Source organism: Oncorhynchus mykiss, chromosome 25, assembly GCF_013265735.2.
Source record: "Oncorhynchus mykiss isolate Arlee chromosome 25, USDA_OmykA_1.1, whole genome shotgun sequence".
NCBI classification, from domain to species: domain Eukaryota; kingdom Metazoa; phylum Chordata; class Actinopteri; order Salmoniformes; family Salmonidae; genus Oncorhynchus; species Oncorhynchus mykiss.
Window position 1 is genome coordinate 8,752,459 of NC_048589.1, and position 72,089 is coordinate 8,824,547.

At 41.9% G+C, this 72,089-nt stretch overlaps 1 protein-coding gene across 1 annotated transcript; it reads left to right on the forward strand.

The window, feature by feature from the left end:
* The first annotated feature begins 11,483 nt into the window (after positions 1-11,483).
* LOC118944359 lies at positions 11,484-16,783 on the forward strand. The gene is made up of 6 exons (XM_036963007.1): positions 11,484-11,615; positions 12,420-12,531; positions 12,752-12,975; positions 13,128-13,299; positions 13,388-13,521; positions 13,689-16,783. The coding sequence occupies exons 3-6, from the start codon at positions 12,835-12,837 to the stop codon at positions 13,893-13,895; spliced, it is 654 nt and encodes a 217-aa protein (XP_036818902.1). The 5' UTR covers positions 11,484-11,615; positions 12,420-12,531; positions 12,752-12,834; the 3' UTR covers positions 13,896-16,783.
* Positions 16,784-72,089: the final 55,306 nt, after the last annotated feature.

A 72,089-nucleotide genomic window follows, 5' to 3' on the forward strand; every position in this document is an offset into this window, starting at 1 on the left:
CTATTTGTTATGCACTTTTCTCTCATTATTCCCTCGGCTGTCTAAATTGCTTCTCCACGATAACTGAATTTAATTGAGAAAAATGCAGGGTGACAAAGAGTATTTTGCTGTGTTACATGGGGCGGTGTCAAAAGTCCTCGCTCTTTTAATGGCCCAGCTCTTTAAACCATCTAGGTAAAAGCGAGATAAAGATTAGAGCATTTGTTCATACTCAGTTTACTGCAGATTGCTTGTGTACTGTTTCGAGGCAAGGTTTAATTCTGTTTTTAACTATCCTGCGCAACAATATCCACAATATCTTCTTTCCATTAGGATTTACAATGATACACAGGGCCACCAGACCAGACCAAAGGAAACGGGCATGAACGCATGATATATTTCTGCCAAAATAAACATCCGACGGTTGTCCCCCAGATGATTGTCCAATGCCAGGAAGTCATTCAGGCTTCAGTGGACAGACGCACATGTTGTGACGGTGCATGCAGAAATAGAATGATGCGCCACAGCTAGAAGTCCTGCGAAATGAAAACAAACTCAGGGCATTAGCATGTCTCAACTGTGCCTCGGTCAAGGTTTTCTGTGGTTCTCTTTGCCTTTTCATGTCTCAGTGGCACTGGAGATAGACACTGCATGAAGCCATAGCCATGTCTTCACAGATGGATACGGTGGACAACTCTCCTCCCGCTCAACCTGTCCTCCTGTCCCAGAGCTTCATTAATAGTTTAGCTTGTTCATGCTGGGATAATAGAGATAAAATAATAAAATCACCGTCATTGATATGAAGATGTGTATCCCTGATCTGGCCTGGATCCAAGGTTGGCGGATTAGTTTGGTGCGGAATATTTTGGACTCCCATTGCATTGTTTCAATTTTAGACATGAACTGTTAAAATGGTTTGCGGTATAAAAAGCAGAACGAGTCAATATCATTGGTGAGGTTAAGCACATAACATGGGTCAGACAGCTCCTGGCCACAGCTCACAAATAGGTTGAATTGAATTCTTTTAGAGAGAGGAAGGGGGAAAAAATCCCAGATGATAGTTACATAAAAGATTTGGCATGGAATAGCTTTCTTTTGACACAGTATAGCCGTCGCTTGTGAGTCAGTTGGCATTCTCATACAATGAAAATACGTCTCAGTGTACCATATCAAGGAACAAATGTGGCAAGTTATTCAAGCAATATCAACAATATCAGAGCTGTCTGCCACAGTGGTGATGGAGGCAGGAGCCTAAAATGCATTACATTTTCATTATGACCAAAGCAATGTGGTTCATAGCAAAGGTGCACTTTCTGTGCACCCCATTTATTCGGAATGAAGAGGTGGCGGCTGCAGTTCAATGACCTCTTATCTGACGGTATGCCTGTCATTGAAGCCATCAGAGTGAAAGGATTAAGCCCTGGCTCATATCGATATAAGTCCTGAATGGACACACACACACACACACACACACACACACACACACGCACACACACACACGCACACACGCACGTCATGCTTTCATATATGCTCTCTCTCTGATGTTCTTTCCCTCTTTCACTCTTTCCCTCTCTATCTCTCTCGCTCTCATACTGTACATATTCTGCATGCATGTGAACACAATGCTCTGCTGCTCCTCATACTTGTTTGAGCTGATGCAGACTGTTTCGTCAGTATGCATGCCACCAAATTTGGATTCTATTGGCTTTCTGTTACAATACTTGACCCGTGTGCCCCCCTTTTTGCTTTATCTTCAGTAAATTAGGAAATATGCTGACTTCAAGCGTGCCAATTTTCATTATTTCTTCCTTACTTGTTCTCATCTGGGGATTTAATGTGGGAATCAAGCACCGGCCAAGTTGACAATTAGATATGATTACTTTCAGATTGCATGCAACTGTGGGTTAATGCCATCATTTGAAATCATATCAACATAAATTTAAATAAATATATATACATTGATCAACTAGAAATCTAGATAATTTCCTGATCACTCCAGTATACCTCATTTGTTAGGATTTATAAGCTATTCACAATGCCAGTATGGGAAATGTTAAGCCCAATGTTGATGTATCAGTCTCAACATACGTGATTAGAGTTGCTTGAGGCCCTGCTCTTGAACCCACCTGTTTGCTCAGAATTTCATCAGATAGCAGGAAATGACTTCTTCGACATGCATAATGTATTGTTATGTCTTTACCCATCTGACTCAAGATCAGGAAAATGTACTTATGTAAAAGAAAACGGGTCAGCCAATTCTCTGTCTCTGCTGAGTGTCTCTCGCCCTCTCATCCTGAAATGATTTCACCTCACTGGGGGTAATATGAGGCTCCCGAGTGGTGCAGTAGTCTAAGGCACTGCATCTCAGTACTAGGGGCATCACTACAGACAACCTGGTTTGAATCCAGGCTGTATCTCATCCGGCTATGACTGGGAGTCCCATAGCGCGGGGCACAATTGGCCTGGGTTTGGCCTGTGTAGGCCTTTCACTGTATATAAGAATTTGTTCTTAACTGACTTGCCTGGTTAAATTTAGTGCCATTTTTGGAATGAAAGAGGAGCTTCCCTCGAATTGAGGAACTCAGAGAATAGTGAGTTTTAGTGACTAAAAGCCTAGTTTGCCACCTCATGGCGCTTCTAGGCAGCTCTGTAGGAGGTTAGATCATGGGTCCCCTATTCCAGCAGAGGGAGTGATTGGGTACTGGCCTCTTGACTGAAAAGGGGGACATTTTTTATATGGACTTTTTAGATGTGCGTACAGGCCATCCATACTACCAGAGAGGTTATCAACTTATTCAGTACATTTGACACTTTTTCAGTCATTTAGCAGACACTCCTATCCAGAGTGACTTACAGGAGCAATTAGGGGTAAGTTTACATCGATTTTTCACCTAGTTAGCTCTGGGATTCAAACCAACAACCTTTTGGTTACTGGCCAAATACTCTTAACCACTAGGCTACCTGCCGACCTACATGTGGCTTCACATATGTATTTTATTTATTACGGGGCCGGCAGGGTATCCTAGTGGTTAGAGTGTTGGACTAGCAACTGAAAGGTTGCAAGTTCAAATCCTGAACTTGAGTTGACAAGGTACAAATCTGTCGTTCTGCCCCCCAACAGGCAGCTAACCCTCTGTCCCTTCGCTGTCATTGAAAATAAGAATTTGTTCTTAACTGACTTGCCTAGTTAAATAAAGGTAAAATAAATAAATATGATGCTCTGTGCGGTCCAGTGGTCATACATGATAATAAGTAAATATTCTACAGTGTTTTGCCTTGGATGTTAGATAAAATGTTCTATGGTGGACTCTGAATTGACTATTGTGTTATGTTTCTCAAAGCAATTATTAGTGGTCCAGACAGCATTTTGTTTTAATTCACATGATTTCCCTCACAAATTCTAATCAAAGTCTATTGGTCACGTACACAGATTTTCAGATCTTATCATAGGTGCAGTGAAATGCTGGTGTTTCTAGCTCCTAATAATACCTAGCAATACAAAACAATATGCACCTAATTCCAAAATTCGAAGGTGTTGCATCTGAAGTGCAGTTTTTCCACATATCCTATTGCATCAAGGTAAATATAGGTTTTAGGCCTGGTTAACCTGGTCTGAAGTGATCACTGATTTCTCCCTCTTACCCGTTTCTGAGCAAGACAGATTGACTTAGACAGACCTCAATGATGTCATAACTAATAACTGATTTAATGATAATAGTTAAAATAATGATTTATCATTCATAATTCACTTCAGCAAATCTTGGAATGTATTGGAATATTTAAGAAAACAGGTATTTGCATGTGGCATTTAAATAAGTGATAACATGTCCAAAGAGTATTCACTGTCACGGATCCCTCTGGAACGTTCATAGTGCACACCTGACCCCTATTCCCACTGATTGTATTTGTGTGTATGTGTCCATTAGGTTCACCATGGTGCTGTTGATTATTGTTACAATGTCCGTTGGTGCGTGTGAGTACCTGTGCTTTGTGTTTTGGGCTTTCGTGCCCTTGCGGATTCCTCAGATGATTACGGGTCTCGTCCCGTGTGTTATTTATTCAAGGTACTCCTCTCTCTTTTGTTTGGGTTTCAACCCTGTGTTTTTGTTACGTGTTTGTTTGGTCTTCATCCCCGTGCCCTTACATGGCACGCCGTAATTTGGGTGAATTAAAAACCCATATTACGCATTCCTATGCCTGTCTCCCGATCATTCATGCCAATGTGAGATTCTCTTCTGAAAAGTTTGATGTACCACATACCAGTCGGTGTTTTATTTTTCATGATATTAATAGCATTAACTATGTTTTTCAAAGAACTTGACATACTCAAAAGGTACAGTTGTTCAAATTGTTCAAGATTGGATAGATTTTTTTCCCTCCAATTCTGGAGACGCAACTTTGATGTGTCAACTTCCACAAAGGGCCTTGAATGTGGTTTAGACAGCAGATTGTTGATTTCTTTCATGTGGCTAACTGGTGTGAGAATGACAAAAAATCTAATCAAATGTTATTTGTCACATGCACCAAATACAACGGGTGTAGACCTTACCGTGAAATGCTTGCTTACGAGCCCTTCCCAATAATGCATGTGACATACGAATGAAGCTATATACCAGTACTAGATCAATGTGCAGGGGAGCAAGGTATTTGAGGTAGATGTATATGTACAAAAAGGCAGGGTAATGTGACTAGGCATCAGGATAGATAAAAAAAAAGTAAAATAAAGAACAGAGTGGCAGCAATATATGATGAGTGTGTGTATGCGTGTGTGCTGTGTCGTTGGGTGTGTATGTGAACAGTGCATGTGAATGTGTGTGGGTTTTGTGTGAGAGTGTCAGCATAGTGACTGAATTAGTGTATACAGCATAGTGTATATACACTGAGTGTACAAAACATTTGTAATAATATTATATTGTTTGCCCTTAGAACACCCTTAATTCGTTGGGGCATGGGCTACAAAGTGTGGAAAGCGTTCCACAGGGATGCTGGCCCATGTTGACTCCAATGCTTCCCACAGTTGTGTCAAGTTGGCTGGATGTCCTTTGGGTGGTGAACCATTGTTGATACAAACTGTCACGACACAAGGGGAGACCCAGATGCAGACACAGGAGGCAGATGGTTTGAGCTCTGGTATTTATTACAATCCAAGGGATAGACACAAGGCAGATCGCATAGCTACACCCACCTGTAGCAGGTATATAGCAACACCCACTCGCTCCAGCAGGTATATTTCACAGGTCATCCCCCAAAGCCAAGCCGCATTTCCTTCCAGTTCTCTGCTGCCAATGACTGGAACGATTTGCAAAAATCACTGAAGTTGGCGACTTAAATCTCCCTCTCTAACTTTAAGCGTCAGCTGTCACAGCAGCTTACCGATCACTGCAGCTGTACGCAGCCCATCTGTAAATAGCCCATCCAACAAACTCCCTACCTCATCCCCATATTTGTTTTTGTTTTTCTGCTCTTTTGCACACCAGTATCTCTACACATCCTCATCTGCACATATCACTCCAGTGTAAATTGCTAAATTGTCATTACTTCGCCACTATGGCCTATTTATTGCCTTAACTCCAAACTTCATTGTGTTATTGACTGTACGTTTGTTCATCCCATGTGTAACTGTGTTTTTGTTGCACTGATTTGCTTTATCTTGGCCAGGTCGCAGTTGTAAAGGAGATCTTATTCTCAACTGGCCTACCTGGTTAAAATAAAGGTGAAACAAATATATACACTGTATATTCTATAGTGTTGCGCCTCGGATGTTAGATACAATCTTCTATGGTGGACTCTGAATTGACTATTGTGTTATGTTTCTCAAAGCATACTTCCCTTAGTTGTAACATTGGCTGGATGTCCTTTGAGTAGTGAACCATTCTTGATACACACAGGAAACTGTTGAGTGAAAAACCCTGCAGCGTTGCAGTTCTTGACACACTCAAACCGGTGTGCCTGGCACCTACTACCATACCCCGTTCAAAGGCACTTAAATCTTTTGTCTTGCCCATTCATCCTCTGAATGGCACACAAACACAATCCATGTCTCAATTGTCTCAAGGCTTAGAAATAATTATTGAACCTGTCTCCTCCCCCTTCATCTACACTGAAACAGATTTAACAGGTGACATCAATAAGGGATTATAGCTTTCACCTGGATTAACCTGGTCAGTCTATGTCATGGAAAAAGCAGGTGTTCCTAATGTTTTGTATGCTCTGTGTATAGTCTTGATGTGCAGTCAGTGCAAGATAGGGTCAATGCAGATATTTCCATAGGGATTTCATAATTGTAGGTTAAAAAGATTGCCAATACTGTAACTTAGAGATGCCATGTTGAGTATATCCTCAGGGAAAATAATTTTACAAGATTTAATCAGATTTAAGAGGACAAAGTTCATATCAACACAGACTATGCACAGGAAAGCATAGCAGTACTGCAGTATACACTACAATATGATTCTTTCACTGGGCTTTGTGGCAAGGATTTCAAGCTTTAAGTCACTCGCTCAAACCCCATGAGCTACCCAGTGAGCAGCACTCATGTCCCTGGGTTTTCAAATGCTAATGACGAGTGGCACTGAAAGCCTCAAATTGGGACATGCAATTCATCCTGTGGTGTTTGGTGAGGCCTAGTTCATGTTGGAAAGGCTGGGGTCCTTCCCCTTCCCCCTCTAGTCTTTTGTGTGCTGCCGAAATAGGCACAGATGTTCGTCTCGCCTCACACAGGGCCACTCTCCCCCTAATCGCCATCCTGTATGTGTACGGCTTGCACCTGCCCAACAGCTCTCTCTCTTTCTCTCTTTCTCTCTCTCTCTCCACTGAATTAAGGTCTTGCCTGATGTCTCCCAATATCGGCTATTTCTTAAGCGCCTGATTCTTAAAACATTGAACTGAGGATTGGGGGATGAAGGGAGGAGAGGGGTGGGTGGAAGAGGAGGTGGGGGTACTCTTTTGTTAATGTGGGGAGAGGCAAAAGAGACAGAGGGGTTAGCCTTCCCCACTCCATCTGGAGACAATTTGGAACATAACACCCATGTATCAGCTCAGCCAAACTTCAATGCTGATGGTGCATTTGGGCTGCCCCCCTTTTTAGGGTTGGTAGATGGATGTGAGAGCAGGAGAGCCCTTAGAAATGGGACCAAAGTGCAGTTTGCTACGCATCTCCCGTAGTGTGGTGTGATTTGTTCATCTCGAAATGGTGCTTTCAAACTGTGTCTGGATATTTGTCCTTGCAAAGTCCAACATTTTGTCACCATGGGTTTCTTGGAAACAATTTGTATGCTTTTAACTTGATTTTGTTTGGGAGAAATAATTTGAGAAGCATAATTACCTTGAAATGAAATCACCCCAGGTGCAAGCAGAGCTCAATGTTAGCTTGAACTAATGAAAGGGAAGGGGAACTCAAATGAATCTATTCTAACACCATACAATGAGGGCAATACACACTCAATGCTAACTTGCCAATGCATTGATTTGGACTATTCTATAAAGCACTGCTTCAGTTAGAATAATTTATTATAGCGTGCAAAGATTTTCTCTATGTTCATTTATTATAGCGTGCAAAGATTTTCTCAAATGTTCCACCCACGTACTTTCTAATTATCAAATTGGACTCTTACTTTCTGTTTTACATTTACATTTGCCTCTGTTGGTGAGCACTCTCCTTGTGCAGTGAGGCTATGCATACAAAGGTGCTGAGACCTATTTGGGTTGCTTCCATTTGCAAAGAGGAAGACTTCCCAACCCAGTCTCATGAGCTGTATGCTCCTGATTTCCACAGTACCATTTAGAAGCACACTCCATATGTTTTTACCCCCAGTTTGGCAGATATTGGCAACATTTGGGACCAAGTAAAGCCTGACTGACCAGCTGAGGATAAAACCAATCCTTTCCTTTACCCCACTGAGTCTCTACTTAGTCCTCAGCTAGAGGAAAGGAGTTCTAGGAATTCTCTCAACTCAGATCCATTTAATGCAATATTCAGCCTGTGTCAAGTTGAGGAAGTGATGATCGCTCTCTGAGGTCTCTGGTTCTCTGCTCTTTATTTTAGCAACGTTCTCGAAGTGTAGGCAGCTTGAGTCGACTGACACTCCTGTGATGTGTTGTGACAGTTTTATGGTTCTCTGGAGGACCCCTCTTCATTGCACGTCTTCGCTGAGTGCGGTGTACTGTGATCATCACAACTTAACCACAACCTTGGCCCTAACTAGGGTACTGACGCTGGGATGCAACACTGTGGTGGTGGGCGAAGGAGGTCACATATTTGGTTTTCAAGCAGATGCCTCTTTGCACTTAGGCTACCTCATCCATAACCCACACTTCCACAAAATAACTTTAGTGATCCTTACTTTCTTGATTTAATTGGGCATCGGAGTGGAGGTTTGTCACGAAATGAACTGCTGCAGGAAAAGCGTATTACCCCATAAACTCAAGTTGATAACTGCCTCAAAACTTCAAAACCTCAAATCCCTCAACATTTAACTTTCACAAGAAACAGTCAAATCAATAATGACTTGGATCGTTGAAAGAAACACTAGTGCAAGTGCCAGCACATTCGACCACAGGCTTTAGTAGAATTTTCTAGTCAGTTCTGTTTGATAATGTGGGCACAGAGCCATTAAAACTAGGTCAATGACCTCACGATCAGATTTATCGCGCTAATGGTGTTTTCTAAAGCAAGAAATAGACCTCTGAACTTTTCACCTATTACTACCTGTCAGGGAAATGAGATTGAGGCTGTAATCTCATATAAATATCTTGGAATTTTAATTGATGACTGTCTCTTTTAAATTGCATTTTCAACAGTTTACAAACAAATTGAAGTTGGGATTTTATTTTAGAAATAAGGCCTGTTTTTCTTTTGAAGCCAGAAGGAGGCTAGTATCAGCTACATTTATGTTTGAGAACAATTGACACCCTTTACCATGGAGCATTGATATTTATTTTAAACTGCAAAACCCTTACGCACCACAGCACTTTATATACCAGGGTTGTCTGGCCTTCTCTAGTCATTCGTCGGCTCAGTCACTGGTATACCTTTATTTACAACGCCATTTTGGGTTTACTACTATTTTATTTGGGCATTTTTATTCTTCAGAAATGTGGTGGCTACTCTCTTCGTTCGCAGAACTTTATCCTGCTAACTGCTCCAGTTGTCCGAACTAAATTTGGTAAAAGGGCTTTTATGTACTTTGTTCCATCAGCTTGGAACACCTTACAAAATAGTTATAATCTGGAAGATCTTGTCCCGATTGGTGTATTTTAATCATTGATAAAGGATTTTGAGTCTGATTCCTTGACCTGTCAATGTTTTTAATTTGCTGTTTTATGATTTCATTATACTCCTGTGATTTCTATGGTTTTTACTAGATTACTTGTACACAGTAAAAACTGGAGAGTGTTTTTTTTTTGGTTAAAATTATTTTCCTCTCAAGTAGTGAAATGAAATAGAGTGTAATTATTACTAGTGGCTGCTAGAGTGGGAGCAAAAATACAGATGAAATTCAATTGGAGTAAAACAGCATGAAGTTGGTTAAATTAGGATTTTCCGCCGTTGTCCATTTGCAAGTGTCTCGTGAATGGAAAGAGTGGACAGATCCGAGACAGATCAGAGAGCGTGGATCCGTCGAACATCAGAAGTCACTCACAGAATTTCTTAATTTCTAAACTGATTTAGAATTCCAGGTAAGTTCACTGTTATTTGTTAACTTTGTGTGTAAATTAAAACTGTTGAGCAACATTACAGCTAGCATTGTAGTGTAGGCTTACTGGTACTGCACGATTTCCATAGTCAGATGCCAATGTGAGCATCTAGCTAGAGCTAATTAGCTAGCTAGCTACTGTAACATTAAGTTATACCACTTTCAGTGGTTTATGGACAGTATGCATCACCTGTTTTACATTTTCAACAGAGTGGTATTAGCTATTATCAGTAGCTGGTGGACTTTACTGACTACTGCCAGCAGGTTAGTCAGTGCAACATGTGTTTTACTCTGAAAAGCAAGCTGTTAGCAGACAGTTAGCGGTAGTTGGTCTGTGCTACATGTGTTTCACTCAAGTTTAGAGCTATTAGCTACAGTTTGGTCAGTGTAAACAGGTGCATTTTACTCCGAACAGCGCTGATGGACAGTTTTAGCTCAGTTTGGTCAGTGCAACACGCGCATTTTACTCTGAACTTTAGAGCAGTTACCGGTTGATGGTTTTTAGCTGCAGTTTGGTCGGTGCAGACAGGTGCATTTTACTCTGAACAGCGCTGATGGACAGTTTTTAGCTGCTGTCTGGTCGGTAGGACACGTGCGTTTTACTCTGGAAAGAGAGCTGTTAGGAGACAGTTTTTAGCGGCAGGCAGGTCAATGCAACACGTGTTTCAACGGAGCACTGCTCTCTTGTAATTTGTGCATATTTGTGTTAATGCGATTTAAATGAACTTTTTCTTGTCATCAAGGATTGTCAGAAGTACATTTGTTACGAGGGGCAACTGACCTTCAAATCCTTTTTGGATTGTGGTGAGTGAAACGTTTCAAATTTGACAATATCCCATGGAACAACATACTTATACAGACACACTTTAAATGTACTTACTTTATATTTACTGTCATACTGATTGCCGATTTCCTCGCTGATAATGAATACAATGCAAACTTACTCCTCCCTAAATCACAGATCAGTCAAAGATTGGTTTATTTTTATGGGAGTTGTCTAATTATGCTCATCTGTAGCTGTGCTCATTGTCTTTGCAGGTCAATGGTTTTAAAGAATAAGTGATACGAACACTTGTTTGCCGCTACAATCTCAGTGTTGATAGCTATCTGTGGTGTATTGCTATAATACTCAGACTGCTGTTATAATAATTCAGTACGTGGCAGTAGTAGACAGGCTGTAGACTGCATATAACCGGAATTGATTTGGAAAGGAGCACTAAGTCTGTTTTGGGGTTACAATGTTCACGTAAAGATGACCTCTTGATTTCTGTCTTCTGTTCTGGTTTCTCTCTAAAAAATACATAACATATTTAATCAATAAGGTTGTGCAATCTTATTTTGTCTTCACAGTTGCCAATAAATTTGACATTCCAACCTTGGACTTAAAAGTCTATGATGACTCGAAGACTGAAGTTGATGAGGAGGTGTTTGAGTGTCTTCTAAAGAAACAAGACCTTGGTGTGCTGGAGATTTGTTTACCCCAAGACCCAGATCCTGATGTTGAATTGCTTATGAGCTTAGAGCTTAACATTCATCCATACAGTCCTGGCTAGCCTAACACATGTTCTGAATATGTGAGACAAGCAGATATATCTGCTGATTTCATTTCTCATTTTGATATTTTAAAATCTTTTTTTGTGCCCACCTCTCACCCCCCTTTTAGAACAGTAGTGGGCCTAATCAATTCAAAATGTTACATTTTTTGCACTCCGCTTGTTGTTAACAAAAGTCCTCCAATCATAATAATGGATGTTTCCACCTAAATTGTGTGATAATTAGTGTTAATCACACCAGTTAACATGATTGCTAGATTTGTTGAGCTCCTCTGCAAGCAGCTCCTTATCAAAATACAGTGGAGACAATGAGGGGGACTCGGATGACACCATTATATTGCAGCAGAGTGCTACAAGAGAGACAGCTGAGGATAATCATCTATCTCATGTAAGTACTGCACATTTCCAGTTTAAACAAATGCCAAACTTGACGATTGAGTGATAAATTACATCAGTGAAAGTTGTGAAAGGGTGATCGTGGTGTTTTAAATTACTCCAACTTAGATGATTGAAGACATTCTGAAGAACAAACCTGGAAGGATAGAGGATCATGAATGAGTATGCTCGGACAAAAAAGCTTAACAGATAGCAGAAGACGCGATATGGTCAAGATATTGGTTGCACAAATGACAAGTGAACATGGGTATCTGTAATATACTTATTACATACCTTACCACCTAACATTTTTTTTTTTAGCAGAAGTTGTGATTTACACATCAATACTTTGGTTTGGATCTCAAACAGTGAAGTGTGTGTGTCTAGGACAAGTCCTTCAAGGCGTGTTAAAGAGGATTACGCAAAGGGCATCAATGCCTTGCTCCCGTACCTGGCCGATCCTAGGAGCAAGTTCGGTTATTTAAGTACATTAAAAACTAAGTTGAACCTTTTTAACTCTCTGGGACTCTTACACCTTACAATTTGTCCAGAATGTCAATATTTAATTGTTTTACTGTTGGGTGCTGTTTTTATTTAAACTATAGATCTGTTAACATGTTTGTATGCCCACCATCTCTGCCCTCTCTCCTAAGCCCAACTCTGGTGGCATAAAAGCCGTTGACAAGTTCTGCACTGCGAGGGTCAGACCTGTTGAATGAGCAAATCTTCATCCATGGTCGCATCTGTAGTTTTAAGGATAAAAATGACTGAAGATATTTCAACCTGCTCACTCAAACTGAATTATACTTTGCTTTAGGAGCATTGTTACAATGCAGAAGATGGGAGTGGATGTCTAGCATGGAGACTGAAATGTGTTCAAAGGGAAGCATCAGAGGGACGACAGAAGACCGTGCGTCAGTCACTGACGCGTAAGTGATTTTGATTGTAGTTAGTCTCATTCATGACACATGACCAGAGAATAATTGTATGTGAACATCTGTATAAGCAATTGTTTCTCAGTCTCTGACTCTTTTAGTATTTCTTAGTATTTCTTAGTTCTTTGTTTTATGTATCTTATAACACAATATTGTATATACTTGTATAGGGCAGACAAACCCAGTATTCTGTAAAGGTTTCACCGTGTTACAGGTGGTCCAAAAGCTGATAGAGACCCCTTCAGAGAGGAAAAGTGTCCAACAACAGAACGCCTGTGTTGTGAGGCCATTGCACTGATGAAGGATACGGCTGAGGAAGCAATTGTAAAGGAGAAGATGAAGCAGACGTTCGCCTATCGCCAAAAGATGGTTCATGACCCAGTGAAGTTCTCTGAAATATTCACAGCTTTTCCAAGATTCCAAGACATAGCAGGAATGGTATGTGGATCTTCGACTGTATTGCCTTGAAACTGTCGGGACAATTGTTTTTTTGTTTTACAACAGTCTGATTAGGACTGTGATATATTACGTGATAGTGCCACACCATAATGTTTACTGTTCTGTCTTGACTTATTCCATCTTGTCTGCAGATTGAGCAAGATTTTACACTGATGTTTGGTGATGCAACCTCTGCAAAGTTCCTGGAGAAGTGGCCTACTCTCCACAAGCAGAAAGTCATTGACCAAAGCCGTGGCCTCACACAGACAGGCAAACTGCAATACCTGGTTCAAAATGCTGAATCCACAAGAGAAGTGAAAAATGGTATGCGGGAATAAAATGATTATACTAATGGAAGGGAGCGTTGTTTTTGAAAGCAAAATGGAATATAACTTTCAGTGAAAATTTGTAGTTTCAGGATGGGACAGTGACATGTCCTCCATATTGGTCCTTGTCCACCTTCTTCCACCGTCACCTCTTGGCCGCAAGAGACCAGGAAAAATCTCAGCCATACACGCCAGTGACCACATTGTGAAGTTTATCAAGGTGAGGTTACAGTTCACTGTTCTGTCCCCATTCTTAATCCTATAAACTACTTTTAAGAATATGGACAAATCATGGTAAGATCATGTGTACCTGTAATTTACATTTTCACAAACTGTTTGTGAACTGTGATTCATTTTAATAGCACACTAATGAAGTTATTGTGTCAGACTGGGACCAGCATCCAGGGGCATCTGGAGAGCATCATGGAAAGCTTTCAACCCTATCCGCTTGCTGTGGGGACCCAGAGGAGGGCGATTCACAAGTACTTAATTGTAATTGACAAACATGCAATACCTTGTAAGTCACCAGACTCTCTTGCCTGTTTTGATGAGCTTTTCAAAGCTCATTTTGTCTTTGGTACCTCGTACAACTAGGATCTGGTAAATGTGTACAACTTCTTGCAAACCACAATTTCTGAAATTGATGTTGATGCCAGGTAAGGTTAATCCTAGGGTCGCAGAGTTGCGGGCTCGGATGCTACATTGAGTTACTAAAAGTGTTAAAGTTGCAAAGGGTTAAAACACCTTTTTCATTTCACACAACTTTTTCATATCATCTAAAATGTTGTTTTGCTTGCAAAAGCCCCCAGGCAAATGCTAATTCCTTGACACAACACTTGAAGTTGGTCCACGGACTTCGTCCAGGAAAGACACTTCATCTTAAATGCGGACAGGCTGGTTCACAAGTTTATGGTACTTTTTCTGGGTTCAGAAAGCATCTTTATGAAGCACATGAACTGTGTTCTGATCACGGTGAAGGCCCCTCTACAGCTAAATATGTAGCAGGAAGTCATTTTGATGACTTGCCATTAACAAGTTCCCCTTCTGACTCAGTCCTTGCCAATAACAGTCTTGTAGACAGCTGCGCTGCAACCATAGCTGACCTTAAAGTGGAAGGTGTAGGTGAAACAACCATTAACTCTTTGGTCATTTCCATGGAAGAGATAGTTGATGATATTCATATTCAAGCTAAAGAATCTGTGAAGTGTCTATACAGGAGCCTATTAAAAGTGACATTGGGTGTAAAATTCATCAGTGTTTTGATTTTTTTAATCCTTTTGTTGTATTAAATTCTGAAAGTAAGAGAAGGCAGTATTTTACAGGAAAGTGGGGAAGGGTAGACCCAGTTGAATACGTTCTTGGTACAAGATTTGATACACAACGCAATCGGACTACTGGAGGCTATGATCAAATTGTTACTGATAAATTTGTTTACATCTCAATTTTGAAAACATGTGTTTATTTACAAACACCCTAATATAAAGGAGATGATGCAGACTGATTGTAGTTCAAGAATAGTTTATGACTGACGTGATGGAGATCTGTTCAAGAGCCATGCTCTATTTTCAAAACAGAAGCATGCAATTCAGATACAGCTTTTCTATGATTTTGAAACTGCAAATCCTCTTGGATCAAAAACGGAGAATACATAAATTAGGAGCAATGTATTTCACCTTACGGAATTTTTCTCAAGTTCAACTCATTTCTGCCTAATATTAATTTGGTTGCTTTATTTCATGTCCAAGACATTAAAACATATGGCTTTTCTAAAATACTTGATCCAATTGTGCAGGATATTAAAGTACTTGAGAGGGATGGAAATATTGTCACCTTGTATGATCAACCAGTGTATAGAACTATTGTCCAAGTTACAGGTGACAACCTTGGCCTTCACTGTTTTATTTGGTTCTGTTGAGTCATGCCAGATATTGTTACCGCTCTTGTCTTGCTGAGAAAGAGGACTTTCAGACTGAATTTGATGAAGATTCACCCAAGATAGTTATGCGAACTCGAGCACTACACGCAGGATACTGCCAAAAAAAAGGAGGCAAATCCCAGTCTTCCCTGTGTGATGGGTGTTAAACTTTCTTGCATTCGAAACTCCTTGCAGTACTTCAATACATCTGAAAACTTCTCTGTCGATATTATGCATGATATCTTGGAGGGAGTGGCACAATGTGAAATGAAACTGCTAATACTGCGCTTGATAGACAAGTGCACAACGCCACACGAAGTAGACGGGAGAATAAAGAGCTGTAACTATGGTTACATGGCGCAAAACAACAAACCTCCTGCAGTGAAGTTGGGAGAGGACTCTAATGACTTGGGGTTAAATGCTATCCAGTCCTAGTGTTTACTTCGCAATCTACCACTTATCTTTGGAGACTTAGTTTGTCCAAATGATCTACACTGGTATTTACTGTTGCTGTTTGCTTCAGATAGTAAACATTGTATTTTCTCCAATGATTTCAAAGGGTATTACACATTTTGTTTGAAACACTTAATCGCAGAACACCACAGGTTATTCAAGCAATTGTTTCCAAAAAAGAGGCTGCTACCAAAGCATCATTTTATGGTGCGTTACCCCACATGTATGCTTAAAATTGGACCAGTTTTGCATAGCTGTTGCATGCGCTACGAAGCAAAGCATCATTTCTTTAAACAATTAAAAAGCTTAAATGTAACTAAAACATTGGCAAAAAAACACAAGTCAAATAGCATACAGTTGGCCGACATTTGACACCAACCCTCATGATCGGTCCTTGTAAAATGTTATCTTTAAATGTGGTGGACTGGGGCTGTAAGATGGCTGAGACTCTTCAGGTACCAATTGACACCACGGTGTTAAATGCGCCAAACACCATGGACATATGTATCGTTTAGTTGTCTGTCTTAAAGTCCATTGTGAGATGCCAGTTTTCAGAAAATCCACCATGTTAAAGACGAGAGGTTACTGTCGGTTACTTTTGCCCTACAAACAATACGTCTTGAGCATTTTAATGCCTATAGAGTTGGGTGTGCAATAGAGGGACCTCCGTATCTAGTTGATGTTAAAGAGCTTTTCTGTGACAAGTTGTGGTGATTCAAGTTTGTTTATTGTTCCATACTGTTTCCTGTGACTCAACTGCACAGTAAGCTCTTTAAAACCAAGATGTATCGTATTGCAATATTGGCTTTTTTATTTACTTTTAATAAAGGGGGGGACAGATGCCAAAATGTCATTTTACAGAGGCCAGTTTTATTTTATCATCGGTGTTTTTGATATGTGAGATGCCAGTTTCACAAAATCATCCATGTCATTGTTAGATGTATTGAATTGCAATATTGAGCTTTTTTTTATGTACATGTATTAAAGTGAACAGAGGCCAACATTTAATTTCGGCCCACAATTTTATTATAAGTATTTTGACGTATGCATTTCAAATGTCTTACATTTAAGAATTAAGTGCTTTTGAACTCTGCAACAAGTAATTTTTACTCTATTTAGACTGGGCTGAAATGTTATCTTTTGTAGAGTATAATTATATTGACTGAGTGAATTTTGTGAAATCGACCCCCCCCCCCCCCCCCCCCCCCCTCCCCCCCATCACTACTGCAATTGCATGCTACCGGGTTTTTGATTATACTTTGAGCCCCGAGGTATTGGGACAGTGACACATTTTTTGTTTTGTCTCTGTACTCCAGCAAATCAAATGATTTTAAAGTGTTAAATGTTAAAGTGCAGACTCTGCTTCATTTGAAGGTATGTTCATCCATGTCGGGTGAGCAGTTTAGAAATTGCAGCACTTTTTGTACATGTGCCTCCATTTTAGGGGACCAAAAGTATTGGGACAAATTCACTTATCGGTGTATTAAAGTAGTCAAAAGTTCAGTATTTGGTCCCATATTTCTCACGCAATGATTACATCACACTTGTGACTCTACAAACTTGTTGAATACATTGCAGCTACGAAATAATACATATGGAATCATGTAGTAACCAAAAAAGAGATTCTTCAAATAGCCACCCTTTGTCCTGATGACAGATTTGCACACTTTTGGCATATGTGTTATTTCATAGTTTTGATGTCATCGTTAATATTCTACAATGTTGAAAATAGTAAAAAAATAAAGAAAAACCCTTGATGAGTTGCTGTTCTAAAACTAGTGTATCTGTTGTAGTTGTTAAATTGTTGGTGTTTCAGAAAAGTCTCTCATACTAAAACATATTAAAAACTCTTCATTTTTGTATGTCCAGATTCACCAATGCCCAATAAAAAAATAGGAATGTAGTCTTGTAGGAGGAGGACATTGCTACACAGACCGGCGACCGCTGATTTGATGGCATATTTCTAGACCTTCCTGTGTCGAACAACGCATTTGCAAAGTCATTGTGACTCTTAATGAATATTGACTGTTCTATCTCTTTTGCCTTCCAATTAATGAATAGATGTTGGTAATTATTTGACCGATGCCTCTCTCCCTGGTATGTCCCATATCCATCACTTAGTTAAAATGAAATCCAAATCAATACACTGGCAGAGTCATGGGACAGTGTCATTGCGTTCAGTGGTGGGAGCCGGAGCCTGAATAACAACTATTGATCTCCTTGAGGAATATTCTCTTTTATCACCACCTCCACCACCAACCACCACACAAGATAAGTGTTCTTTCCCCTCCCATGGAAATCCTGCCAGCCAGTGACAAACAATGTTATGTTTGTTCAACCCACCCCGGGATAATGAATGCAAAATTTGAGCCCGATCGAAAGAGGAAATCAAAAGTTGGTGCTGGGATCCCGATAACACCTTAGTAAAGTTGTGATTTATATTTAAAACGGCTTCTCCTCTGCTTCCTCCGCTGTGTGGTAGGTGGTCATTGTGTAAACAGTCTTCTTGAGAAACAAATGGCCACCTAAATCATTGGACAGCGGTAGGCCAGGGCAGAGAGGGGATGGGGGATAGCACGTGTCAGCAAACACTGACTGGGCCTTATCAAAATGAGTTGCAGTGTTGGAGGAGCTAACAGGCAGCGTGGCTAATCGCCCTCGGCAGTGAATGCGCATTCCTGCAGGTCAGGGCTCAAGGTTGTGTGTGTTTATTTTTTATTTTATTTTTTATTTCACCTTTATTTAACCAGGTAGGCTAGTTGAGAACAAGTTCTCATTTACAACTGCGACCTGGCCAAGATAAAGCAAAGCAGTGCGTCACAAACAACAACACAGAGTTACACATAGAATAAGTTGAAGAGTTGGCAAGAGTTGTCCAGGCTAAGGTTAGCTGATGACCGCTAGCAGTGGCTAGCTGACTACTAGCTAGTAGCTAGTTAGCTGTCTAGCTTCTGTTGGGGGTTCCGGTTCTAAACTAAGGAAAATAGCAGATATATACCACATTGGGTGAGGCGGATTGCAGGAGAGTATGTTGAAGTTGAGGTTAAGAAAAATATGAAAATATATATATAAAATATAAATACACGGGACACGGCAAGAAGAAGACAAAGACGTCTGACTTCTACACCATCTTGGAGCTAAAATGGGTGAAGAAGGAAAGAGTGTGTGTTTGTGTTTGTGTACAGGGTGTTTGTGTATGTGTTTTCTGGATGGGGTGAGTCATCCTGTGTGTGTGTGTGTGTGTGTGTGTGTGTGTGTGTGTGTGTGTGTGTGTGTGTGTGTGCGTGTGTGTGCATGTGTGTGCATGTGTGTGCGTGCGGGTGCCTGGGTGCACATGTGCTTGTTAGGTGGGAGGAAGGAGAGCTTGGCATGTTTATGTGCAGCCAGTGCTGGCCTAGCATGGTAAGAGGAAAAACGTAAAGTTTGTCTACACTCCCCCCTCTCCCCCACCTTCTCCTGTTCTGTACCCATGGCTGACTTTGCATTTTGTGACCTGGTGCAGATAAGCCTGGTGGAAAAACAGTGTTTGCAGTGATAACTGTGACAACAATTTGTTTACCCTTTTCTAAGCCCGGTGATAAATCACAGGAGAAATGTAACATCTGTTGGATAGGAGTCACAGAGGAGCATTGCTTTTAACTGAGGGTCACTCACTGTTGGGAGGGAAGGGTGAGAGGAGAGCTTTACTGTTCAAGGACAGACATGCATGGCATTTTTACGTTTCACAGTAGCAGAAAGGGCTTTTCCAACTAACAAATTACATCTAAGGCACTGGTACTAAAAGCATTCTGGATACTTGGAGTGTTTTCTTCTGAGCTCATGACCAGTTTTCCACAGAATGAAATGGAACATATTAGCAAAACGATTACTAGATAAATCCTGATTTAACCAAGTTTAAGAGTTATGGTGCAACCTTCCCAATTATTGGGTGGGTTGCACCGACCTCGAAATGGGATAGGTTGCACCAACATAGAGAACCTCTTAAACTTGATTAAATCAAGGTTGATCTATTAATCGTGTTGCACCAAAATGTAAACCTAGTTTTAAATTAATCCTATTTAAATGTAATCCTTCTTCTAAACTAAGTTTAATTTTGACAATATCAAATGTAATGTTGTTGCTCCATTGATTTAAAATAACATTTAAACTTAGTTTAGCAAAATGTAGACTGCCACTAGAGGAGGCTTAAGTTCAATCTCAGTGTGTGCTTTAATTTTGGTGTGATTCACAATTTTAGCTCCTATGGCTTATCATGTTTGCAAAACTCAACTTGTCAGCTAACTCCTTCGACAATTAAATTCACCAGTGACTCGAAGTGAAAACTTACATTGCTAGCTAGCTAGCAAGCTAGCGATGACCAGAGCTGGTTGTTTCAATATAAATATAATTCAAATATATTGCTACGGTGAATCCATTATCACTCGACACTAATCATAGTATAATGATTTATCTTCTGTGGGATTGGTGTCCCGGTGTCCCGGTGTGCTTACGTAAGCTAATGTGATTAGCATGAGGTTGTAAGTAACAAGAACATTCCCAGGACATAGACATATCTGATATTGGCAGAAAGCTTAAATTCTTGTTAATCTAACTGCACTGTCAAATTTAGAGTAGCTATTACTATGAAAGAATACCATGCTATTGTTTGAGGAGAGTGCACAATTTAGAACATAAAAAGTTATTAACAAACAAATTAGGCATATTTGGGCAGTCTTGACACAACATTTAGTACAGAAATGCAATGGTTCATTGGATCAGTCTACAACTTTGCGCATACGCTGCTGCCACCTAGTGGCCAAAATGTATATTGTACCTGGACTGGAATAATACACTATGCATTTCAAAGATGATGGTACAAAAAAATGACAAAAGAATGGTTGTTTTTTTCTCTGTATTATCTTTTACCAGATATATTGTGTGTTATTCTCCTACATTCCTTTCACATTTCCACAAACTTCAAAGTGTTTCCTTTCAAATGGTACCAAGAATATGCATATCCTTGCTTCAGGGCCTGAGCTACAGGCAGTTAGATTTGGGTATTTCACTTCAGGCGAAATTGAAAAAAAGGGGCAGATCCAATTGGTGTTGCTGTTACAGGTTGCACGTGACATAATTTCAAGCAACTTTGCTGTTACATGACGCAACTCAAACACAATTAAAATTGCATGCAACAGCCAATCAAATTGAAGCTGCTTCTATCAAATTGTTTGAGAATTCTATACTCACCCCATGTCATCTGCTGTATGACACTGTGATTTCACAACCATTTTGTTATTGTATAAGAATTGATTTAGATAAAATGCTGGATGATTTAGACAAAATGCTAGCTAGACACAATTAAATTGCCTCCACTGTTTGATTAAGATTAATTATAAAACCTCGATTTACCAAATCTAGATGAGGTCTAACCTAGATTAATATAAACCATGTTGGTGCAACCCACCCATTATGTTGTACCTCTATGGAGTTTCCTCCCTTGTCTTCTGCTTGCGTGGTTAGGACCCCATCATGTCCTTTCTCATACCTCAGTGTACTGTAGTCCTCTTTGGTTGTCTTCTTTGCCCAGGCTTAATGTACAGTAATATAGCTGTAATTACAATGGCTAGCCAACAGATGTCAGCCTTCCAGATGATATCATTACTCTGTAGATTGGAGTAGCTATTGCAATCATCTTAATTAACACAGTCCTATCAACATACTCATAAACTGAATAGAAGTCTGATGAGTGCAAATATTCAAGGCAAATACACTGCTGACTACTGGGCTTCCTCCACCTCAGAATTTCCATTCAGATTGTTCAGATTGTTGGTATCCACAGACTCATGTCTAAAATCAAAACTGAAATGTTGCTATTTCACTTCAAAGTCAAAAAAGGCCTGGACTAAATTATTGCAATTTCTAATGAATTTGGTTGGAGGCAAGTGATTTTCGTTTATGTGTAATTCATCCTCACATGTGGTAAATTGCAGGTGCCTACAGGGTAAAAATAGCCTTTCAACTATTTGAAACAGAACATTTTGCTCCATTGCAGTCCATTGTAAAGTGCAAGTGTGCTAATATATTTGACGACAACTGTTGATTATATTTACCGATATCTCATACAACAGAGATAATGCACTGTATCAGGCTATGCAGAATAAATGGAACATGAATGGAAAGAACTGACTTTTCAGTTTATGTTTTGACAAATATCATATCATATTATGGCTGCAGGTTTCATGTACTTTGGGGAAGTTTTAAGTTTCCGAGTGTGTTGAACTTGCCAGAGTTGTGTGCATATAAAAATCAAATGTAGTCAGTTTTCCTCCTCTCCTTACCACTCACTCTCCCTCTTCACTCAGCGGGAGAATGATGTTGGCATAATACTGGAGAGGAAGAGAGCAGAGTGTGTAAAGAAACACAGATATATAGAGAAAGACCCCTCCCCACAGAGAGAAACACAGAAAGAGAGAGTACACAAGTGCCTGGTATACCTGAAAGGCTAAGCCTGTCTTCTCTTTCCGTGAGGCTTGTCTGAGCATCTGAAAGGCAGGCAGGCACAAGGTGGGGACCTCTTCAGATCTGTCTGCTATTAAAAGGCTTGTGATCTCCTCATGTTTACCCACACTTACAACACTGCAAGGTTGCTGTGTAGAGTAGTGGAGCGGGATACTCGGGTGCTGCTGCTGCCTCTTTTGAAGTGAAGTTGATCCTTCAGAGTGTGCTCCTGGTAATTGCTCTCTCTCTCTCTCTCTCTCTCTCTCTCTCTCTCTCTCTCTCTCTTTCTGCGGGCCTAGAGTACTGGGAAGATGCAGATGTGGTGCTTTCCCTGTGATCCTTTCCACCTCCGTCTCTCGTCTGATCTGAAATGAATAGCAAGCAGATATAGCTAGCGACAACCATTATGCAAACAACTGGGGTTTTCACGTGTTTCACATTTGTGGAGAAATGGTGGAGATCGTTTCAAAGCATTAGCAGTAGCACTTTGATAATGGACCATTACAACAGCAAGAGGCTACAGAGCCAACCAGTGTATATTAAGTCAACCAGTGATGTGCACTTCTTTCTACTGTAGTGGTATGCATGTCCATTATTTCCAATTCACTCTACCACACCTATATTACCATCATTGAAAAGTGGAGGCAAATATGACAAAGAAACAGACGGAGCATAAAATGCCCATGTTAAGCGCTCAACGAGACATGCTCGTTGTTTACGCCCTTGGTTTCTGTAGACAAATTAGCAGTAATGACACTTGATGTGAAATTTGTTTCATTTTCCTCTGCAACAGTTAATTCATACACTGTCGATCACATGCATCGGGTTCGGAGACGTGCAGTGCAACGCAGAACACCTGTGTATTATAGTAATTACTTTGATTATAGCTCACATGGGGTATTACAATGGTTTGCAGCAGAGAAACCTCTCTCAAAACCGGCAGTGAATTTCAATTCTCATGTCCATGAATGTTCTATCCAGAAGAGCAGATATTCCCACTCTTACATGCTGTGTTGAGTGCCTCTGTGGTTGCGGGTGTGAATGTAAAAGAGGCAGGGATACATGCTGATTGTTGATAAGTGAAGTGCAGGGTTCACACTCTTCTTACTATTATTCCCCCCCCCCCTCCAATACACCAGGTGCCTGCTTCGGAACAAATGCCCACAAACACAAACACACCAATGGGACCTCATGCGTCTCTGCATTGTGTATTCTATTCCTACACTATTATACTGGGTCAGAAATAAAAGTATTGAGCTGTGTCGGGGTAGATTGGTGTATAGTAATAAGCCGTCATGGGCATCTTCTAGGTTCCTGCAACTGGTCAGAAAACTGACTTCATAACTTCATTTTTAGTTATTTTTCAAGTCTCCATGTACACAAGCTTTCTGCCGCTCATGCTGACTCTCATGCAAACTTCCATGGTTTACAGACGGGTTTTAGATGGTGAATAACTTCTTATTTTGCTAACTATTCCCTTGTGGCTGGTTAAAGGGTAAATGTATCCGTTTCTTTAGACATTTGAAAGCGTGGACTTTATTGCCACATAGGAAGAATGGAATTTTCTTTAGAGGCAAAACAGACATACAATTATAATATGCCAGCTGCCCGTAACATCCTACAGGGATGTACTAAAGTATATGGCATAGCATGCTTTTTTGGACTCACAGTTTAATGTATGGACTGTAGTAGGTTGGTTGACATGCTGTTTCATGATATTTTCATCCTTACTGTGTTCTTCACCAATTCCTTTTTATGATGAGTGTAGTCGACTGACAGCCGCTAGGCACCTGTTATGAAGGTACTGTTCAAACGAAGTAGACAGACTCAGTATCCCCTCAGTTCTGTGCTTCCAGACCAAATAACTAGGCTACATGTCTTTTTTTTCTTCCTTATGCTGCATATGCAGCCAATTCCCCAGCGCTAAATAATACCACACTCTTAATTTCTAAGGTTAATTGCAAACAAACAAATGCAATTAATAAATGCACCCACAACATTTCCACAACTGTACTTTTCAATATCTGGAAGCAGTTTTTGAATCAGTAGGATCACTGTAATATGCCCGAGCTGCATTGTAAAGTCTGACAGATGTTGAGTCTCAGAGAGAGAGAGGCCCCACAGCGCATGGAGACTGACTGTTTGGCAGAGAGCAAAATAAAGTGAAGAGACAGCGAGGGCATGGACTCGCCTGTCACTACACCTGAACCAGCCTTGGAGGCATTTCAAGTCTATGGTAGATTAAAGAAAAGACAGATTGGCTAGCCTTTGTCGCAGTCACCATTCATTCACATTTACACTAAAAAAAAGGCCAACCTGTCTCGTGTGACTTGTCTGAGTGTAATGGAGGCCTTCAAATGGGACTGGAAAACAATGTCAAAAATGGGGAAGAAATGGGTTTTTCAAATATTAAAGAGGCGCTCGCCCAAAAAATATAACACCCCCCCCTGGAAAGATGGAGGGCTTCAAAGTGAAAGACATAAAAGTGCATTCTGAAGCATGCAGGTATAAATACCGGAATCATTGAGGAATCGGATCAATATCTCTCCTCATCCTTTGCTGTACAAGCCTTTGAAGTATCCACTGGAGGAACCCACTACACTATACATTTTTATGAATTGATGATGCACAAGAATGTAGACAAGTTTGAATCAAACTTTATCACATTGTCTTTTCTCCATGGCTTTCCAAGCACTTCTAATGCATGCAGTATGATTTTCTATCCAGCTGGAGTATTCGGGTTCAGAGTACCCATTTAAATGGAAGTGGATGGTTTACCAGTTAAACATGTTTTGAAACAGCTAACTCCTTAGGGAGCTTGATTTCTCAAACAGCATTAATTTCATTGCAGGATGCAGCATAATTGTAGGTTGCTGCTGCCAGTGTATGGCAAACTTTCCATTGGCTCTACATTTAACAAGGATTTATGTACACCCAGATGGAAAATTGTCTGCCTCATGCCCAACAGGTGGAACAATTGACGAGTCAACATGACAATAATTTTGTCTCTCAATTAGTGCTGGAGATAAGCAATCTCGTTTTTCTATGCCATGTTTACAATGCGATTTTTACCCTCACTGCATGCTGTTGATCTCTCATTTCTAAGCCGATGGAAATGTGCATGGATTTGAATTTAATTGTGTTTTCTTTGCACACAAGCGGTAAATAGCTTGGTTCCTTAAACATAAACTAACACATTAACTTATGCGCTAGATGCAAACGGATACCTAGCCTCGGCTATACTTTACTTGGTAACACTTTACTTGACACCTAGTGTCATAACCATGTCATAATATGTCATAGCGGCGGACACAACTTGTCATAATATGGTCATAACACTGTCAAGACCCATATATTTACGTGGGTTGTGATATATATTGCGTTAGTTTATGACTGGTTATTACACCTACACATGACACCTACATAAGAGTGTAAACACTCAAATGTCTTCAAATTCATTTTGTCCCTGCCAAGACGTTTCCTTGGTGGATGCTCTAATTAATGTTTGTCATCATATTTTAAATAACTTATTATGACCATCCTGTGTCACTTTACCTGGACTAAGAAAATAAACTTTATGACACTGTCAAGAAGCGTTGTGACTGTCATAATCATATAAACCAGATTGGCCTATCATGTACATGTCCTCGTGTCAATCATCAGACAAAAATAGGTTGTCATGTCCTGCTCCTCGAATCTGGTCCCGCATTCATCCCAGTCATCAGCAAAAGAACATTGAGGTAGGTTTTTTGTTTTTTTGTTGACACTCTTATGTAGGTGTCATAACCAACCATAAAACAACACAATATATGTCACAACAGGTCTAAATGTATGTGTCGTGACAGTGTTATGACCATATTATAACAGGTTATGAAAAGTTATGTCAGCTGTTATGACATATTATGACATGGTCATGACCGTGTCATGACGTGTTATGACGCTGGGCGTCAAGTCAATTGTTACCCTTTAATTACATGCCCTAAGCATGCATGCCCCGCATTTAAGCAGGATATCCGCTGTTATGAAAGCATTCATGGAAAACCAATGGGTGCAGGTGTCAATCAGTTATTTTCATTTGAAGATAAAACGACTTGTAAATTGGTGTTTCTTCAGATATGTATATTTTTATAAATGAAAAGGCAAGATCCTGTTCTGTAAATGGTACACAATTGTAAAGGAACTGCTCTGTTCTGAAGAAGCTGGCTCTGGTAAATGTCATCCTCTTGACAGTGGAGGACAGCTATTCCATGTCCGTTTCCACCGTTCTTGTGTTTCTTGCTTGGCGGTTGCAGATGTAGCAAGGACTGGGCCATTTCAGTTCACTGCTCTTTGTTGTGTACCTCTTACTCAATGAACCGAACCATGACATTGACTTGAGATTTTCAACGTGCAGCCTGGTCTCATGAGCTAGACGTAACATAGTAAACCTAAATCCAGGAATGATATGTTAGGTTTGGTATGGTTACATAAGGCAGAAGGTTACTTAACACTAGAACTGCTTAAGCAATCATTTGGACTGCTCATGAATAAATAAAAAGTCATCCCATTGAGTCATCCCTCCCTCTGTCCCGTACAAACAGAAATGGAGTTATAACCAGTTTTAGGATGGGAGGTCATTTTTTAAAAGGGATCTCCCAACAGTAGGGCCTGCTCATTCTCCAAACAGTGGAACGTGCCCAGTTAATAGTCACCCTGATAAATGGTATGTACCCTACATTAGTCCACCAAACCCAAACAGTCTTATCTGGCCTACTTGGAGTACACAGTGAGAGCGTGCATAATTTACAATGACAAGAAGATCAAGATGCTGCTTTTATCGCTGCTACAAGATCTGAATGGAAACGATTCAGATGGTGGGGAAGAAATGAATCATGACATCTCTGATGATTATTCGTCTGATTCTGAGCCTCAGCCTGAACCTACATCTCCAACGCCTAAGCGCAAAAAAACGGTGCGCATTGAGTAGGTGCCCGAGCCATTTCATTTGGTGGTGGCGAGACAGGAGAGAGGAAGAGCAAACTGGAGACAATGCAATGGGCTGATTATCACCACAAAATGTCATCACTGAGAGTGCAGGCCCTATATGTGACATGGACATGCTACAGCACATCAGCGACAGTACTGTGGCTGCGACACACAGGGAGCAAGGAAACACTGCCTGGGATCTGTTGATGAGCTTCAAGCATTCATTTCAATCCTGTATGTCTGTTCAGCTTCTGGTCAGACATGTATGGGATGCCTTTCTTCTGAGAAACCATGTCACGGGATCGCTTCAGAGAGATCATGTGTTACCTCCATTTTGATGACAAAGAAACAAGAACACAACGCCTGGAAACTTGAACCAAATTTGCCATAGTATTTGACGTATAAATAATGAACTGTTTTTGACTGCTGTCATATTGACACTTTTATGAATTATAATGCCATTATTGCTTTTGTGCTGATTTTCACTATTTATCAAGCATACTTGGGACTTATAATGATGTTATGGCTACAGATGTTTTCATAATTTTACAGGGCATCTTGCTAACCTTGAATCTTCATGGTTGGGGTATTTTTTGATTTTGTTGTTATGAAAAGAAGTTGTTACCTTGTTCCAACACATACAACTATGAAACAGAAAATCATACAGTAACAAATGCACTCCTCAAATAATATTTATTGAACACTTGAATTGTGGTGTTTCTTTGTGTGTGTGTATATATTTTTTTAATACAGCCCACAGCTACATAAACTAATGAAAATGCTAATGCGTTAGTTGAAATAAATAAAGAATTGTTGTCTAATGTTACCTAAGACCTTCATAAACACAACCAAATAATAATTTTTGCGATAGAATATGACATTAATTGTTCTGCTCATTAGCTTGAAGGAGGTTCCCATCGAGGTCCCGTGGCAAAAACAAAAGTAGTGTGGTTGGGTTGAAATATAACATGAATGTCTAGCAACCCAAAGGTTGTGTGTTCAAATCTCACGATGGACAATTTGAGCTAATTAGCAACTTTTCAACTACTTACTACTTTTTAGCTACGTTGAAACTACTTAGCATGTTAGTTAACCCTTGCCTTAACCCTAATCCTAATCCATAACCCTTTAATCTAACTCCTAACCTTAACCTTAAGCCTAAACTTAACCCCTAACCCTTAGCCTAGCTAATGTTAGCGTTAGCCATCTTTCCACTTAGGTCATGATAGCCACAACAAATCGGAATTCATAGCATATCATACATTTTGCAAATTCTTAACATACAGTGGGGCAAAAAAGTATTTAGTCTGCCACCAATTGTGCAAGTTCTCCCACTTAAAAAGATGAGAGAGGCCTTTAATTTTCATCATAGGTACACTTCAACTATGACAGACAAAATGAGAAAAAAAATCCGGAAAATCACATTGTAGGATTTTTAATGAATTAATTAGCAAATTATGGTGGAAAATAAGTATTTGGTCACCTACAAACAAGCAAGATTTCTGGCTCTCACAGACCTGTAACTTCTTCTTTAAGAGGCTCCTCTGTCCTCCACTTGTTACCTGTATTAATGGCACCTGTTTGAACTTGTTATCAGTATAAAAGAAACCTGTCCACAACCTCAAACAGTCACACTCCAAACTCCACTATGGCCACGAATTGCAATCCAGAACATTTTGCACGAATTGCAATTGATAGACATCCACAAATTAATACATACAATATGACATTTAACATGTCATACTAATTGGAGTGTGCTAGGTTTACATTTTGTATGGTACGTCTACCCCTGAGTCCAAGTTGCAACGTGTCAGAGTGCATGCAGGCGTGCTTTGGAGAGGGAGGACAGAGGGAAGAGAAAGAAAAAACAACATGAAAGACCTGTTTGTTGTCGTGAAGATGGTGGTTGGATAGGGTGATTGGGGATGGCCCTCCAAGTGATTGTCCACATGGAAATTCATGGAAAAGGGCAGTCCAGTGGAAACAATCCCTCTGAGCCGCCTTCTGTCATTTGACATCTTTGTTTTCCAAACCCAGGGATCATCCATATGTAAGCCATACCAACCAATGCAACACTATTTTCCGTGGGCCGAAAGTATTTTTAGTGTGCATAAGAAATACCACCCATGTTTTTTAAAACATGTTTTGGCCTGCAGTTTTTTTAAAGGGCTTAAGAGTTTCAGAGGCTTTCAGTCTCGTAACATTAAAGCAGATTTTCATCAGGGACGGAAGTGGGCTATAGGAACAGGGTCTGTTTAAGTTAGCTGTAATGCCTTTCGGATCAAGGCCTACGTCATGTGCCCAACACTCATTCACTGTAAGCAGTGTACAGATGTCAGCCAGGTGGACAGGGACAGATGTGGCCCCATGTTCCTCTTTCCATCTGATTTAAATTGGTGTCCAAATGGGATTAGAGCCAAATTAGGGGGCGTCAAAGCAATTACCACTGACATCCGCAAGGGTTCCGTTTAGGGAGCTAAAACTGTTGGGTCTACAGCGTTGGACAACCCGCTGTGGCAAGTCCTCTAACCTCACCCTCCATCTGGCAGTCTGTCTGGACCACCTTCTTTTGGCTGTATATCTGGGAGCCTCATTTCTCAAAACAAACTCAAGCGTAATTAAATCTAACCCAAATACAAACTCCGCATTCCCCATGAAGCTACACCAAGGGTAGATGTAAAGGGGATTCATTGGGCTTCTGTTTGATGTCACCTTTCTGCGAGGTGGAATTGATCAGATGGTGAAAAATGAATTGGTGAAAAAAAATGGTGGTGTAAGCGTGGAGCATCCCAGGAAAAACATCCGTAAGCCACTTACGTGGATAAGCTAAGTGGGTAAACCTTACTCACTCCTCTTAATATGCCCTGGCTGTGCTCAGGCAAAGGGAGAACTGTACAGATACGACATGGCCTGTGTCACCCCTTCATTAATCTTCATAAAACAATTGACCCTTGCAGAGTTTAGCTGTGGCCCCAGACCATTAGGCTGCATGGCTGTGGCTTTAAATATTAAGCAGGCTTTGTAAGATTTGATCAAATGTTTGGTAAATGACAACAGGGCAGGGTGTGCTCATGTGTTCTCTTTTGCTATCGCGCTGTAAACGATGGATGTGTTTTTACGAGACGGAATGCGGTTGTGGTATCGGATTTTGACTCGAACTCATGATTTAAGATGACAGATACACCGAGATCCATTAGGCTTTTACCTTGGCTACATGGCACAACCAATGATTTGACGGACTCTTGTGTCGGAATTGTTATGATTTTAAAAGATTGTGAACACAAGTACTTTTGTGCACTATTATTGCCCATTCTCTTTAGACACAGAACCACTATCTGAGTTTACACTGTAGATGTCAACATTAGAACAAGGTTTCAGACATTCCACACAACCATGACTTTCCTCTGATTAAGGTTTTGTTGAGCTTTGAATCTCATACAATCTCACTGTGCTGAGCTGGGACTTCCTCGTGACTTGTGTAGTAAAAATTTTAACTCTTTTCAGGAGGGCTTAAAAGGTGAAAGTAACGCCCAATAACCCTCTCTGTTGTACTCCCCCCTCCCAAAGGTTGTTACAAACTGCACCTTTGTCGTGGACAAGCCTCTCGTCGAGCCATGGCAGGGGGGACTGCCTTGGGTTCAGAGGGTCGAGACCATGTCAGACTCAAAATGGGTTCTGCTTTGTTTCGCCCCCTGACCCAGAGGCCCAAAAAGAGCCACACAGGGAAAAAAAAGACCACTACTAGTGAAACTCCAGAGCTGTGAGATGAGAAGCGAAGTGGAAACAGAAACTGCAGTGCGAGCATAAATGAAAGGGGGTTATTGTTGAGGATTTTCCACCACAATCCCTGTTATTGTGTGATTCAAGGTTTCCGGCATAGGCCTGCTGTAAGATAAATAATAAGGTCTGCTGTAAGCTGAAATATTGGTTGATTTTAATTTCATTGTCAAAGGCTTTGCTTAGTATATTAATAAGAAAAATAATCTTGTTTGCCATATTTGAAAGAGTGAGTCGTTCTGTTGTCGGCTTTGCATACAATTTGCATGTTGTTTTCCTGACTTATAAAGAGAATATACTTTTTAACAGAAACATTTGGCTAACATTTTATTCCCTTGTTTGGGCCTGAAAATGGTTTGAGACAATCTTGATTTTGGGTGACCATTGGGATAAGAAATGGAGATCTATCTATCTTTTACAATGTTTTCTCGTGGCTCTCCCATTTAATAAAATCCTTTGATTGACTAGGACATGTGCTGCGTAGCAAATCAATCTAAAGAGTGGACAAGCCGTGGGGTGTCTATGGAGATGAGGGGAGGACAAGGAGAAGCTTTGGGTCCCCTATGTCACTCAGTCCTTGACCTTGGCGAGCAGGTCCCAGCACTCAGCCCGTGTTGAGAGGTGCCGAGAGGGGCGGAGACAAGGGCTTGGCTGCTCAATATCGGGTAGAACCCAGCTTTCAAGCCAGTGATCAGGGGGTCATCATTAATGCTCAGGAGTACTAATGAGTGACCTCCTGAAAAAACGGGGGACTACAAGAAAAAGGCCAGAGAGAAAGCTGTAAAGACCTGAGAGAAAAGGGAAGCCTGAGACCTGTTACGCCAAGATAACGGAGATGGCTATGGAAATGCATCCATCACCAGCCTACTAAGCCAGGAGCCTTCTTTTGTGTGCCTGTGTAGGGTCCTGTTGACTGAGAAAAGAGAGAGCGGGAGGGCTGGGGGGGAAGACAATCTGTGGAGATGGAGACAGGGACAGGAAGGGGGAGGTAAAAGGGATAGGGAGGGGAGGGTCGCACAGACCAGGCCACTGGGACCAACTCTCTCATTGCTTATTCAACAGGGGAGCAGATAGATCTCTCAGAAGATAGGAGGCCCACCAATCTTTTGAATGGGGGCTTCAGCCGGAGCTTCCAGCTATATCATGCAGGAGATTTGTAATTTAGCCGCTGAGCACGGCGGAGGAGTTGTGTGTGACAGAAGGGGGCAGGATGAGTGGTGGGTTGAGGGAGGGGTAGAGCGATAGGAGGAAGAGGGGGAGGGTTGTATTTACACCATCAAAGAGATGAGAGACACATGCAGACACTTCTCTCTGGATAGGTTTTTCAGCTCATATGCTGAGGTACAAATGAACATCAAGTGTGGGTGACAATGGACCTGCTTCGGCCGAAATATAATTTTTCTTAAAAAATTTACCTGCCGCTTGTTGAACTCATTACCTAGGTTTTTAATCTATGCGAAATCGCTGACAATTTGTATATATATGTATTTTTTTTACCACTTTTTGTATTTGAAACACATTGATAGAAGGCTCCTGCAGAGCACTTTGAGAGGATAACAAGATCACGGTCTTCATGACCATAAGCTCCTGATCCACAACAACATCTCTTTCTACACAAACAGTCTAATGACATCTTCAGGAGCCTGCTCTAAGAATATTGATATCTTCCTAAGATATGCTTGTCTTTTCCTTTCTCGTCACCTACTGAGGCCTCCAAGAAACTTCGTCAGGAAAGTATCCCCCTTCCCATGTCACCACATGTTCCAAAGTCTTCCTTGACCATGAGGAACAGCTTGACACACACACACGCGCGCGCGCGTATACACACACGTGCAAACACACACACACACAAACATTGGAAATACTTTACAAAAAAAGGATCCAAACATTACAAAGGTCCCTGCATGCCTGGCACTCAAGGGTGCAGAAAGCACCTCCTTCTCCAAACAGCTAGGCTGCCCACGACAGCAGAAACAGAGCAAAACCTAGCCAATTGCTTTGCCCTAGTTTTTGTCAGGCCCGCAATCTGGAGGCCACGCACTGCAAGCCTGTGTACGTGGCCCGAGACTGCCAAATATCAGTGCTACCAGCTTGCACCTCCACCCGAGGCTATTCAGGCGTACCACGAGGGGCTGGTATTTAAGCAGCTTCTCTCCAAAGGCTTGCTCCATGTACCTGCCAAATGAGCAGCCCACTTCCAAAAGGAGCACCTCCCCCTGGCCTCCCCCCACAACAACAGTATCTGTCGTATTTGGCCCACATGAAAACACATCATCATCAACATCAAACCAGCTTCCCCTTACACAAGAATGTTTATGCATGTGTGCTATTGGTGGGACCACTTGTCTCACCTCCCTGGCTATCAGGTCAACAAGGGGGTCATGTCTAGCAATGTTCAAATCCTTGTAGGAACAGCAGCCATTCACAACATAGGCAATGGACTCCATTACATTTGACATGTAGAATACAAAATGGGTCATGGTTTGCAGGGTAGCAGAGTGCTAGATTATATTGTTGGTAGAACTTGCAGCCTCGCCTTAACCGTAAAGGTGAGAATGTCCTCGCCAATGGCAGCATTCTGGTACATGGAATGGGAGACGGAGTGGACAGCACAGTCCAGAGCAGCGAGTTTCCCCTGCAGCCTCAGGCCAGTCCAGTGTTGCAGGAGCTACATCTGTCTGATACCAAGGAGTGTTGTCCTGGATGTATGATGGGATGTTCCATTATGGTTGACAGAAGCCTCCACAACAACACCGCAATCTGCCACAACTGCATCAAATGCAGTCACTGGCTCAGTTTGCATATCAGTCCGTGTCCACCTGAGCTCCACTCCAGTCCGGTTGCACAGGTCGTTGAGGTCTGGCAAGTCTGACCAGACTCCAAAGCCTTTCCCCTGAAGCCCAGGAAATTATCCTGTGTCCCTGTAGGTCCAGAAGGAGAGTGGTACTGGCTAACTCCTTAACTGTCACATCATCACTGTTGAGCATGTTCAACAGGTGACAAAACATAATCCGACCTGAGTAAAATATTTCCCCATACAAAATCATATTTTCCCTAACCTTTAACATAACTTAACCATAACATTAACCCCAAAACCCCTAAGCCTAAACTTAACCCTTAAGCCTGAAATACACTATATACAGTGCATTCGGAAAGTATTGAGATCCTGTCCCTTTATTTTTTGTTTTCACACCCTTTCCCCTTACAGTTTGCCAAAAAGCATCTAATGGACTCAAGAAACAAGACTCTCTGTTCTGATGAAACCAAGATTGAACTCTTTGGCCTAAATGCGAAGAGTCACATCTGGAAGAAACCTGACACCATCCCTACGGTGAAGCATGGTCATTGCAGCATCATTCTGTGGGGATCTTTTTCAGCGGTAGGGACTGGGAGACTAGTTGAGACTAGATGAAAACCTGCTTCAGAGCACTCAGGACCTCAGACTTTGGCGAAGGTTCACCTTCCAACAGGGCAACGACCCTAAGCACACAGCCAAGACAATGCAGGAGTGGCGTCGGGACAAGTCTCTGAATGTCCTTGAGTGGCCCAGCCAGAGCCCAGACTTGAACCCGATCGAACATCTCTGGAGAGACCTGAAAATAGCCGTGCAGCAACATTCCCCATCTAACCTGACAGAGCTTGAGTGGATCTGCTGAGAAGAATGGGTAAACTCCCCAAATACAGGTGTGCAAAGCTTGCACCCAAAAGTGTTTCAACAATGTACTGTGTGAAGGGTCAGTTAGTTTAAAAATACACTGCTCAAAAAAATAAAGGGAACACTTAAACAACACAATGTAACTCCAAGTCAATCACACTTCTGTGAAATCAAACTGTCCACTTAGGAAGCAACACTGATTGACAATAAATTTCACATGCTGTTGTGCAAATGGAATAGACAACAGGTGGAAATTATAGGCAATTAGCAAGACACCCCCAACAAAGGAGTGGTTCTGCAGGTGGCAACCACAGACCACTTCTCTATGCTTCCTGGCTGATGTTTTGGTCACTTTTGAATGCTGGTGGTGCTTTCACTCTAGCGGTAGCATGTGAAGGAGTCTACAACCCACACAACTGGCTCAGGTAGTGCAGCTCATCCAGGATGGAACATCAATGCGAGCTGTGGCAAGAAGGTTTGCTGTGTCTGTCAGCGTAGTGTCCAGAGCATGGAGGCCCTACCAGGAGACAGGCCAGTACATCAGGAGACGTGGAGGAGGCTGTAGGAGAACAACAACCCAGCAGCAGGACCGCTACCTCCGCCTTTGTGCAAGGAGGAGCAGGAGGAGCACTGCCAGAGCCCTGCAAAATGACCTCCAGCAGGCCACAAATGTGCATGTGTCTGCTCAAACGGTCACAAACAGACTCCATGAGGGTGGTATGAGGGCCCGACGTCCACAGATGGGGGTTGTGCTTACAGCCCAACACCGTGCAGGACATTTGGCATTTGCCAGAGAAAACCAAGATTGGCAAATTCGCCACTGGCGCCCTGTGCTCTTCACAGATGAAAGCATGTTCACACTCAGCACGTGACAGACGTGACAGAGTCTGGAGACGCAGTGAAGAACATTCTGCTGCCTGCAACATCCTCCAGCATGACCGGTTTGGCGGTGGGTCAGTCATGGTGTGGGGTGGCATTTTTTGGGGGGTCCGGACAGCCCTCCATGTGCTCGCCAGAGGTAGCCTGACTGCCATTAGTTACCGAGATGAGATCCTCAGACCCCTTGTGAGACCATATGCTGGTGCGGTTGGCCCTGGGTTCCTCCTAATGCAAGACAATGCTAGACCTCATGTGGCTGGAGTGTGTCAGCAGTTCCTGCAAGAGGAAGGCATTGATGCTATGGACTGGCCCGCCGTTCCCCAGACCTGAATCCAATTGAGCACATCTGGGACATCATGTCTCGCTCCATCCACCAACGCCACATTGCACCACAGACTGTCCAGGAGTTGGCGGATGCTTCAGTCCAGGTCTGGGAGGAGATCCCTCAGGAGACCATCCGCCACCTCATCAGGAGCAATGCCAGGCGTTGTAGGGAGGTCATACAGGCACGTAGAGGCCACACACACTACTGAGCCTCAATTTGACTTGTTTTAAGGACATTATATCAAAGTTGGATCAGCCTGTAGTGTGGTTTTCCACTTTAATTTTGAGTGTCACTCTAAATCCAGACCTCCATGGGTTGATACATTTTATTTCCATTGATAATTTTTGTTTGATTTTGTTGTCAGCACATTCAACTATGTAAAGAAAAAAGTATTTAATAAGAATATTTCATTCATTCAGAACTAGGATGTGTTATTTTAGTGTTCCCTTAATTTTTTTTGAGCAGTGTATATATATATTTGTAAAAAATTCAAAAAACCTGTTTTTGCTTTGTCATTATGGGGTATTGTGTTAGGATGATGAGGGGGAAAAACTATTTAATCAATTTTAGAACAAGGCTGTAGCTTATCAAAATGTGCAAAAAGTCAAGTGGTCTGAATACTTTCCGAATGACCTGCATACAAAAATATGTGGACACCCCTTCAAATAATTGGATTTGGCTATTTCAGCCACACCCATTGCTGACAGGTGTATAAAATTGAGCACACAGCCATGCAATCTTAATAGACAAACATTGCTTAGTGACTTTCAAAGTGTCACCTTCATAGGATGCCACCTTTCCAACAAGTCAGTTTGTCAAACTGTTGTCCTGATAGAGCTGTCCTGGTTATTGTGAAGTGGGAATGTCTAGGAGCAATAACAGCTCAGCTGCAAAGTGGTAGGCCACACAAGCTCACAGAACAGAGCCGCCGAGTGCTGATGCGCTTGGCGCGTAAAAAACAATAACATTGTCCTCGGTTGCTCACTACTGTGTTCCAACTGCCTCTGGAAGCAATGTCAGCACATTAATTGTTCGTCGGGACCATCATGAAATGGGTTTACGTAGACGAGCAGCTGCACACAAGCCTAAGATCACCATGCGCAATGCCAAGCGTCAGCTGGAGTGGACGCTATTGGACTCAGGAGCAGTATCTGGAGTGATGAATCACGCTTCACCATATAGAAGTCCAACAGACTAATCTGGGTTTGGCGGATGCCAGGAGAACACTACCTGCCTGAATGCATAGTGCCATCTGTAAAGTTTGGTGGAGGAGGAATAATGGCCTGGGGCTGTTTACAATGACATTCTAGACGGTTCTGTGATTCCAACTTTGTGGCAACAGTTTGGGGAAGGCCCTTTCCTGTTTCAGTATGACAATGCCCCAGTGCACAAACCGAAGTCCGTAGCGAAATGGTTTGTCGTGATTGTTGTGGGAGAACTTGAGTGGCCTGCACAGAGCCCTGACTTCAACCCCATCGAACACCTTTGTGAGGAATTGGAATCCCTGCAGCAAGGTTCATCTAGTGGAAAGCCTTTGCAGAAGAGTGGAGGCTATAATAGCAGCAAAGGGGGAACCAACTCCATATTAATGCCCATGATTTTGGAATGAGATGTTCGATGAGCAGGTGTCCACGTTCTTTTGGTCACATAGTGCAATTGAACTAATTCAGGACATGAAAAAAGTTTGGACTTTTCAAAGACTTTCTTGTTTTCCAACTTGCTCTTTCTGTTGACTCTTGCTCTGTATTGGAACTGGCACAGGGATGCATTCACATTAATGTACTGCCTTCAGCTTTTCTTTCTCTCTTTGCCTCTGGCTTTTCATTTCCACCGGACCGGCACTCCGCTCCTGTCCATTGTGAAAACAGACGCACCACTGGCACTTTACAGTAGAGTAATATACACATTATTCATATCACTCCACAAAAGCTACTCATTAAACTTTACATGGCCAATGCAGGAGACAGGCCCATATTGGACGTTTTTCACTCTATCACAAATGTCACTGTGGATGGATAAGAGAGAGAAGGGATTGCTGCGGGGTGGGGGGGGGGGGGGTGGTATGGTCTGTAGCTCGCTTTGATTTAAGGGAGCAGTTCCATTTGCATTGTGCAGCATCCACCTTGTCTGTCTGAGCACAGGGAACAATAGCCTCATGAGTGACATTACAAGTTAGATACATGTTTTCATGTACTGTATGTAAATACAGCAATGCAGTTGGAATTTTAGTTGAAAGCCCAAATAACTTAAAGGGGATGTAATGGTCTCCAATATAAGATAAGATAAGATGAAATATATTCACACAGTACTCATTTCCAGCTGTCATCAGGTAACTAATATAATTTATTCTATACATTAGGTCAGGGTTCCCCAACCGAATTTGACCCTCGGGTGGTTTTACCCCCCCCCCAAAAAAAAAATTCTGAGCCAATTTTTTTTCAAATATTTTGGTTTATTTATAATTTGCATTGTTGGACATAAAATATTGCAAAAACACTTGGAAATCATTTTGGAAATATGTTCTCAAGTCTCTCACGCATAATAGAGAGACACGTGATTGTATACAAATTTAAGCAAGGTTTGAAATGATTATGTTTTAGTAAAACATTATCTGTTTGGGCTTCTTGCAGTCAATTTTCAGTCTACAAATTATTTGTAATTATGTTTTGGCCCCCGACCATCCTCTGAAGAAAAAAATCTTGTTGAAAAATAAAACATTGACAGAGTAGTAGTCAACTCTGCCCAAAGAAGCACTGTTTTGACTAGTTTACCATTCAAGTGTACTTACAGAACGGAGCCAGTACACTAAACTAAATCCTAAACTAAATCCCCCCCTTCCCCCCAAAAAATAATATTTGAAACCTATACAACCTATTTGAAAAAAAATACAAAAAATTAAATAAAAGAGACGTGATTGTTTCTAAATATATTCAAGGTATGAAATTATTGTTATTTTCAAATACAATCTCTTTTTGGGTTAGTTGTGGTCAATTTGCAGTGTACAAATGAATATAATTATGTTCTGGCCCCCCCGACTATTCGCTCTGACAAAAATCGACCTGCAGCTGAATCAAGTTGCCCTGTTCTTAAGATTCTAAACAGTGTATTAAACATCTTCCAGTCTGACTAAAAGCCTGTGGTGTCTTTCACAACACAAGCAACCTGCTACAAAGCTGCCCTCTGGGTAAGTCCTACATGTTTTCCTTTTCCCTGGCCCATGTCTCTGGTGAGTGTTCATCTCTTAATAATGCAACATTTAACCCTCCTGTACAGTGCATAAACGACCTGGCTGGTAGTTACAGTAAGCTGGTGGGACTAACAAAGGCCCCCATAGCCGAGCAGAAAAAAACACCCAGAGTGAAATAAGATGTCATTACAGAGCAACGGCAGCACTCTGGAAGCACATCTCTGTCTGTGTACATCTCCTCCTCCGCTACCCCAAGGTCACTTCCAACTCATGAATAAATAATTACGCCAACCACCGCACCATGATGATTTCTGTTTTCATCAGCTGTCAGAAATGACCTGAATTTCCATCACTGTTTGACCCAAATGCAGCCGTCAGATGTGTTAATCATAGCTTATGTAACCGCTCAACCCCGTTTTCTCTGTTTTCTTTGCGTGTCTCGGACCCTGAAATAGCACCTGGAATGGATTGAGGAGAGGAAAAAAAATCAATAAAAACTGAAATAAGTGTATTTGCATCCATAAATTAACCTTGGCTTTGAAGTCTCGCTGCGGGAGATGCGGAACGGCGTCGCGTTGCCATACCTTTTTAATGTTTAACATGAATGGAGAGACGGGCGAACAGAGACAGATGATGTTGCATGAAAACTCTGACCTGAACTGTTTCTATGTGCAGAGGCGGGGAAAACAAGTGGAGTGTCAATTTTCAACCATTTCACTTTTCCCTTCCTGTGTTTCTAGAAATGTACGCTGTTGCAAACAGGGGTTCCAATGATAATTAAATATGTATTTATTTGGGTTCGGTCCAGACAGTAGACCTTGGCTGGAAAGTAGACTGAGACATTATTGTTTGACACAATTTCGGCTAGTTGAATTTATTTGTCATCAATTCAGTCTTTATTCATTGATTTGTCATTTGGCAAACCTTCGGTAGGGTTTCGCAGTCCTACGACAATGTGTTCCTGGAATGACTCTTGTGAGGTCTTCCACCAACACAACCGTCAAGAGATCCTTTGTAGTCAATTGACATTGTAGTAAGGGAACATGCGTACTTCAGTACAAGATGGTTGGACAGACTGTTCCATTTAATTTAGACAAAACATGGATGGGCTCGCCATTGCTAGACCGCATCAGACATACAGTAGAGATGACCAATATATTAATACTGTTAGGTATTAATTAATACAGCTCTTCATTGTTAACCGTTTCAATTTATGTCAATATCTTATGACATAAGTGCTTTTAATCAACTACTGTATATTCCAGTTAGGCCTACTCTCCGTTACTAGGAGATGTTTGTTGTTAATTGTGTGCAACACATTCTAATCACTATGATCTCTATGCCAAAGACATACAGTATCACAAAGTCTCATCTAATGTGTCTGGTTGATAATTAGCCACACTACTTTAGCAGCTAATCAAGCCTGATATACACAATCTATAAAAAAGGAAAGTGATCGCTGACGCTGATAGTGCAGAATCAGACTCAACAAGTCACAATGTTATCTAATTATCTGTAATTATAAACGTCAGCACATATTATTGTCAGACTCAGGCAGGTAACATATCCTCCTCTCCTCCATATATCCTCCAGCAGATGATCTATCCAACCTACTATGTTTTTTCACATAATGCCAGGCATATTTTCTTTCTTCCCTGTCTTTTCTTTGCATAAACAGAGCCTGCAGTCAGAACCCAGCCTGATCAAAGGGACAAATCTATCCAGGAGCAATCAGGTTGCTGAGCTAGCCAGGGCTGCTGACAACTCCAGGCTCTTTGATCACAAATACATCATCTTCAGCAGCCCGGCATGGTTTTGTCTGAGGCCAGGAAATAGGGGGGAAGTGATCGCTCCCTCTTGGTTCTCTTCCTCGCTGCGCCTCTTGGCAGACAAGATGAAAGCTACCCCAATTATAAGTGAAAATACCCCCACTGAACTAACCCAGAATGGCTACAACCCAGCTATATCATCGCTGGATCTCCATAGAATGTCCATGGATGCGGCGATACAAAGATATCGTTGATTTCTTTTTTTTTTGTCTGTCCTCTCTTCATTCCTCTCTCTCTGAAATGAGACGTGTTGAGATAGTGTGCCAGTGCAATTGAGGTCACATCCGAAAGCAGACGACTCCCTCCTTCAATTTAGTAACCCTGGTTCTAATAACACAAGGTTGTTGGGGGAGAAGTGTATATCTGTCCCCTGCCCTCAGAACACCTCTCTTCCCATCACCGCATTGACTGGAAGTAAACATATTTTTTTCTTTATGCGCGGAACAGGGATTTTGAATGATGGACAGGTGTACAGGCTTTGTGGTTTGCGCTCTGCAACGGAAGTAACACAGGGATTTACATTACAGTTCCGACATAAGGCGACCCCCTCCACCCTCATCCTTCAGTTCCACCCTTATGATTGCACCACCACATCCCAAAACCATGCTCCTAATCAACAGAGCTAGGCTTTATCTCACTTCCTCTGTTTTAATACGGATGAGTGCTATCTCTGACTCGCCGTGCCATATGACCTGGTGTGACCTGAGAGAGAAAGCTATCACACCACAGTGCACTCAGATGATGGTGAAACCTTACGATTCAGTATGGGGAAAGATAGGTTTAAAGGTTCAAACATGTTTAAATTTGAACATAAAAAGATAAGGGTTTAAATACACATCTCAGATCACATGATTTGTCAATCATCCATTGAAACCGTTTGTTGTGTTAGCAGAATGAGCAGGGGCAGTTAGTCACACCTGTGACACTCAAATGTCACAAGGTGGAAGGTGACAGGTCTGGGTTGAGCAGGCAGATTGAAGCAGAGGCAGACACCAAAGGGACCATCTTTAACATTTATTAAGACACGGTTTTCCATATTTCCATTTCAAACCGATAGAGATGGCAGCTTCGCTTCTAGTCCTTAGGAAACTATGCAGTATTTTTTTTAATGTGTTACTTCTTACATTGTTAGCCCAGACATCCGTAAGTGTCATTACACACAGTCAGGAAGAAATATTGGATATCAGAGAGACGTCAACTTACCAGTACAACCAGCATTACGACCAGGAACACGACTTTCCCAAAGAGGATCCTTTATCTGCACCTCCCAGGGCATTTAAACTGATTCCAGAGGCTGACCCAAAACAATGCCGCCAGAGGAGAGGGTGCCGGAGCGGTCTTCGAGTGAGGCTTCGGATGCGCACACACCACCCACCGCTTCCGAGTATATTACTCGCTAATGTCCAGTCCCTAGTTAACAAAGTAAACGAAATCAGGGCAAGAGTTGCTTTTCAAAGAGATATCCGGGTTTGTAACATACTCTGTTTCACAGAAACATGGCTAGCTTACAACATGCTGTCGTAGTCAGTACAGCCAACGGGATTTTCAGTGCATCATGCCGACAGGAATAAACATATCTCCAGTAAGAAGAAGGGTGGGGGTGTATTTTTCATGATTAATGACTCATGGTGTAATTGAGACAACATACAGGAACTCAAGTCCTTTTGTTCACCTGACCTAAAATTCCTCACAATCAAATGCCGACCGTATTATCTCCCAAGAGAACTCTCCTTGGTTATCGTCACAGCCGTGGATATCCCCCCGCAAGCGGATTCCAAGATGGCCATCAAGGAACTTCAGTGGACTTTATTCAAACTGGAAACCATATATCCGGAAGCTGCATTTATTGTAGCTGGGGATTTTAAGTTAAAGATCGGGTGACTTTTTTCAAAATTGTGTTAAAAACCGCGCAACATTTCAACGTCCTGCTACTCATGCCAGGAATATAGTATATGCATATGATTAGTATGTGTGGATTGAAAACACTCTGAAGTTTCTAAAACTGGTTAAATCATGTCTGTGACTATAACAGAACGTGAATAGCAGGCAAAATCCCAAGAAAAACCTGGTCACAAAAAAAAAAATATCCATCCGCCCGTCTCTGAATTGTCTATGGCAAGGGAAAATAGATAGCGGCCAGTTTACAGTTCCTACAGCTTCCACACGATGTCGCCAGTACTGGCAATTGGGTTGAAATTAATCCTTGGTGAAATGAGAAATAGGCACTTCCTGTCATCCAGTACACAGGAGGAAGTTTATGGAAGAGAGAATATGGACCATGATTTCAAGAGTAGCTGCTATTGAATACAGATCGCCCCGTGATCAATTTGATCGATTATTAACAACAATTATTACAAATACCTAAAGTTGGGTTACAAAAGTAGTTTGAAGTGTTTTGTCAAAGTTTATAGGCAACTTTTTTAATAAAAAAAAATTACGTTGCGTTTTGGAAAGCATTTTTTTCCTGGATCAGACGGGCTATAGAAATGGACATTTTGGGTATACATGGACGGATTTAATCGAAAAAAAGACCAAAATGTGATGTTTATGGGACATATAGGAGTGCCAACAAAGAAGCTCGTCAAAGGTAATGAATGTTTTATATTTTATTTCTGAGTTTTTGTGTAGCGCCGGCTACGCTAATTATTTTGTTTTACGTCCCCTTCAGGTATTTCGGGGGGTTGCATGCTATCAGATAATAGCTTCTCATGCTTTTGCCGATAAGCATTTTAAAAATCTGACATGTTGGCTAGATTCACAACGAGTGTAGCTTTAATTCAGTACCCTGCATGTGTGTTTTAATGAAAGTTTGAGTTTTATCGAGTACTATTAGCATTTGGCGTTGCGCATTTCCATTTCCTGTTGGCCAGGTGAGACGCTAGCGTCTCACCTGGCTCTAAGAGGTATTAACAAGGCTACCTAATTTCTATCAGCATATTGATTGCATTACACGAGCAAGCAATACGCTCGACCATTGCTACTACAACTTCCGCGATGCTTACAAGGCTCTCCCCCGCCCTCCTTTTGGCAAATCTGACCATGACTCCATCTTGTTGCTCCCCTCCTATAGGCAGAAACTAAAACAGGAAGTGCCGTTGCTTAGTTCTATCCAACGCTGGTTTGACGAATCGGATTCCACGCTTCAAGATGGCTTCGATCATATGAACTGGGATATGTTCCGGGTAACCTCAGAGAACAACATTGACATATACGCTGAGCAAAGTTTATAAGGAAGTGTATAGGAGATGTTGTACCCACTGTGACTATTGAAACCTTCCCTAACCAGAAACCGTGGATTGATGGCAGCATTCGCGCAAAACTGAAAGCACGTACCACCACATTTAATCGGCAAGGCCCCTGGGAATATGGCCGAATACAAACAGTCTAGTCAGAGTCAAAGTGGAGTCGCAATCCAACAGCTCAAACACGAGTTTACAAAAAGAAAGATTACAGATTACAAAAAGAAAACCCCGTCACGGACATCGACATCTTGCTTTCAGACAAATTAAACAACTTCTTTGCCACCGACGCGGCCCGCTACTATAGGCTCTCCTTCTCCATGGCTGACGTGAGTAAAACGTTTAAACACATTAACCCTCGCAAGGGCCCAGACGCCATCACTAGCCGCGTCCTCAGAGCGTGTTTACGGACATATTCAATCAATCCATATCCCAGTCTGCTGTCCCCACATGCTTCAAGATGGCCACCATTGTTACTGTTCCCAAGAATGCCAAGGTAACTGAACTAAATGACTATCGCCCCATAGCACTCACTTCTGTCATCATGAAGTGCTTTGAGAGACTAGTCAAGGATCATATCACCACCACCCTACCTGTCACCCTAGACCCACTTCAATTTGCTTACCGCCTCAATAGGTCCACAGACGATGCATTCACATCACACTGCACACTGTCCTATCCCATCTGGACAAGAGGAATACCTACGTAAGAATGCTGTTAATTGACTACAGCTAAGTATTCAACACTATAGTACCCTCCAAACTCATTATTAAGCTTGAGTCCCTGGGTCTTGACCCCGCCCTGTGGGTCTGGGTCCTGGACTTCCTGATGGGCCATCCCCAGGTGGTGAAGGTAGGAAACAACATCTCCACTCCGCTGATCCTCATTCCTGGGGCCCCACAAGGGTGCGTTCTCAGCCCCCTCCTGTACTCCCTGTTCACCCACGACTGCATGGCCATGCATGCCTCCAACTCAATCATGAAGTTTGCAGACGTCACAACAGTGGTAGGCTTGATTACCAACAACGACGAGACAGCCTACAGGGAGGAGGTGAGGGCCATCGGAGTGTGGTGTTAACCACTCACTCAATGTCAGCAAAACAAAATAGATGATCGTGGACAGCAGAGGGAACACTCCCCTATAAACATTGACGGGACAGCAGTGGAGAAGGTAGAAAGTTTTAAGTTCCTCGGTGTACATATCACCAACAAACAGAAATGGTCCACGTACACAGACAGTGTTGTGAAGAAGGCGCAACAGCGCTTCTTCAACCTCAGGAGGCTGAAAAAATGTGGCTTGTCACCGAAAATCCTCACTACCTTTTACAGGTGCACAATTGAGAGCGTCCTGTCAGGCAGTATCATCGCCTGGTACGGCAACTGCACCGACCACAACCGCAGGGCTCTCCAGAGGGTGGTGCAGTCTGCACAACGCATCACCGGTGGCAAACTACCTACCCTCCAGGACACCTACAGCACCCGATGTCACAGGAAGGCAAAAAAGACCATCAAGAATCAACAATAACCACCCGACCCACCGCCTGTTCACCCCGCTTCCATCCAGAAGGTCCATCCAGATGCTTCTATCTCAAGAACATTGGATTGTTAAACAGCCATCACTAGCAAAAAGAGGCGGCTAACTACCTACAGACGTGACATCATTGGCCACTTTAATAAATGGAACACTAATCACTTTAATAATGCCACTTTAAGAATGTTTACATATCTCGCAATACTTAACTCATTAGTACAGTATATAATGTTTACTGTATCCTACACTGTCTATTCTATACTATCTATTGCATCTTGGCCGCTCTGTCACTGCTCATCCATATATTTTATGTTTCTATATTCTTATCCCATTCCTTTACTAGATTGCGTGTATTAGGTTTTGTTGTGGAATTTGTTAGATATTAGGTTTTGTTGTGGAATTGTTAGATATCAACTTCCTTTTCATCCCCATTAGCCATGTGCTCACCAAACAAAGCACTACATACGCTAACAAAATGTGGGATCCACCATGCCGCCAGACTACATTCACTTCCTGTGGGCTGACGTCTACAACATAAAAACATACACAGAATCTAAAGTTGACTCATCAATTATCCAATAGAAATTCTTCACAGATTTCATGCAAAAATGTCACAAGGGTACACTCATGGCACGGCCAGCGTGCATCACACCCACTCCTTTTCCGGGAGTAGCAACTGGGCATTTTACACGTTTCTCACAGCTCATGGCACAGACCAGGGACTGTGCCGAACGCAGGAACGACTGAACCCAGCCCCTTTACATGTCATGGAACACGGTCAGAGGCAGCCAATGCTCGGTGCCAGAGATGTGCTCTCTTCTCAGCAGCATCCCCCTCCAGCTTCCATTCAGGAAGTGACACCATATAGCATACACATACTTACACAGCCGCCAGGCCCCGCATTACACACACCGGGACAGCAGCGGCGGGCACAGCCATTGCGGCCACAACAGTGGTGGATGAGTGTCTCTCCTCAGTGCACCTCTGTCCCACTCAACCAAAAAACATGCTCCACTAAAACCCGTGGCCAACCAGGACTATCCACATCGGGCAGCAGGTAAGCGAGTGTCGAAAAATGTGGTGATGAGCTTTGTGGAACCTTATGTTGGAAAGGGGAGAAATGTCACCATGCACTTCAATGTCATTGGCAAACAAGTTGCTTGCAATGAAAACAAGTATGGCCAGCACCATGAACAAAGTGAGACGGTAGCTTCCTCCCTCTGCACAAAACAAGCCACATGCACAGCTTGTGCATTCCACAACGGATTACAGGAAACAATAAAAAGAAAACCGAAGAGCATTATGCACTACAACCAAACAGAAGTACTGAGTGTCAAACAAGTTCAATTTATGAAAATTGTATGAAATGTTAGGACAAGAGATAACAGCCAAATAAAATTCAACTGATGCCATTGTGTGAAGATGCACACAAGCACGAACTGACAATAATTGACTTTTTTTGACTGCTGTCATATTGACACTTTTATACAGTACCAGTCAAAAACCTGCTCATTCAAGGGTTTTTCTTAATTTTTACTAGTTTCTACATTATAGAATAATTGTGAAAAAAATCTAAACTATGAAATAACACTGTAGTAACCAAAAACTATGGAATCCTGTAGTAACCAAAAAAGTGTTAAATAAATCAAAATATATTTTAGATTCTTCAAAATACCCACCCTTTGCCTTGATGACAGCTTTGCACACTCTTGGCATTCTCTCAATGAGCTTCACCTAGAATGCTGAGCACTTGTTGGCTGCTTTTCCTTCACTATGTGGTCCGACTCATCCCAAACCATTTCAATTGACTTGAGGTCGTGGGATTGTGGAGGCCAGGTCATCTAATGCAGCACCATCACTCTCCTTCTTGTTCAAATAACTCTTACTACAGCCTGGAGGTGTGTTGTGTCACTGTTCTGTTGAAAAACAAATGCTAGTCCCACTAAGCGCAAACCAGATGGGATGGTGTATTGCTGTAGAATGCTGTAGTGGCCATAATGGTTAAGTGTGCCTTGAATTCTAAATAAATCACTGACAGTGTCACAGGCAAAGCACCCCCACACCATCACACCTCCTCATCCATGCTTCATGGTGGGAACCACACATGTGGAGATCATCCGTTCACCTACTCTACGTCTCACAAAGACACGGTGGTTGGAACCAAAAAATCTAAAATTTGGAGTCATCAGACCAAAGCACAGATTTCCACCGTGTTTCTTGGCCAAAGCAAGTCTCTTCTTATTATTGGTGTCCTTTAGTAGTGGTTTCTTTGCAGCAATTCGACCATGAAAGCCTGATTCACACAGTCTCCTCTGATCAGTTGATGTTGAGATATGTGTCTGTTACTTGAACTCTGTGAAGCATTTATTTGGTCTGTAATTTCTGAGGTTGGTAACTCTCATGAACTTATCCTCTGCAGCAGAGGTAACTCTGGGTCTTCCTTTCCTGTGGCAGTCCTCATGAGAGCTAGTCTCATCATAGCACTTGATGGTTTTTGCGACTGCACCAGAAGAAACTTTCAAAGTTCTTGACATTTTCCGGATTAACTGACCTTCATGTCTTAAAGTAATGACTGACTGTTGTTTCTCTTTCCTTATTTGAGCTGTACTTGCCATAATATGGACTTGGCCATATTCCAAATAGGGTTTTCTTCTGTATACCACCCCTACCGTATCACAATAATTGATTGACTCAAACGCATTAAGGAAATAAATTCCGCAAATTAACTTTGAACAAGGCACACCTCTTAACTGAAATGCATTCCAGGGGACTACCTCATGTAGCTGGTTCAGAGTATGCCAAAGCTGTCATCAAGGCAAAGGGTGGCTGTCACGCCCTGGCCATAGAGAGGCTTTTTATTCTCTATTTTGGTTAGGCCAGGGTGGGACTAGGGTGGGCGTTCTATGTTCTTTTTTCTGTGTTTTTGTATTTCTTTGTTTTTGGCCAGGTATGGTTCTCAATCAGGGACAGCTTTCTGTCGTTGTCTCTGATTGAGAACCATACTTAGACAGCCTGTTTTCCCACTATGGGTTGTGGGTAGTTGTTTTCTGTTTAGTGTGTTTTGCACCTGACGGAGCTGTTTCGGTTGTTTCTTTTGTTCTTTGTTGTATTTAGTGTTCAGTTTATTAAAATAATGATAAACACTTACCACGCTGCATCTTGGTCCTCACCTTCCTCATACAACGACTGTTACAGTGGCTACTCTGAAGAATGTCCAATATAAAATATATTTTGATTTGTTTAACACTTTTTTGGTTACTAAATGACTCCATATGTGTTATTTCATAGTGTTGATGTCTTCACTATTATTCTACAATGTAGGAAATAGTAAAGATAAAGAAAAAACTTGGAATGAGTAGGTGTGTCCAAACTTTTGACTGGTACGGTACATTGTAATGCCATTATTGCTTGTACGGAGTTTGTTGTTCTACTTTATATATATATATATATATATATATATATATATGCTACAGTAACATAAACTAATGAAAATGCTATTGTGTTGTTTTGAAATAAAATAAAAACAGCATTCTAATGTTACCTTTATAATCACAACCAAAATATTTTTGTGATAGCATTAAAGAGATGTATTAATTACAAAATGTTGCAATGAGAATCACTGCTCATTGGCTTGAAGGAGGCACAATTTGAAATCAAGCAAATTAATTGCACCCGAATTGGCCATTTCAATTTATAAGATCAATATAAAATTCAATAATATAGCGGTCCAAAACAACAGGATTTTTAACAAATATTAAGATGTAAGGAATCAAATAAATGCTCAAAGCCACCCACAGACAAGTAGTATGAAGCTGCGGCTAGGAGTATTGTTTCTTCATACTATGTAATGTATTCTCAGTTAGTTTTGTGATGAATATTTTCCCCTGTTCAGAGAAATTAGTCATTGAAGTAGTTAAGGTTTATGTTCCGTCATACAATATTACCAGGTTCTGACCACTAGAATACCAGGTTCTGAATTTTTTTATAATAATGATTTATAAATGTCATGATCGTTGTAAGAACATTCGGACCAAAGCGCAGCGTGAAATCGGTTCAACATTTTTTATTATAAGTGAACCGCACAAAAAACAATAAAGAATAAACGATACATGAAGCTATGGCGTGCTCACAGGCCATTACACACAAACAAGATCCCACAAAACACAGTTGGGAAATGGCTGACTAAATATGATCCCCAATCAGAGACAACGATAAACAGCTGCCTCTGATTGGGAACCATACCAGGCCAACATAGAAATAAAACAAACTAGATTACCCACCCTAGTCGCACTCCGACCTAACCAACATGGAGAATAAAAGGCTCTCTATGGTCAGGGCGTGACAATACATTTAGAGTGAAGAGTTAAAGTTAGAGCCATGTATTTGCCCAAATATATCTCAAAGAAAAATCATATCAAAACAAAAAACAGCATTGAGGACTACTCAGTCCTCATTTAATTTCTTCTATATCGCTATATCCCACATTATATTAACGACCAGCTACAGTGGTTGGTGCCTTAATGGTGCAGATGATGCTTACTTTTGGTACATAATATGTGCCTTCTCTGTTTGGCCAAGAAAAATATCTTGCTGGATGCATAATTTAGATGCATGTATTTCACCTTTTACGTCCATGTTTTCATCATCTGCAAATCCAGTCCAGTACTCATCATCATGTGTGCAATCAATTAGCTTAATTTGACAAAATAATGTTGTAGGTGTGCTTATCTTACATGTCTCTAACGGCAGAAACCATTTCAGAACGATATGAGTTGCGGGGTGTCATGGCTTGCTAAAATGACATGAAAAAACCCTGGTGAGATGCTGACAGCTCGGGCGTTTGTCTGAGAAAGCGTAGCTAGTGTCTTTAAGCTCATCCACCTGTCAGTGTGCTCTTCCAGCAATTACACATCTGTCAATTGTGACCCGGGCTCAGCTCTGACCGACAGGGTTATGTCAAGCAGTCAGCCAGTACGGATGGAGCCGGCATTGTTTAGAGATGAGGGAAGTAGGCCTATACTATGGAAGAGTGAGCATGGGCTGGTGTGACTGTGAGCTAGGGTTTGGTTAGGAAATGGAGGGGGCTCTTGTCTAGATTTATTTTCTTCCCTCCTTGTCTCCTCATATTTCTCCAATGTAGTTTGGCAGCAGTGGTGTTTTTGTTCACCGTGTCAAGCATTGTGTCATCCTCGTTGGTAAAATCTTAGCCCGGGGCTACGGCTTTGATATGGATCAAGCTGATTTGACCCGTCTTCCATCTGTGAAGTGTGTTTTGCAAAGGAAATTCAGACAGACTGGCAAGTATGGTAGAAAGCAGGTCATCTTTTGTTACGCTATGTTGTCCCCCTTGTGCCCTTGTTGAAAGTACAAACGGAATGGTCAAAAAGGTTGTGTGATAACGTGGTTTGACCACAAAATATCAATTTGTCATTCTACCAACCCTCTCTGGTCACGCTTTGCAGTTGGAGCTTAGCCGTCATCAACTCAGTGCATAGCAATTCCCAGGACTGAGATTTAAGCTAGTAGAATCTTGACTTCAACAAAAAGAGGCATGTTCATTCACATTGTGTAAAAGCAATATTGTGCACATTCAGGTCTTGATCTGAAAAAGACATTTTCTGAATTTAAATGATTTCTTCTAAAAATGTTTTTGAAGAAAATCTCTCATGGCACTCTAAATATTTTAGTTTATATTCAAACAGTGTCCGTTCGCCTGAGAAGAAATCCTATCTGTATACTCTGTTGTAATGGCTGTTCACATTGTAGTAGCATTCGCAGTTGAATATTGTATCCCAGGTGCTACTCAGCATTCCAGTCTAGATTGAATCTGGGTCACTTTCCAGCACCGGTCTGTCACACCGCTGCATCGCTCAGACTCTGGAAAGCTAGGCACATTGTCAAGTATTAATGAAGAAGATGTCCCTGGAGGGGTGCATGGTGTTTGTCAAACGAAACGACATACATCCAATCGAAAAGGTAGAAATTCATCTTTCAAATCTCTTTTTGATGTATAGGATGCAACCATATAGCACCATACTGGAAATAGCGCCCTAACACAGACTCAAAGTAGCTGAGCACTGAGCAGAAGAATAAGGCAAAAGTGTTTTGTTAAACAGACTTCAAGCCCATGCTAGCAACCTATTCTAACTGTGGATATTCCCGGCATTGGTTGTCCTTGAATAAAACTCAGATGTTGACAACAAATGTTGAAATAACAAACAAAGCTTGTATGCCTTTGAACAAAAAATGATGATGACTCCGAGGAAGGGTACAAAAGATATTGTAAAAATAAAGAAAAAGTCTGTTAGGTGATTGCAGATTATGGGGTTTGATAATAACCATGCGCAAAGCATTTTTTACCAAATGGCTTTGTTGTAATCACAAGAAAATAGATCTGCAAAAATACATCCCATCTCATCCCATCTCATAGCTCTATAATGCCAATAGTCTTCATATTTCCTGTGAGTGGGCCTTTTCACAAACCACAAATCACTTTTGACTGGCCCTTTTGTCCCACGTGAGAGTTTTATTTGGCTGTCGAGAAAAATGATTCTCAGTCAATTAAATGCAATTGACAATACACATACAGGCTTCTGTGCTGTGTGAGAAAGCCAATACCATCCAATTTCTCGCTCATTTATGGCAGGGATTTGATCTACCATGAAAAAGCACTGGCGGTGGATCCGCATGCATTTTTGTCTCCCAATTTTTTCTATGCTAGTGTCTTGCTGCAATTTAAATAAGCCTGAAGATTACTTGAACGCTTTTCAAAGCAAATTTGAGTGTGTAAAGCCCCTCCTCTAAACCTCAGCCTTATCGTTTTATTAGTATCTGTCAGGGATAGGACATTGCTTATAGGCCCCAAAAAAATATGCAGGCCAGGGGCCACTCCACAGAGAGAGATGGGTGTAAGGGGAGCCCACCATGGATATCTATGCCAAGGTCAGTGGTGGCTAATGTGTTCCCAAAGAGCAGAAGCTATCAAGAGACTTGCGTTTGTGGATTTAGTTGTGTGTGTGTGTGTGTGTGTGTGTGTGTGTGTGTGTGTGTGTGTGTGTGTGTGTGTGTGTGTGTGTGTATGTTGCAATATTAAAACACTACATTACTAACAATAATGTATTCAAAATCCTCATTGTGCTGTGAGGTGCTGTTTTATCAGGTTTAAAAAATATATATTTTACTGCTAGCTTGAGCTACCTGAGGCGGAAGCGAGTGCCATGTACTCATGGCTCTATATAGTACAGTGCGTTTCCTAACCTCTGTCAAATATAACATACAGTGCCTTGCGAAAGTATTCGGCCCCCTTGAACTTTGCGACCTTTTGCCATATTTCAGGCTTCAAACATAAATATATAAAACTGTATTTTTTTGTGAAGAATCAACAACAAGTGGGACACAATCATGAAGTGGAACGACATTTATTGGATATTTCAAACTTTTTTAACAAATCAAAAACTGAAAAATTGGGCGTGCAAAATTATTCAGCCCCTTTACTTTCAGTGCAGCAAACTCTCTCCAGAAGTTCAGTGAGGATCTCTGAATGATCCAATGTTGACCTAAATGACTAATGATGATAAATACAATCCACCTGTGTGTAATCAAGTCTCCGTATAAATGCACCTGCAATGTGATAGTCTCAGAGGTCCGTTAAAAGCGCAGAGAGCATCATGAAGAACAAGGAACACACCAGGCAGGTCCGAGATACTGTTGTGAAGAAGTTTAAAGCCGGATTTGGATACAAAAAGATTTCCCAAGCTTTAAACATCCCAAGGAGCACTGTGCAAGCGATTATATTGAAATGGAAAGAGTATCAGACCACTGCAAATCTACCAAGACCTGGCCGTCCCTCTAAACTTTCAGCTCATACAAGGAGAAGACTGATCAGAGATGCAGCCAAGAGGCCCATGATCACTCTGGATGAACTGCAGAGATCTACAGCTGAGGTGGGAGACTCTGTCCATAGGACAACAATCAGTCGTATATTCAACAAATCTGGCCTTTATGGAAGAGTGGCAAGAAGAAAGCAATTTCTTAAAGATATCCATAAAAAGTGTCGTTTAAAGTTTGCCACAAGCCACCTGGGAGACACACCAAACATGTGGAAGAAGGTGCTCTGGTCAGAAGAAACCAAAATTGAACTTTTTGGCAACAATGCAAAACGTTATGTTTGGTGTAAAAGCAACACAGCTCATCACCCTGAACACACCATACCCACTGTCAAACATGGTGGTGGCAGCATCATGGTTTGGGCCTGCTTTTCTTCAGCAGGGACAGGGAAGATGGTTAAAATTGATGGGAAGATGGATGGAGCCAAATACAGGACCATTGTGGAAGAAAACCTGATGGAGTCTGCAAAAGACCTGAGACTTGGACGGAGATTTGTCTTCCAACAAGACAATGATCCAAAACATAAAGCAAAATCTACAATGGAATGGTTCAAAAATAAACATATCCAGGTGTTAGAATGGCCAAGTCAAAGTCCAGACCTGAATCCAATCGAGAATCTGTGGAAAGAACTGAAAACTGCTGTTCAAATGCTCTCCATCCAACCTCACTGAGCTCGAGCTGTTTTGCAAGGAGGAATGGGAAAAAATGTCAGTCTCTCGATGTGCAAAACTGATAGAGACATACCCCAAGCGACTTACAGCTGTAATCGCAGCAAAAGGTGGCGCTACAAAGTATTAACTTAAGGGGGCTGAATAATTGTGCACGCCCAATTTTTCAGTTTTTGATTTGTTAAAAAAGTTTGAAATATCCAATAAATGTCGTGCCACTTCATGATTGTGTCCCACTTGTTGTTGATTCTTCACAAAAAAATACAGTTTTATATCTTTATGTTTGAAGCCTGAAATGTGGCAAAAGGTCGCAAAGTTCAAGGGGGCCGAATACTTTCGCAAGGCACTGAATCAGCACCAAACAAGGGATCTTGCATTCCATCATCAGGACAAAGGACCAAGACTATCAAGAGATGAACTTATTGATAATAAGATGAATAATAGCCTACTAAACCTTAACGTCCTTATATCCTGTGGATTATACAACCTCTGCAGCGTGAGTGGTTTACACTCGGTGTGAACCTATTTGCGATAACAGATGTTTGAATGAGCTTTGAAATATTGGCTCTGATGGATATCCAAGCCGTCTAAGCTTAGTATTTATGGTTCCAACATAAAAGGGTGCTGGCTTATGGATACGTTTATATTTGATTGGCACCACTTCATTACTTAATGATTTCAAAAGGCCTGTGTTATGGGCCTGTGCCTGAGCCAGACAGCCTACGACCCTTCTGAGTCAATGTGTTGAGCAGGTCCACACTATAGCCTATGCAGCTTTATCTGTTGCATTATAGATACAGATAATGAATACTAACACTGTGTGTACAAAACATTATGAACACCTTCCTAATATTGAGTCGTGCACCGCACCTCCTTTTGCTATCAGAACAGCCTCAATTCGTCGGGGCATGGACTTGACAAGGTGTCGAAAGCGTTCCACAGAGATGCTGGCCCATGTTGACTCCAATGCTTCCCACAGTTGTGTCAAGTTGGCTCTGGATGCCCTTTACGCGGTGGACCATTCTCGACACCCAGGGGAAACTGTTGAGCTTTAAAAACCCAGCAGTTTTTGACACAAACTGTTGCGCCTGGCAACTACTACCATACCATGTTCAAAAGACACTTAAATATTTTGTCTTGCCCATTCACCCTCGGAATGACACACATACACAATCCATGTCTCAATTGTCTCAAGGCTTAAAAATCATTCCTTAACCCGGTTCCTCCCCTTCATCTACACTGATTGCAGTGGATTTTAACAAGTGACATCAATAAAGGATTGTAGCCTTCACCTGGATTCACGGAAAGAGCAAGTGTTTCAAATGTTTTGTACACTCAATGTAAATCCAGATAGTTTCTCTTTGTTTCTTTGGTATTTCTGTGGTTTAGTGCCAAATGAACACCATGTCAAATCTACAATAGTTGCCTTGTAAATAAAATCCATGATTTGATTTCTAAACCACACCCCCATACAAATGCTGTACGCCCACAGCAAACCAGTGACCAACACGAACGTACTGCAACTTACATTATATTCCAGTTCTGGAAGCACCAAAGTCAGGTCAAGATCATGACATGTGTGAGATGTGGGTGAGGGGCCATACTGTGGTCTTGACTGTTTACTCACTCACTCACTCACTCACTCACTCACTCACTCACTCACTCACTCACTCACTCTATTCAAATGAAATGGCTTTATTGTCATGGTAAAAATCTGTTTACATTGCCAAGGCAAACAGAATAGACAATAAACAAAAATGAAATGAACAAGGGAAACATTTCGCTCTCTCTACTCTTTTTTCCCCCTTCTCTCTCTCTGCTGTTTGTGTCCACTGTATGTGTCCCCAGATGCTTGATGCAGGTGGAGGTCTAGGACATAAAGGGCCCACTGGAGAGGGAACAGATGTCACATGCCTCTTGCACCACGATCCGGGATGTCTGCCTGCGTAGCATGTGTGCACTGTGACGGGTAGCGGGTTGAAAGGTAACGCTTGGGCTCCGCCCCAGATGGAAATGGAATGAGAGAGCGTGGGAGGGGGAAGGGAGATCTGTCTGTAATATAAAAAGCCTTACAGTTTGGGGTTCTAGTGTTGGGCCATCTGACAAAGTGCTACGTTGAACAGCAATTCTGACTAGGGATGTCATCTAGACATTTTAGATGAATAGTTGGTTTCCATGCCCAGATTAAGCATAGTTCAATACAAAAAAATCATGATCAATCTCCATTGGTAGAGTTTTAGAGTACAGAAATCATAAACATATATGTTGTAATCATCAAGATATAGCCTGATGATATTCATGGTCCAAAGAGGACAGTCATCGTTGCGTGAAGAGCCATTGACTAACGTCACCGTTGACTTGAGTTACCTGTGGACTGTGACAGTGACAATCCCCTTGTATTCATGTTTCATTCATGACCATCACTGATCAGAGGGGTTCAAATTACAGTAAAAAAACTGAATAACTTCTCGTTTGAGCTGGCCTCAAATCCCTGCAATATAACACAATGCGATTGTTTTCCGGGTATGAATGAATTATTCTGCTGAAACTGAACACTACACCCTAGACAGACAGTGCAATAATGTGGTCATAGCCCAAGTCATGTCCATCTTGCACATGTAAAAGGATCCTAATCGTCCCCCTATGATATCTCCTTATGTAGATGACGTCCTTATTCATTATTTCATAAGGCATGTTAGATAAAGGGCCATCTACGGGATTAGCTAAGTGATGGCTCGTCTCTGGACTGGTATGGCTTGACTAAGCACCTGCTCATGGCCATGACAGAGAATGGTGGTTTGATCTGGCCAGAGGTATTTCCTAGCTGTCTATTTACCACCACAAAACGGATGCCGGCACTAAGAGCGCACTCAAGAAGCTGTACAGGGCCATAAGCAAACAAGAAAATGCTCACCCAGAGGTGGCGCTCCTAGTGGTTGGTGATTTTAATGCAGGAAAACTGAAATTCGTTTTACCTCATTTCTACCAGCATGTCACCTGTGCAACTAGAGGACACAACTTTAGATCACCTTTACTCCACACACAGAGATTCAACCAATGCTCTCTCTCGCCCTCCGTTTGGCAAATGTGACCATAACTCTATTCTCCTGATTCCTTCTTACAAGTAAAAACTCAGGAACAGGAAGTACCAGTGATGCGTTTAATATGGAAGCGGTCCGATGAAGCGGTTGCTAAGCTACAGGACTGTTTTGCTAGCACAGACTGGAATATGTTCCGGGAATCATCCGATGGCATTGAGGAATTTACCACATCAGTCACGGGCTTCAGTAATGCCAACAGTGACCGCACGTACTGTACATATCGAAACCAGAAGCCATCAGGCAACATCCACACTGAGCTAAAGGCTAGAGCTGCCTCTTTAAAGGAGCAGGACACTAACTTATAAGAAATCCCGCTATGCCCTCCGATGAACCATCAAACAGGCAAAGCGTCAATAAGATCGAATCCTACTACACTGGCACTGACCGTCGTTGGAAGTGGCAGGGCTTTAACGTGAAAGGGAAACTTTACCGTGAAAAGCTTACTTACAAACTCCTTTCCAACAATGCAGAGTTAAAAACCACGAAAATAAATAAATAATAGCAAATAAGAAAAAATTGTGACACAATAAAAAAAATCAAAAAAATATTGAGGTTATATACAAGGAGTACCGGTACCGAGACAATGTGCAGGGGTATGAGGTAGTTGAGCTAATTGAGGTAATATGTACACGTACGTAGGGTTAAAAGTGACTAGGCAATCAGGATGGACAATGAACAGAGCAGTAGTAGCGTATGTGAAGGGTGTTAAAGTGTGTTTATGTGTGAGTGTGTGTGTGGCGTCAATATGCATTTGTGAGCTCACTGCCAATTAGGCCGAGCTCCATGCCATCCAAGACCTATACCAGGCGGTGTCAGAGGAAGCCCCTAAAAATGGTCATAGACTTCAGCCACCCAAGTCACACTGTTCTCACTGCTACCGCATGGCAAGCGATATCGGAACGCTAAGTCTGGGACCAAAAGGCTCTTGAACAGCTTCTACCCCCATGCCATAAGTCTGCTGAACAGCTACCGTGACCATTTGCATTGACCTCTCAGACAGCGTGTATGGCGTTGTGTGGGCGAGTAATTTTCTGTTCAACGTTGTGAGCAGAGTGCCCCATGGTGGCGGTGGGGTTATGGTATGGACAGACATAAGCGACAGACAATTGCATTTTATTGATGGTAATTTGATTGCACAGATATACCGTGACGAAATCATTAGGCCCATTGTCGTGCCATTCATCCGCCGCCATCACCTCATGTTTTAGGGTATGTACACAATTCATGGAAGCTGAAAATGTCACAGTTCTTCCATGGCCTGCCACACATTGAGCATGTTTGGGATGCTCTGGATCGACGTGTACGACAGCAAGTTCCAGTTCCCGCCAATATCCAGCAACTTCGCACATCCATTGAAGAAGATTGGGACAACATTCCACAGGCCACAATCAACTCTATGTGTCGCGCTCCATGAGGCAAATGGTGATCACACCAGATACTGACTGGTTTTCTGATCCATGCCCCAACTTTTTTTTAAGGTATCTGTGACCAACAGATGCATCCGTCTTCCCAGTCATATGCAATCCATAGTTAGGGCACAAGTCATTTAATGTAATTGCCTGATTTCCTTTTATGTACTGTTACCCAGTAAAATCTTTGAAATTGTTGCATGTTGCGTTTATATTTTTGTTCAGTGTACATATTACCACAATTACCTCAATATCGTCTTACTTTTTAACTCTGCATTGTTGGGAAAGGGTTCGTAAGTAAGCATTTCACAGTAAGGTCTGCACTTGTTGTATTCGGCGCATATGACAAATAACATTTGATTTGATTTGATTGATATCACACATCTTGGCTGCCACTCACTGCACACGTGCACACATATGTTCAGGCACGTGGGCACGTATGTGGGCACGCACGCACACAAATCTCTGTGCCCCTGATGGTCTGTGCGTTGAACCTTGATTGGCTGTCATTACTGGTCCTCCATAGAGGACGTCTTTGAGCATTGGGTAATCACATATTCATAACCTCAACAAGTACAGCCATGTGTGAGGGTAGCATGGGCACCGACCCATGTAGCTACAGTACACCTCCTAGGCACACACATGCTCTTCTGCTGTATTGCTTTCAGATCTTCAATGTTCAAAGTCAGTCGTCTTTCCTATAAAAAAAAATGACCCTGCTGTGACCAATGCGGCCAACGTGGAAAAAAAGAGCCTCCACCACTGCTGCTGTGGCCCTGCGCGGGTGAAAACATCAAGACGAGTTCTGAAGGCAGCGCTACACCACAGACATGCCTTCCTATGTCGTCCTGCCTTGCTTGTTGGCCCAGCTGTATAATCTAAGCCAGTCTCTGAGGTTAGGGGGTCTTGGCAATCCCGAGTCCTATCAGTCGTCTTCTGAGGATGACATAACTCTCTGAAGATTCCGACAATGGACCGCCAGCGTGTGAAGCTTCGTGCTCGGCATGTGATCACAATTACCTCGGATCCGCTGGGATAGCAGTGGGCTGGAAAAAACTCATTTGAACCTATGTTACGTCAGGCTACAAGAAAGGGGATGGTAGCGCTTCAAAACTAAGTAAACATGGTGGCCAGGAATAAGCACTGGTACTGGTAATGTTCATCTGATGCTGTTGCAGGCTGTTTGTTAATGACTATCAAATCAAATCAAATTGTATTTGTCACATGCGCCAAATACAACAGGTATAGACTTTATTCGTGAAATGCTTACAAGCACTTAACCAACAATGCAGTTTTAAGAAAATAGAGTTAAGAAAATGTTTACTAAATTAACTAAATTAAAAATGACAAAATGGAAATAGTAACGCAATAAAATAACAATAACGAGTCTATATATAGGGGGTACCAGTACCGAGTCAAAATGTGAGGATATAGGTTAGGTAATTTGTACATGTACATAGAGGTAAAGTGACTATGTATACATAATAAACAGTGAGTAGCAGCAGATATTCTGGGTGGCCATTTGATTAAATTGTTCAGCAGTCTCATGGCTTGGGGGTAGACCAGTCTATAACTTGGGTGCCTGGAGTCTGACAATTTTTTGGGCCTTCCTCTGACACCGCCTAGTATATACTGTAGGTCCTGGATGGGAGGAAGCCTGGCTCCACTGATGTACTGGGCCGCGCGCACTACCCTCTGTAGCACCTTATGGTCGGATGCTGAGCAGTTGCCATACCAGGCGTTGATGCAACCGGTTAGGATGCTCTCGATGGTGCAGCTGTAAAAGTTTTTGAGGATCTAGGGACCAATGCAAAATCTTTGCTGCTAGCTATATGTTTAGCTTTGTGCTGTAATGGGAATGGGGAATGAGTGTACGTCTACATAACCTCAGTGTGTGTCATTCCAATAAATAACAGGACATCGGCCATTTCACGATACACAGGGGACATGCCATAATATTTCAGTGAATTTCTTTTATGGAGTAGATGAGAAAAGGTTCTCATCAAACCCAGATATTCCTTGGCTAATGTTGGGAATCATCAACGGCTGGTGCAGATTTAATTGGACAGCACCCTTATTAACATTTTACAAGGGTGGTGCCTTGTTTTCAAATTACCATCTGCGGTCTGAATGTACAGATGATTTAGGCTTCGGTCAGAGGCCTCTGCAGCACCGCTCTCCAGTACCATATGTCAGGTCTTGTGAGGGTTTCTACACTTTCCTCCCCTTATAAAAAAACCCCTCTCTCCTCCAATCCCGAGGTTGGCTTGTGTTAAGCATGAGGTGCAATGTCTCAGCTCCCTAAATACAGGAGACGTAGCCAGCGCGCGCCGCAGGGGCCTCATAAAAGAGCCTCGCAGGATATTGAAATAATGACCATCGCTTGCAAAAACAGGATAACCCGCTCAAATCCTTTCCTCATGCATTTGCTCTGGCTATAATAAAATCTTCCCAGAACACTCAAGAGTTGTCTGTGCTGACTTAATCTAATGTAAAAAGGGCAATGGGAGAAACAATGCGCCCAACGAGCCGAAGGGCGCCCAATATGAATCAATTTTTTTTCTTCTGGTGCCCTATCTGTAACAGTCAGGAAGAGGGCAAAGCCCAGTGAATTAATGGTTAGAAGATTTATTTGTTTGGTGTAATAAGGACTGTAAAATAGTAAGAGCTCTGTCGGGGCCTAGCAGGCCCCCTGCCCCGAGGGTACAATCAAATGTTGCCAGTAAATCAACAGAGTTGGAAGAGGTTTTTATAACCAGAGTTTAACACCAAGCCCTTAGTGCTCCATGTGGCAGGTCATTTGTTCGTTAGAGCGACTTATTGCAATAAACAATGGCAACACTGATTGGGCTACCTCAGTGTGCAGACAAAAAAAAGGGACAAAATCTCAGGTGGGCATGGGAGGGCTAATAAGGCGGAGACTGGCCAGCAAGCAGGGGAGCTAGCTGAAGATTAATACTGTAATTATCTACTGTACAGAAATGAGACACTGGCTGTGGGAACAGCATGTGGGCCCCAAACTGTCAAGCTTTCCCTATGCCTCCCTTCATGCAATCCCTAATGTAGAGTTCTACATCAGGATTTAGCGTGTTTTGTTGTAAGGCTTTTCAGAAGTGGCTATATGTCTATTTGTTGTAAATGTCCCTTTTTAAAGAATACTGGAGGCCTTTCACTTTTCTAGAATGCAACTGTAAAGTCTGAGAGACTCTGACTAATGTAAAGACAGAAATGCATCCCTTTTTATTACAGTCTTGATTATGTTTCTGAGCACATAGAATCCCTATATAGTAAATGAAACTTCTGAAGAAACTTTAAATAGCAGTGTAAATGTATCGTTATTGACAGAGCTGAGATACTTACAGTATTGGTCTAGGAATCCATAATTGAATTCAATCGTCAAGACAATGAGAGAGCGTTGGGGATATTTTCTAAGCTCTTGATATATTGCCTCAATTATGTAGTTGTTTGCCCGTGTTCTCCCTGCACAATCTGCACATGCAGTTTGTAATGTATGTCCCCGAGCTAAATCCAGGGGAGAATTTGATGGTAAGAGTTGAGGACAGCGCATCCATTAAAGTCCAGTGGTAGCTAAGTGACCACATAGGCATATGCTACCAAAGCTATGCGAGCGAGTTAAAAGAGATATGTGTATTAAACAGTATACCCCAAGGTAAAGGATGTAGATCTCCTGCTTGGGGGATCTGTTGATGTCCCTTAATTGTGTATATTGGAGTTTTTCAAAAGAAAGAAATGATTGCTAAAGATGAGGCAATACATGTGATTGGTTCAGTTCAGGGTAAAGGGTGGGGGTAAGTTTGTGCCTACACTACAACTGTATTGAGTGTATTTCTACTGTTATCTTAGCTACTTTGTTCAATTGATCACGTCACAGGAACAGAGTAGTTAGCTGGGTGTTTGTAATTATAAACCGGGTGGTTTGAGCCCTGAATGCTGATTGGCTGACAGCCATGGTTCATCAGACCGTATATCGCGGGTATGACAAAACATGTATTTTTACTGCTCTAATTACGTTGACAACCAGTTTATAACAGCAATAAGACACCTCGGGGGTTTGTGGTATATTGCCAATTTGCCTTAGCCGTGGTATATTGGCCATGTACATTGGGCCGTATTGCTTAATTATACACTGCACGTCAATAGCTCCACACTCTCTTCTCCATTGTAGACCACTACTGCAAAATGTACAAGTCTATTTGCTCCTCAATTACAATGTAATTACGGAGTTACACAACTAGCATTTATCATAATATGAAGCCAGTCATCAAATGAACCAACAAACAAAGAAACAACCAGGGTAAAGATAAAGAAACAAACAGACAAACGAGTGAGCGAAAATTGAAAGGCAAACTCTTCCATGTTTGACATCAACACACCGGCGGCCTTTGCTAGGCTGAGAAGGAAGGCATCATCCCTGAGTTTATCGCTTGCGCTTGTTTCCTTCTGATCCCAATGTTCTGCTAACTGTCTCATGATTCGTTACTGTGATTAATAAGCCTATCGTGTGAAACAAAAAATACTGTAGACCGCCGCCGCAGCCCTCGTCTCTCCACAACCTCTTTAAAGATGCATAATCCAGACTGCATAATGCAGATCTCTCTGTGTGATTCATTCATGACAGGGAAGATTAGAACCAAGCGCATTATGCATGGTCATAATTACCTTGTAACGGAAACAAGCAAAACGACTCCGGAGGTCAGAGTGGAAAAGCTATTGACCAGCGACCGGAGTGATTTTAACAGCACAACTAGGCCTACACAATCGCTCATTGAAAACGTGTTCGTCAGAGCAGGCTGACATTCTGGTCTGGAATGTTACATGTTATTTGAGACACAGAACAGATGCAGTGTCAATGTGCTAACACGTTGAGACGTTGACAGTATGCTCACACACAGTTCGTTCTAGTAGGGGCATACTGTATGTGACTCTTTACCTGCCAATTTGTTTCTGTGGTAAAAGTTGCTGTGTCCCTCTCTCAATTATGTTAATAGAGTGACAGCCATGATATCGCCTTCTACCTGTGACATCTCTTAGCCTCTTAAGGATTGGACCCTTTTTTTCCCCATTTTAACCTAAAATGACACACCCAAATCTAACTGCTCAGGACCTGAAGCAAGGATATGCATATTCTTGATACCATTTGAAAACATGTCAGTAGCCCATACTTTCCACATCTCCTCCAGCCCCTCACACTATACCCCTCTCCCCTCCGTTACCACTTACCATCCATCTCCCAGCAGTTCCTGGAGAGTCCATTGGGATCTAGCCTTGCAGTGTCCCTAGATAGTCCCTAGCTGCCGGTCCTTGCTGAGATAGTTCCCTGGCTGGCAAAACATGGTTGCGAAGTCATCCTTTCCTATAGCCACAGAAAATAACTCTGTGTCCTTCTTTTCCCCTTGAGTATCGACTGTACAGATAGCCAACCTGGACTGAGGGGTAGATGTAACATAGTAAAAGTAAATCCAGTTAGCATGATATGTTATGTTTCATATGCTATGTATTCATTTGTGAATGTCCATCATCCATTTCATATGACATGTTATGAATTCAAATGTGTATGACATGTTACCAATTGCAATTCGTACAATATGTTAGGAATTGCCATCGTATAATGCGTTCCAAATTTGCACAATGTATGATCTGTTATGAATTCCAATTTGCTGTGGCTAACATGAGCTAGGTTGCTAGGTGGATAACGCTAATGTTATCTAGGTGGCAAACGTTAGCTAAGCTAGGGGTTAGGGTTAAGGTTAGGGGAAGGGTTAGCCTACCCAACCACCCTTCTTTCATTTTTGCAAAAAGTAACATTTGGTCTTATGTAAGCATAGCAAACAGAACATATCATACTAATTTGATTAATGTCTTGGATTTACATTTACTGTATTACGTCTAGACTTTGAGACCAGGCTGACATAGCTGTATGGTAAGAATTGACACTGCAAACTCCACAATTCTAAATTGTTGATACAGTTGAACTTTTTGCTGTTAGAGGGAATTGAATTGACAAAAACAACTACTCAATCCACCTCGAACAGACTTTTCTCGGTGAGCATTGCCTTGAGAACTCTAAAGCCAATACTCCTATTCTGCACCCTTATTCTTTTTCCACCACTGTCTGGACATGTCTGAGGTAACACTGTCTAGACAGTCCATAAACAATTGACTTGTATAAACAAATAATTCATCTTCTGTCCTCTCCGTGATTCTGACATATCTGACATTGGACCTTTTAGACATACAAGAAAAAAACGACTGCAGAACGATCGGCTGCGGACTGCAGAAGAGCCCATTCAGCATTCATACAGAACGTTGCTTGAGGTCAGGGGGCTAATAAAGCTTGTGAAGTTAGACCTGGTAATGGACTCCAGGAGAGATGGAGAGTTAAACAGTGATGAGCAATGGAAACTGTTGGCAGTCAACGGACAGTTGCAACCTCCTTAGAGGAGTGGATAGAATAGGAAACTGCAAACATTTTGGAGGCCCAGAAAAGGGTTCTGTTTTTTGGAACGGAAGGGAGGGAGTTAGGGGGTCCCGCTAGCGGTTGAGCAGCACGTAGCTGTAGTGGCAGTTCAAGAGTCAACACGAGACCTCATGGCTATAGCAGCAGTTCAAGAGTCAACACGAGACCTCGTGGCTATAGCAGCAGTTCAAGAGTCAACACGAGACCTCGTGGCTATAGCAGCAGTTCAAGAGTCAACACGAGACCTCATGGCTATAGCAGCAGTTCAAGAGTCAACACGAGACCTCGTGGCTATAGCAGCAGTTCAAGAGTCAACACGAGACCTCGTGGCTATAGCAGCAGTTCAAGAGTCAACACGAGACCTCGTGGCTGTAGCAGCAGTTCAAGAGTCAACACGAGACCTCATGGCTGTAGCAGCAGTTCAAGAGTCAACACGAGACCTCGTGGCTATAGCAGCAGTTCAAGAGTCAACACGAGACCTCGTGGCTGTAGCAGCAGTTCAAGAGTCAACACGAGACCTCATGGCTATAGCAGCAGTTCAAGAGTCAACACGAGACCTCGTGGCTATAGCAGCAGTTCAAGAGTCAACACGAGACCTCGTGGCTATAGCAGCAGTTCAAGAGTCAACACGAGACCTCGTGGCTGTAGCAGCAGTTCAAGAGTCAACACGAGACCTCATGGCTGTAGCAGCAGTTCAAGAGTCATAACGAGTACAGAGGTCGTGTTGTATAGAAAGTAAGGAAACGGGTACTTTTAAAATGATTAACTTGTAAACTCGTAAAGAATTATGGTTATGTTCGAAAACGTGTTTTTAAGTGGAGTGTCTTGAGCCTTGAGTGTTTAAACAAATAAGGTTTTCCCTGGAAACGGATATGTGTCAAGCCTCCATTGGGTAACCCTCCTGAGACATAGTTAGAGATTAGCAGAAAGGCAGATAAGGAAAAGAGCCAAGTAAAGAGTGGTCTGCTTTCTGCTTTTGTCATAAGGATTGTAATAAAGAGTCGTTCAGGTTCGGCCCTTATCCTTTTCGCCTCTAACCCCACGTAATGTTGTCATATGTGGAATAGAACATATTGCATGGACACCCTCACAGGATGGGCTTCCTTTCAGTAAAACCATTCTTTCTGACTTTACTGCGAAAGCATTGATTTAATTGACTTGAATCTATTACCTTTCGAACCAAGACGTTTTGCCGGCACGCAACCACTCAGTATAAATTTCCCCTTGTGTCTTACCGGCTTTGGCACAAACATTCTATTATTGTTGTCCGACATCAAACTTGTCCTTGTCGTTATAAAAATGTCCAAACATAATGGCAGTCTGCGTGCAGCGGCCTGGTCCAAATGGTGAATTGTTTCTAGCTTGATAGCTAACTTAAGCTAGCTGTCAAGCCAGCTCATAAAATTACTGCCGCTAACTTATTGTTGTGAATGTGAAAAATCTAATCAAATTCTGGCTGAGGAATTTAAAACAATTTGCTGCTGTCATGTCAGGTTACCACGACAACCGTCACAACAACAGAGTCAAATTTGGGTCTGGCTCCTTGCTGGCTAAAGCAATTGCCCTATAAAAGGCAAATGCCGACGAGAAAGACGTAGAATTGGGGCTGTTTGAAAGGGGATCATACGCATCGTAAAACTTTGCCCACTTGTTTTTACAGGCAACATACCGTGAATCCTATGTGAAAGCAGTACATGAAATCACAGGTAATACATGCAGCAAAATACATGTTCTGCGATCAATACTGGTCTGTCTTAACGGTAGATTCTTGTCACTGAGACTTCCTAAAAGATGGCCATCAGATGTTTACAATGTCATTTTGCTTTTATTTATGTTGAACGTTCCATGAATTCTTTCCTTATGGGCAAAATCCCCTCATCTGACTTATGTCTGACTAAGGTAAATAAATGGATCCAAACCCGAACCAGTTGTGTTAAAATGTCAAAGGTCACCACTGCAAGCGCATGAATTAGGGTTGAGACACCAAGCGCCCAGTTCTCCTCAATTTGATTACAGGCTTCTGTGTCCTCAAGAACATGGGAACAAGTGCTTGTTCAAGATAGATGATAGTTAGATATAGAAAGTGATCATACAATGCATTTGACAAAGTATGGTGCAAAATATGCCCTTAAAATATATCCTGAAAATTGAATTGTTAACATATCTCAAGCCTCAAAACAGACAGTTGTATTAAATCGCATCCAGGGAAATTCTAGAAAAATTTAGTTTTTTTTCTCCAGTCTATCAATGCTTCTCAATGTATAGCTAAACCAGAGGGCATGGATCTCCTATCAAACACAAAAGAGCCTCTCCAACACACTTCAAGTAATCAAATTAGACTTGGTTCAGATGGCTCAAGTGACAATATTCTCCAACAAATGGAAATTTTAAAGAATCGCTTTGACATGATGAAGGCTTCAACATGTCTCAAATGCCATACGAAGGGTTTGAAATCTCGCCTTTTAAAATGTCACTCTCATTATAAATCCCCACACCAAACATTTAAATGATGCTGTGTTTCGATGAATAAACAACTATTTATGATTTGGCACACAACATATACACTGTAGAATGTTTGACATCGACAAGCTGCCAGCTCTCTTTATACATGACAGAATGCAGAGAGCCAGAAGCTTCACTCATGGAAATTATGAATATAAAGTCATGCATTATAGATCTCCAACAAAATGTATTAATTCCCCGGCAAAAGTTGGAAATGTAAGCCGGCCAAATCAATGGAATATAGTTTATCTCTGTCCACCTAATCATTCACTAATGGCTACTATCAATTGTCTGCCTGCAGGTTGTACACCCAACACTGTTGCAATTAAACCAAACGAGTGCTCACCGTCGACCAAAAGCTGGTTTAGTATTGAATCTCAGGTTAATTCATTGATTACTTTCTGCATGGTGACTTGGATTTATTCATCAATCTTCATTATTTATTTATAAACGCACATTATTTAAAATAAATGTAACACTTTTCCTAGGTGGGATGTGCATGTGGGACAATGTTTTCCTGCACTGAATATACAAAACATTAAGAACACCTGCTATTTCCACGACATAGACTGTGCAGGTAAATCCAGGATGAAAGCTAGTATTCCTTATTGATGTCACATGTTAAATCCACTTCAATCAGTGTCGATGAAGGGGAGGAGACAGGTTAACGAAGGATTTTTAAGCCATGAGACAATTGAGACATGGATTGTGTTTGTGTGCCATTCAGAGGGTGAATGGCAAGACAAAATATGTAAGTGCCTTTGAATGGGGTATGGTAGTAGGTGCCAGGCGCACCGGTTTGTGTCAAGCAAAGCTGCTGGGTTTGTTCCGCTCAACAGTTTCCGTGTGTATCAAGAATGGTCCACCACCCAAAGAACATCCAGCCAACTTGATAGAACGGTGGGAAGCATTGGAGTCAACATGGGCCAGCATTCTTGTGGGAGGCTTTCGACACCTTGTAGAGTCCATGCCCCGACAAACTGAGGCTGTTCTGAGGGCAAAGGGGGGGGGGGGGGCAACTCAATATTAGGAAGGCGTTTGGTATACTCAGTATAGGTTAGAAAATAGCAAAACATATGAAACAGTTTAGGAGCGGTTCGGTTTGAGTCAGTACATCACATATGCAGTCAGTAGATGAAAAGATGACACATCAAGCAGAAGTAGTATTTGTACAGCCTACTGTACACCTTCAGGCTAAAGTATACATTTGAGCTGTGAGTAGTTAAGTATACATTCAACAGCATTCAAACAGTGAGCGAACACTACTTACACACGGAACAGCAGCTTGCACTTTTCCACCAAGCTTTATTTATATATTTGTCCTCACCCCGTTGCCACGTCAACAAATTACAACACGATGCAATGCTCAGTTTTGGAAATGACGTTACATATTTATCATGCCCCCAAGTGTTCTCCCCCATTCCAGGGATTATTTTTGTGTTACTGTCACCGTTTCTGCCTGTGTTTTCATAAAGACAGTGATGCTGGTAACTACAGCGTCAGCATGAGGTTGAGGTCAGGTCTCCCCGTGGATGTACTGTGTCAGGTTGCCTAGCCTGGAAATCCATATAATGGACATTTGGAGAAATTGTGAACAGCCTTTTTGCATTTGTTATCCAGGTCAAGCTGTAAAGCATACATAATGCAGCTATGACACACTACTTATTTTGATAATATTTGTCTTCTCAATATATAATGGGAACGCTTGTTTTCTTGAAGAGGAGTATAACCTTCTAAAGTGATTCCGAGTCACCGGAGGGTATATCTCTACATAATGCCCATCCAATAGTCCAAGGCCTTATACTCTGGCATTGATGTGCGCTAATGCAGCCTACTTCAGTTTGCTCCCTCTGGGCAAGAGCTGTCTAGAATAGATCATCTTTTCAATACTCCTCTTCCTATACCTTGCTATCTTATATCCATCCTATGTACTGTACATCCCCTGACTGTTGGTGATAAAATGACTTGTGCTGAAATGTTGCTCAGCTGACCAACATCCACCTTGGGTTTCGCCCTTATCGACACTCATCTCCTGGCCCATCTTCCATTGATTGACACACAATTGTGTTGGGCCAACGAGGTCTCATCACTTTCCAGTCATCCAATCTGATTGACACAAATCCTATTGAAAATGTGTCTCTAACTGGACACGCCTTGAACACAGATTCCCTTTCATGCATTCACCTCTTCCCAGAGATCCTCAGACCTTTGGATAAAAATACTGGCTATGGGAATCCATTCCCACAAAGCTGTATGGGAGGACTATGGACATCATTGACCAGTGCTTTGATGGTTCTGGCATTTCATAAATTGCAACAGTTTTATTATTGGCATGGCCAGTCACTCTCTGAGACAGATCCTGGCCCTCTGCAGCAGAACAAAATACCAGCAGGGTGTCACAGGTGTCAATACCACCTCTTCTTATTGACAATTAGGCTGCTTTGGGGCCCCCAGAATGCAATAGGAGATGACAGGGCGCCTTGGCTTTGATATTGACCCAAAACCTCATCCTATAAATAAGTAATTCCTCTGAACCCAGGGGATGCACTAATGGCCTAGTCACCACAGAATGTCTATCAGTCTTTGGATAAACCTAGTTTACTAGAGGGGGGAACGAAGGAACTACGAGTATCATTTCACCTCACCGCAGTGTACTGTCGTGTCCAGCCGCAGACGATTGCGGGCCAAGACAGTCTTGTGTTTTATGTGGTTGTGTGCCGAAGGGCCCAGATGGACATGGTAGAATGCATATGTGTTGTTGTATTGAGTCTAGCCTGCCTTGTACTTTCTGTTCTCTGTTGCTCCAAGCGGTATGGGGTTTCAGGAGAATGCAGCCTTCAGAGGTACTTTAGCTTGCTAAAATTGACCATAAACAGCTCATTGTTTTAAGAGGACAGACATGGCCATTTGATACCGGCACTAGGCGGGGCATCTCGCCCCCTAGCTATCCTGTTTCTTCACTCTCGTAGCACACGTGGTTCAGAGGATTTAATATTGCCCGCTACAAGGCAAGCACTTACTGCAGGGGGAGACCACTGCTCTACATTGAGGGAGGGAGAGAGCTCACACTGAACTCATGCCATTCATCTCACAATGCTACTTTTACTTTGAATCAGAAGTGACCATTATTGAAGGGAAGTGTATTTGGTCTACCAATCTCTCCACCACATAAACAGTATTTGTGTTTCCTAATCCCTGAAACCACACACCACCCAGTTTATTACGTGAGGGGTAAAAAATCATTACAACAATAGCACTATTCAGAAAACATGCTAAAAACATTACCAGGACCATTTTAATCAATGTAACAGAGGGAGTATTTAAAAAAGAAAACCGTTGTTTTTTTTCTTCGAACGAAGACCTTGTTATTTACTGCGTACCTACACACCATACATCTCAGTCCAGAGCTCTCTCTCTTCCATCAGTGAGGCCATAACAACAGTGTGATCTATTCCCAGCATGGCCCTTTAATAACATGTGAGCGTGTCAGCAGTGCACTAGAAGGAATTGCCCAAACTTACAGCAGATGGTGCTCTTTGGTAGGAGAGGCCCTTCCGACCATGCACTCAGCCCCACTCACCATGCAATTTATCATCTTTCTCATTCTCTGTCTTAAACCCCTCAGAGAGGACTTAGGCCTGTCATTCTCTGCCATAATGTACCTTTGTGCACAGGAATGTCAGTCTCCAAGGCCGTAAGGTGCACTGCAGGAGTTAGAGTCTGCATACTTTAGAGCTGGATGCGCTTCTTAATGATGCAGTCCAGTGATAAACTACTGCTGACCGTCCAGGAAATATTTTCACCACTAGAAGTGGTTTATAGGGGATTCAGAACTGGAGGCAAGTGTTGTGCAGAGCTTTTGCAGCTGTCTTTAGAAAAGTTTTGGGATGCTATTTAGCTTACACTTGATTAATGTCAGAGGGTGCATGAAATACAAGAAAGACTCCCACTTTCGTTGGCTCATGCCTGTACAATAAGCCCTGAAGTAAAAAAAGGCAAGCAGCCAAAGTACAGTGAAAATGCAAGACACCACAGCATACCGTTACACTCCAATAACATTTCATAAGGAGAGTCTGTCATATATACTGTATGTCACTTAGATGTCTTTATGCAATCTATAGGGGACTCACTCTTATACCTCTCTAGTTCTGTAAATCAGACCCTTCATCTCAAATGCTGATGTTTTAATATGTCGAGAACCAATCAGGGAATATTGCTGTGATGTGCAAACTCAGTTGAAGCCGTATTGGTAGTCAATTAAAAGTCTGTGCTAATATGATGAAGGACAGTTTGAAATGATCCCCCTACTAAAACGGCCACTTCTGAAAGGGTCATATTTATAATATTATATATGCAATCTGCTGGTTTCAGCATATGCAACATTTTCACAAATTAAACATCAATGAAGACTGAAAACCCGGACAACCAGACAGTCCTGCTAGCACATTTCCCATTTTCTCCACACAATAGAAATCAATGCACTGAGTCATTCACATATTCATTAAGAAAATG

Coding starts and splice junctions, on each gene's coding strand:
- LOC118944359 (XM_036963007.1), top strand. CDS start 12,835: ATGAAGGATACGGCTGAGGAAGCAATTGTAAAGGAGAAGATGAAGCAG. Junction 12,976..13,127: donor TCCAAGACATAGCAGGAATG/GTATGTGGATCT, acceptor TCTTGTCTGCAG/ATTGAGCAAGATTTTACACT. Junction 13,522..13,688: donor ACATTGTGAAGTTTATCAAG/GTGAGGTTACAG, acceptor TTATTGTGTCAG/ACTGGGACCAGCATCCAGGG.